The 67,315-nt window shown below is 41.5% G+C and overlaps 1 protein-coding gene across 4 annotated transcripts; it reads left to right on the top strand.

Annotated features, from left to right (window-relative positions):
- Positions 1 to 6,586: 6,586 nt before the first annotated feature.
- Positions 6,587 to 51,133, top strand: LOC122185556 (core histone macro-H2A.1). 4 transcript variants are annotated; one of them, XM_042881462.1, is made up of 9 exons: positions 6,587 to 6,692; positions 14,486 to 14,686; positions 27,995 to 28,101; positions 29,606 to 29,803; positions 32,122 to 32,229; positions 38,437 to 38,527; positions 42,327 to 42,416; positions 45,269 to 45,443; positions 50,419 to 51,133. In XM_042881462.1, exons 2-9 carry the CDS (start codon positions 14,515 to 14,517, stop codon positions 50,582 to 50,584), a joined length of 1,107 nt encoding a protein of 368 aa, XP_042737396.1. In that variant the 5' UTR covers positions 6,587 to 6,692; positions 14,486 to 14,514; the 3' UTR covers positions 50,585 to 51,133. The 4 variants fall into 4 exon arrangements, with proteins under 4 accessions (XP_042737396.1, XP_042737394.1, XP_042737395.1 ...); XM_042881460.1 differs by lacking the exon at positions 38,437 to 38,527 and adding an exon at positions 36,881 to 36,980; XM_042881461.1 differs by having other exon boundaries at positions 32,119 to 32,229.
- Positions 51,134 to 67,315: the final 16,182 nt, after the last annotated feature.

The raw sequence follows: 67,315 nt of genomic DNA, 5'->3' as shown, positions 1-67,315 counted from the left end.
GAAGGAAGGAAGGAAGGAAGGAAGGAAGGAAGGAAGGAAGGAAGGAAAATAAATCTTTTCTATTTGTGCATTACAGATACCTGCTTCTTCTTCTTGTGCTCTATGACAATGTGAAAATGACAAAGAAAACTGCCTCTAACATCTCTAGACCTCTCTAAACATCTCTAGACCTGTGCTTGAGTTTCCTGCCTTTGTATAATGAGTTCCTTCTTCTAGGAATCATGTAGAAATATGGTCTTAGGGATGCACACTTAGTTGCATGCTGGCTACCCCATCAAAAGCAGGACGTGGGAGCACAATCATATTGCAAAGCACATGGGAAAAAAAAAAAGAAAAAAAGAGCAAAACTCAGCAATAATCATTGGGTTTCTCCTTAACATGTGTAAACTCTTTAAATGCACAAGTTCTGAATAGTTGTCAGGAAACCAAGACTTCAGTTAGGAATAATTGGTTATGGTTCATCCCCTCAGCATCTGCTCAGTGTCAGCCCTACACCCATCTGCAAGCAGCAGAAGCAGCTGGAGATGTGTGGTCAGCTCTGTGAAGGTTTGGGAGCCAGAGGCTGCAGTGCAGTACAGGTGATTCCCACAGAGGGAGATGTTGCTTTCTTTATTCCTTAAGTTTTTTTTTCCATCTAGCCATGGGAAAACTTCCATGTGTTCCAGTCATTACACAGACAATTGAACTTCATATTCACGGATATTCCTGAATGGTGTTTTTTCTATTGTCCCCATGTATAGCTTTTCTGCTCCACAAAGAGCTGAAGGCGGACTGTTACAAAGTGACTTGGCAGACGTTTTTGGGCCAGCATTTATGACAGCCCATGCCTGTTTTCTTAGCCCACCCCGATTACATTCCACAGACAGGGATGGAGCACCCAGCCCAGCAAAGCAGTGGAGTGGCTGTTGCTCTCCCAGCACTTCCTTGGGTCCTTCAGCCACTTTTGCCACAAACACACAGGGACAATTCTCAGCTCAGTCTCAATTGCAAACTGGTATCAAATACTACCATTTGTTGCTTTATGCTCCTTTATCTGCACAGAGAAGTGTAGCAGAAATGCTAAGTCAGGGTCTGAAGCCAGTGATGGAGCACCTGGTGGGAAAGCAGGGCCAGCCCAGGGGACTCAGGTGCATGCAATGCAGATGAGTGACCTGAAGGGCTGGAGCCAGGATTCACCCCTTCCCAGACCTCATTTAAGGGTTGGCAGTGGCAGTAAAGGGATCTTGGTGGAGATCCCTACTTACCTGAGGCCTTCTGAAGAAGCTTCTTTCCTTTATTTCTGTGCTCACAGCTGTTGCATTTGAGCAAATCCTCACTTGCTGAAGTCCGCGCATGTTAAAATCCTCACTTGCTGCATCCTAGGATCTTGCTGCATTGTTGTTGTTGCTGTACTTTCTGTTGTGTTTCAGTAACTTATTTCAAAATAAACAGAAGTTGCAATGGTTGCTCTGATGTAAACAAATTTATAAAGTTGTTTAAATTGAGTGATTCTAGTGATCTTTTGTTTGCTATGACAATGATCTTCACAACTGCAGATCTTAATTTAATGAGTAGGGTTAATCTCATGAGATAACTTTGCAAGTCCTTGACTGCAGTGCTGCCTGAATGGTGTTATAGCAGCCTCTCAAATCCTCCATGAACCATATTCTAGATAATGTCTCTTGTCCAGCACAGGAGCTTTTTCAATTAATGTTCCTCAGAGACATGATCTGATTTTGCTTTTGGAGGCAAAGAAATGAGAATTGGTTCGTTTTAAAAATAACCTGTTATGTGAAGTGATGCATCATAGAGCTCTCACACAGAGGAGCAGTTAGTAAAGTATTCCATAGCAACAGCCACATCTTAATAGAAGATCATCTCCTGGACATCTCCCTTTGCATTTCTGCAATTACTGACTCTGTCTCCTACCATCTGCAATTATATAAAATCCCTCTGGCAACCGTAGCTATTGCTTACATGGAAAATTAACATTGTGGAAGCTATGGGATTTAATAACTAAAAATAAGAAATATGAGTTGTTGCATGACTATTCACCAAGCTTTCCACCAGCTACGAGGAATCTCTGAGCGGATCATCGTGGGACATAATTTTGAATCCTCTGGCTTCGTGGCATAAAACATAACTCTTAGGTTTAATACTTCATTTGCACAATAACTCAGAACTTTCCCCCATCCACTTGACATTAAAAAAGCAGTCGTGCAGGAGGCCAGAAGAATATCAGAAGAAAATCAACTGTGATGCTTAACACACAGCCTGAATCAGGTGATGCTCAGGGCTGACATCAGAGGCAGATCAGTGCTCCTGTTCTGTGTGCTTCGGTCTTATTTTAGAGCATGCTTCTTCCATGCTGCTGGGAGATAAGCACTGATGTTTCCTGATGTCTCTGCGTCACATTGCAGCAGTTTTGCTACCAATTCTATAATTCAAAACAGCATTTATCTTTTATTTAAGTGAAGTATGTTTTGAAATGCATTAGCTGGCTTTTATTTTGAAGGAGGAGGCTTTGAAATGCGTTACACTGGAGGTCAGTGTTTTCTCTTCTCTACAAGTTAATTATGATTGTACCAACTTTGTCATGTTCTTAATCACAGCATCCATTATCTGCATAAGGGACTTCATAATCCAGGTTAAAAAGTGCAATTTTTAATTTTCAAGATTTGCAATGGAAAAAAAAAAAAAACACCTTTCTTTTAGAAAAAAAGTATTTTTATCTTAAAAAATTCAAAGTGATTAAAGATTTTTTTTTATGGGAGGGGTTAAGCATTGGTAACAATTAGCATAGGTGATATTTTTCTGGAAGAATGCAATTATAAAAATGGCATAGAGATTCAAGAATTTGGTTTGTCCCAAATTTCTTTTGTGGAATGGCACAAAAGGTGGCCTGCCTACCGAAGAGGTTTTGAACAAAATAAGTCAATTACGTGCTGTAACTTGCAGGCTGTTTACCAGGCTGGAAAATGAGTCCCAGACACCCACTTGTGCCTGAAAGTATCAATCTAACCGTAACATATTAGCATCAGTTGACACTTCTGCTACAGCATAACAAGCCTGGCAACAATATAGAGCCAACAGTGCTTCGAGAAAACTGAGGCAAGAGGAAATAATTATTTTTGACGTTCAGAAGAGGGGAACTGTATGATCAGAATCCCTGGGATGTGGATATCAGAGCTAAGAGTGACTACCTGAAAATGAAATTAACTCTGTTTGACTGAGGTAGAGGGCAGCTGGATATCAAACAGCAGCTCACAAAGTCAGCTGGTTTTATGAGGCATGCTGGAAATCAAGCTTTCCAGCAGTTTTCTATCTGTATAATGAAGCTAAAAATGGATCATTATGATCAATGGCTCTGATCCTGCTCAAAATATGTACCAAAACTCACGCCAGCACATGTTTCAGCACCAGTGCTTAGGTGTTTGTGATCAATCTTGCTTGCAAAAGCTCCTGATTCTGATGGGTTAATTTTGAATAATGGTGGATCTGCATATTTTTATGGTGGCAGGAAACCAAGGCTAAGTGAAAGAAAAGACCTGTTCCATGTACATTCAATTTCTGTAGTGCAGAATTTCTCACGACAACAATAATCACATTGGATTACAGCAATCTGTACGGAGGCCAGTGTCAGCCTGCTGGAAATCACAGTTAATACCCTCTGCTGTCAGGAGGGATGGATTCTAGGTCTGTGCAATGCATTAGCAGTGTGATGAGCATTGACTGGATTTGGTAGGAGGTCACCGTGCCCATCTGATGCAGTGAGGATGTCAGTGGCATCATACATACTACAGGCACATAGATGTGATTGCTACCTGACTTTAAGGGGTTAAATGAAGCATGGATCAGTGGTATAGTCTGCAGAAAGAGAGCAGACTAAGCAACTGAAGGAGTTTCAGAAGCCCCTCCTGAGAGGTCGGTCATGTCTGGGGAATCTGAACTTTCTCTCGACCAAGTGAAGGTTGAAGGAAACCAGCAGGAGTCTGTTGGCTTTGCACGCTAAATCCTGAGGAAATATTTCAGCAAACTGAAGTAACCTAGGCCATGCATTCGAACTATCCAGTGTAATAAACACAAAAACACCAGTGACTAATGAGGTCACAATCAGAATTAAGGTAGCTATTCCAAAGTGAAAAATGCTTATCTATGTTTAAGAATACTACATCAGCTGCATCCCCCCCCCCCCCCCACCACTCTGTCCCTCTCAAGGGATATTTCCTTCTCTGCTATCTATGCTGCATAAACAAGTTGGCTATTTAGATTCTCAGTCACTCAAAACTGTCTTCTACAAACAGTCCCTTGGTGTCGCTCATATTGATTACAGAGTCAGTGTCAAAATGAGTACGGACATGGGAATGTAAGAACACAACTGTTTATATAAACCATAAGGGCAGCAGAGCTCTTAGAAAGGTGCTTTTTATCATTCTTGATCTAAATAAATATATCATTAATTTGGCAAAGGGAAGAAAACCGAAGCCAAGGTTTGTTTCAGTGAGGTAGTTTATTTAGTGTTGTTTTACAGACTTCTGTAAGCGATTCTCCCTTTTAGAAAATCATTTGTGCCATGTTGTATGCTTTCAAAGCCAGATAGAATGAACCCTCTTTGCAGACCCAGCAGACAGCCAGTATGATGAATCTGTCCTTTGGTGGGAGGTGAGGCAGTCAAAGTTAACATTAAAACGATCATCCACTGCTTCTACACTAGCATCCTATTCCAGGCACAAATTGTTTGGGCTCTCTGCAAACTCAGGAAGTTCCAGAGCCTGTCCCAGTTGTGTTTGGAAAGCTTTCTTCAAAGGCCCCAAATCCAGAGATTCCCTTTAAAAAGAGACAATACAAACAATGACAGTACAAGGGCACAGAAAGCAAGCTATGTTGGCTTTTAAGATAACTGTCTTCACCTAGTAGACTTGTATCAGCCCCATTAGACAAGCAATGTTGCATATTCTTCAAATTCCACACAGACCTTTGCAGCTTTTTCTGACAACAGAGATATTTGGGTGTCTTTGGTTGGTTTGGTTTTTAGTAACATTTGTGTGGGTGACAACAAAATGGGGTGGGGTGAGGCAAGCACCGCAGGAGCTGTTCTGCTCTGTGCTCTTGCAGCCTGCAGGAAGAGTTGTGTGTGGGCAAGGGAAGGGAGTGGAGCTTGGCTGCAGTGTGAATGCAGAGGAGGAGGTGGGAGATGGAGCATGATGGGAACATGGGGAAAGCAGTGTGCGTCCTCAGCTGTGTGCAATGATCCCATGGTAGATGGCCTAATAAGGAATGTAGGCACATCTTTAAGTTAAGGGCAGACAGAGTCTACTCAGTGCTTTACTCAGCAGAGAGTCTTTGTTTAGCAAATCTGCAGGCATTTCATTCAGCCTGCAGTGAGTGCTCAGGGCACACAGTCACACCGTGCCTGCATTTGACTGCATGCTGCACTGAAACATAATGAGGGATGTCTTGGGAGACCAGGAGTTTAGCTGCACTAAAAAGCAGACCAATCCTGGCCATTTGTACAAATGAGAACAGTGAATTTGTAAGAACTGAGCTCACAGAACTGCACACAGCATGCTTTTGTAGGCCTGCTGTAGCACTGTGCACAGCTCAGCCTGTGCTACGCCTTCAGTCCCTTTGTTTCAGAAGCTTCTTCTGAGTGGCGTTTCTCAAACCAGGTGCAACGCTAACCTACATCTCTTTAGTACGATCTGCCTTTTGCCCCTGAATTTTTTTCTTCCTTGTGCCACCCTCTTTCTTTCTGCTTTTCTTTTGACATGACCAAGTAAAAATAAGGAGAGCTGGAGTGTGAGTAGATGAGACAAACCCCTTCCCTCTCCCAGCTGCTCCTCAGCCCTTCTCGCCAAAGGTTTAATAGCAATGACGCTGTGTCACAGTGCTGCTGTCACCTGCCACAGCTCCAGCCTGCAAAGAACAGGAAGGAGCACCGGGAAAGGCTGCAGGCTGTGCTGCAGAGCGGCAGCAGAAGAGCCTGGGAGCAGCTGGGTGAGGACAGGAGCGTGCTGAGGGAACAGCGGGCCCTGTGCTCTGTGACTGTGTGCTCCCAGCACAGCAAGGTGTGCTCAAGGACATCTGTGCCTCCACAGCATAAATTCCTCCCAAAGCTCCATCTGGGGCCTTTGCAAAATGGCAGCAAGCCATTTTTGTACAGTGCGAGGAGCAGAGCGAGCAATCCAGTCAGGGCTTCTCATCCCCTCAAACGCCGCTCAGGGAAAGAACGCGGCCTTAACCCTCCGCTTTGTCCTCTTCACCCTGTAAGGATTTAGGAGCAGAACACATTTGCGAGAGAGGAGCGGCTGTAGATGGAGGAGCCTGATTGCCAGGAGCGGCTCTCCGTGGAGGAGCCTGACTGCCGCCAGGGCTGCTTGCAGCTACGGGAAGCCTCCCAGAGTCACCGGGCTGCTGCTTGGGGAGAGGGGGAAGCGGGGCCGGAGCCCTGAGGAGGAGGCGGCGAGGCGGAGGGCGGGGCTGCGTCAGGGGCGACCGTTACAGCACCGGGCCGAGGCGGGGGGCAGAGCCGCGGTGAGGGAGAAGGAGGAGGAGGACTGGAGGGATGTGACGCCAGGCAGCGCTCGGCATTGTGGGAGCGCGCCGCCAGCCCGTCCAGCCGTTCCCGTTGGCCCCGCGGGCGGAGCGCAGGCAGCGGGAGCGGGGCCGCCGCCGCCGGGAGACATCTTGGTGCCGCCGCCGGGAGCCGCGCTGTAAGTGGGCGCCGCCCGCCCTGCGCAGCGGCCGTTCTCCGTGCTGAGAGCTGAGCGGGGCGGGGGGCGCTGAGAGGAGAGGGGTCCCGGCTGCCGCCTGGCTGAGGGAAAGGCGGAGCGGAGGGAGCTGTCTGCCTTTTTTTTTTTTTTTTTTCTTTTCTTTTTTTCTTTTTTTTTGTCGTAGTGGTAGCGGGGTGTTGTTTGTGCTCGGAGTGTGCGGCGAGGGGTTGGAAGGAAGCCCGAGAGCGGCCGGCTCCTGCAGCCAGCCTGCCTGCCTTCCTCCTGGCGGGGAGCAGCGGGGTGCGCTGTCAGCGCGGCGCCCAAGTTCGTGCCAGACGGTAAACGGCTCCGGGAAACAAAGCCCGACGGCGGATTGAGAACCGTTGGCAGAGCTGTCCGAAGCATCCTGGGATGGTGAAGATGAGCTTTAAAAAAAAGAAAGAAAAGAAAAAGGAGGGGGTCTTGGTTGTGGTAGAGCTGTCAGCCTGCGGTGTGTCTGCCTGCAGGGCCGGGGACAGCCGTAGTGCAGGGCAGGGGATGCGGTGTCCTCCAGCTGTGTGCAGGCAAACACGGCTGTGCCGGCAGGAGAGGCGCTAAGGAAGCCTCTGCTTCTGTAACTCGTCCCGTCTGGAGTCCGTGGGTTCCCGTGTATCTTCAGGAGCCAGGGGCAGAAGGCTGCATCTGGAGTTGGCTTGGTAGCAGAGGCACTTTGCTGGTGTTGGTGGAAGGAGACGCTGCTGTGAGGTGTCTGCAAGAGGCTTGTTTATTTCTTGACTGCAGAAGTGAATGATCGTCTTTCCCCCAGAACTGTGTGAGGCTGTGACTTAGCAACAGGTCTGTGGGGAACTTTGCGGATCCGCCACCTCTCCCCCAGTCCTAAGAGTCAACAGAAATAAATGAACTGAGGAGCAGGGAGGCAATTATTGAAAGCAGAACCTGGGATTGTAAGCACAACAGGGAGCAGAAAGAATTAGGCATAAGCAAGACCACTACAGTTGCTTTGACAAACATGAGTGCTGTTGATTGATGTATTTTGTATCAAGCAGCCTTTAGCCAAGTCCTGGTTGTGTCTTTAGAAGTTGTCTGAAAGAGTTATACTGTGTTTTTCCCAGGCAGCGGCTTCAGGTTGTTCTGATGCAGTGTTGTTGTTTTTGTTTGTTCTTTTTTTTCCAGGTAGTGTTGGAGGCTGTTTTGCTGTGTTGTGTCATAATCTATCACACCAATGTTTTCTTGACCCATTATGGTCCTACAGAGTAACTCTGTTTTGTTACTGAGAGTTTGTTTGTTGCAGAACTGAGGCATACGCTTCTGATCACCAGTAAAACCAGTGCATAACTCTTGATAACCATAAATGATTTAGAAATTCATAGCTAAGACTAGAATTTGGCTTAATGACAGTAAGATAGGAAGAGTACTTAAGCACTGCTTATTTCATAAATCAGCATTAACGAAAAGAAAAACCCCAACTGCAAACTCACAAGGTAGGGATAAAGGAGCAGGAAGATGTAATTGATGCCATGGGAGAAAAAGGAGCCTCTAGAGAGAGCCTCCCTTGGGAGAAAGGTTATTGACCCAGCAGCTAGATCAGGGAGCATCAGGTTTTGTCAGCTCCTTGCTTCCTTGAGGTAGATTTGGGGGAAAAGTGTGCTAGATGCAGTATATGTAGGAAAGTGCACTGAGGGGATGAATGCAGAGAGGCTTGGGTGCCTTACCTAGAAGAGAAGATGTTCAGGATTCAGCTTGTACTACTTGTTCCTAAAACAGCGATGCAGTGATGCTCAAAGCACATCATTCAAGGCAGTGGGCTGAGTTCTTGCACTCTCTTCCATCAGCAGTACAACATCCATAGTACACTTCTGAATTTTCCATTGGAAACATCTGCCTGAATTCTTTGCATTTTTGCTGTTGTCCAAAATGTCAAGCAGAAAACAAGTTCTCAAAATGTTCTTTGAAACAGTTTTTCTTCTGAATTTATAAAACAGCCTCATGGCTTGTATCGAATCCTGTGCTTCCTACCTAACGTACAGAAAGCTGCAACACACAAATGTGTTATTTTCATGCTAGTGCTCCCAACTGGTCAGCAAAGACAACTGTATTTACATTTTCCTGTCTATTGGTGGCAGGGTGCCCAGCTAAAACTTTTGTCATCTCCCATCACTGTTCATAGTGGGGGCTTGCACATTAAGGAGGTATTTGTTTCGGAGTTTTGGTTCCCATTGTGGGAGGAAGGGATTTCAGCCAGCTGAATAAAATTGGGCAATAGTATCTTCTTCTGCACATGGGTTTGATGAAAATATTATTTCTCTTTTCACATTGCCATGATGGGAGTTGTAGTCTCCCTCACCTTCAGTAAAAAGGACATCTGTAAGGCATTTGTAGATGAGGAATATTCTTTGATTTGTTGGAGTGAAAATAAATGTATACTGCTGCCTTTCCAGATAAGAAATCAATGCAGTGCCAGAGCAGCTGGTTTGCAACCAGTTTCACTCCTCTTTTTCAGACCACAAAGAATTACTGCTTTGATAAAGTGCTTAAGCTAAAACTAGAAATCACACCAGACCAAATGATTGCTGAGTTGCTCTTCTTGTATTACTGTAGTACCTGGAAACCATGGTCACAGACTGAGACACTGTTGAGTTGGACAGGCGTTAATAAAGACCGTTTAATGCTGACTCTCTAAGCAGTGCACTTTATAAATATGTCAAACTAGTTTCTGATCGGCCAAGAAGAGAGCAAATTAGTTGTCAAAGCAAATTCAAGCGCATCTTTTCAAAATGAGTTCAGTGAGCAGCTATTATTATGGTACATAAATAGATTTTAGATGGAGTGGCAGCTCTTGCTTGTTAATCTTTTGGAGCAGTGAAAAGAAAATAGCATTGCTGGTAAGCTCCTGTGATACAAAAGTGAACTTTTCAGCTTAGTCTTCCTCCTGGAAAGAGGAGGAAAGGAATTGCTCAGTGTTAGCATTTTTCCTATTGTAGTAATGGTGTACTGCATTCCACTGTAGTTACAGATGTGATCTTGTAGATCTAAGTGCAGTGAATGCACTCAGGTAACCCTGGTGAGAGCAACTCCTATCTGACAGCAGTAGAACTCTCAGTAATTTGTTAAGTCGTTAAGAATCGGTACCTGAAAGCTGTTAGTATTGTTGTTTTTAATTATTACTGCTGTTTGATAAAAGAGTCACACTGACTGAGCTAATGAAGTGCTGGCATTTGAGCTATTGGAGATGAGATATTTTACCAGGATGTGTGGTCAAGTATTCCAGAGCTATATGATGTTAAGCTTTTCAGAAGAGCAGATGCCTATGATCACTTTAGGAAAATGGCATTTAAAAGTAGAGTATCTATCTTTGTACAGAAAGCTGTGGCCAGCAGCCAATTTCAACCAGGAAAATATCAATTACGTTGATTTTGTTGCTATACCTGATCATTATTTTGTTTCTTGGAATACATATTTCTGGCTTGCAAAGATCTGACAGCAGGCCTTGTAGTTTGAATCTTCACTGTGAGTGAATATACCATGGCATTCTCATTTGTGTGAATCTGGGAGCTTCAGAAAGCAGTGTGAATCTTGCTGCAGTCCTGGAGAGCTTTTCAGAAGGCCACGAATCTGGTGCTGCAGGTAGGGCAATCTGTGGCCCAGCACATACGTATACAAAGTGTGTGTGGGTGTATATATATATACACATACATATGCACTTTTAAATACATTTAGTGTATTTTTCAGTAATTTTCTTGCCAAGGCAAGAGAGGAGTAAGAAAGAAAAAGATGGACTGTGATTTTCTTTCTGTTTTGTTTTTCCTCCTGCCCGAATCCAGTCTGAACTATGGTAGATGTGATAAAGTTCCCTTTGGTGAGCACTGCCTTCCTCATCTGCAGGCTTGCAGTGACTCAGCAGACAGCTCTGGTTCATTAACATTGGCCGTGATCCAGAGTTTCTGGTGTTACAAAGATAAACCATTTGAGAACATGTAAGGCACACAGTTTTCTTTGGGTTTTGATCTGTTGCCGTGCTCTTTACATCTAACTTCAATACATTTCTTTGTGTTTGCTGCAAGTGACATCTATGTTCTTTCTGTACTTTTTGAGGTTTAGAGAACCAGAACTGAAGAAGACACTGAGAGCTCCTTGGGCCATCCAACCCTTTCTCAAAGGCAGGACAGGCAGGTTCTCTGAAGTAATGATCCTGAATCCATAGTTAAACCCCAAGAACTCCCATTCCAGGTTTTCTTTGCCCCTTCTCAATAAGGTGATCAGCAAAATGAAAAGCGGTACTTAAAACCTAATTAGATTTCCCTCCTTCCCCCCAACATCTAAATTTCTGTGTGTTATAAGAATGGGATCCTCGAGGCAAGAAGCCCTGAAACACATTTTGTCACATTTACTCATTACGTTAAAGTTGCAGAAGTGCTTGCTTTGTTCAACATTTGAGACTCCACCTTTCTGGTTTAGATAAGTTTTCCCTCATAAATAAGATAAATGTGACAAGCAGTACGAAATAAAGGGGGGAAATGAACCTCTTAGACATTGCAGAAGTGGTAAAGTAAGCTTATGTGAAAATGCACCCTTTTATATACAGTGGTGTGAGATAATTCCAGATGACAGAAGGTTTGAAGTTATCCATTGGAAGGCAGTATGTTAAAGGGAAGAACATCTCCCGAGCGCCAAATCAAAGATGCTGCAAAGGAACAGCCAAGTGTGTGCTGATAAGGGAGGATGGTTGGTTGAGCATGGCCACAGCAATAGGCAGCGTGTCAGCAACAGAGCTAGCACTGCTTTGTGATACAAAGCCAGAGACAGTGATACACAGTACCCATTTGTTTCTGCAGATGAAGGAACCATTTCCCTTACTGCACTGTGAACAGCCGCTTCCTTGGGACTAAAAATAAAAGGGCAGTGCTCTTTCATCTCTTTCTGCTGTCAGCTACAGCACGGCCATTCCATTTGGGCCTTTAGATTGGCAAGCTGTATTTACTTCAGATTCTTCAAAGCTGCTTTGGTAATGATTCTGCATTGCCACATATTTTACTCATGCTTTGATCCAAATGTTGTAGCAGAATACAGCTTTCCTGGAGGGGAATAAAAACAGTCAGGAGATAAGAACTTCCATATTCTCTTCCATCTGTTCTGACCATCCCACATTCAGTGACCTGGATTTCATAGGTGATGACCACAGCTATCTGCAGAGGTGTTTTGTAGGAGCTCAGAGCTGCACTGCTCCCAAGGAGAGCTTGATCCAGCAAGGTGTTCCTTGGGCTCTCTTCCCCCTTCCCTTTGACTGCGTTGCCCAGCATGGGGAAGCAGGGATGGGCTTAGAACTTTCCAGGGAATTTCAAAGTTATTTACTTCCCTTTTCTACTCTACTGTTATCTTCCTTTGATGTGGAATGTGCAACTTTGTATTCTGACTTTGTGGAAAAATGCAGCCCAGAATGAATACAGTCCCATTTGAACAGTTCTCCTGAATATAATCATTTCTTCCCTTTTTTTTTTCTTTCTTCCTTTTTGCTGGGAGTGCAGGTAGTCTGTTGAATTGCTCCCCTCCCAATGATTAGACTCAAACCAGTTAGAAGGTAAGATCTGTAATTAACACAGTGTATCCAGTTTCAACTTTTGGTTCTCCACACCATCCTGCTCAGCATCAGTATCCTTGCTACAGCTGCGGAAAGTAAATTGATTTTCACAGGGAATTAATTACCTGCTTTTAGAAGTGTTGTGTATTACAAAATGCACCTTGTTGTGACAGTTAAAATCCAGTTTTTGTCTTATACAGACACTTCATTATGAAATGCTTAATTTAGCATTCAGTGTAACGCACTTGATATGCAGATTACTGCGATTTCCCTGTATCAATAAAGAACCTGATTTTTTTTTTTTTCTATTAATGAAGTTTGCAAGCTACCTGAGATTCTCACAAGTTGCTATTTATATATGCTAGCATAGAGCAATGAAGGTGTATCTGAATGTGACTTGCATTCTGGCTTACGTGGCATCCAAAAGGAGAGCCTTGAGCATTTAGGCAAACAGTTCATACAGTTCTACCATTTAAGTGTTGCAGGTTTTCCATGGGAAAAAATCTGGTTTTCGTCATTCTGATCAGTTACACAACAGAGGAATGAAGGGGGAAGCTAGAAGCATGGATATTTCTTCTGTATGCTCTCGTGCTTAAATTCAGTGAACTTCTTAATGAGATTAAACATCTGTGGCAATGATGACAATGGAGTGCAGCCTATGAGAATATTTGCAGGCAGAAAGCCCATAGCCAATTGGAAACCACACCCAGCCATCTTCCTAACAGTGACAGAGCTCAGATGGAAGGCTGGAGCTAAACTGGAGGGTTTTAAAATCAGTTGTGCCTTTCATTTCCTCAAGGGAGGAAAGTGGGCATTTGTCTTCTTCGCAGTGTGGCTGCAGAGCTGAGCTCACAGCGAGGAGAGGGAAAGCAGTGCTTTCAGTGGCTCCCCTTCCAATTTCCTGTCTGTTTGTTGATATCGCTTTCATAAACATGGTCTGACTTTTGTCTGGCTAAAAAAAACCTGGGATTGTTTTGTTTACCTGTAACAATCAATAAGCCAGCTGACATTCATTCACTTAACGAGTTACGCACTTACAGAATGTTTGATGAGCAGAGAATGGAAGTGGAAAGGAAAAGAAATGGCTGGTTTTTGAGTTTCTTTAGTTATCCTGAATGGTCCTCATTTGATAGTTACATAGTCTGTATCTCAGTGACTCATTGCGGTTTAAAAGACGTCAGGACACGTCGGTGCAGATCAGAAGTTAGAGCAGAAGTTGTAAAAGTAGAGCTGGTGAACCTGTTTGGCCTAATTCAGAGCTCACTCAGTCATAGAATCAGGTGTTAATAAACACAGTCAAGTTCATAAGGAGAAGGAGAGAATTCAGTATGGACATGAGAGAAAGATAAAAGGGAAACAGAGAACTGGTATGATGGGAAATGAAGCTTAAAGAGCTTCTGTTGAGGAGTATATAATCACATTAATGACTTTGCATTCTCCTCAGTTAGGGTTTAGACATGTAGAAAAGTGCTAGGATGTACCAGTGATGCATACCTCTGGTTTCTCTGGAGCTCAGACATGATGAAGGGAGGGAGGGAACATTTGGACAGTCTCCTTTCCCCCAAGTTGATTTTAAAGCCCAGTGCATGATGCTGAAAGCCTGCAAACTCTCTTTCTCTTTGGATTTGCCAGCTTGTATTTACAGCCTAAGCAGAAATCAAAGAGAAAAAAAAACTATTTGACAGCTGAATTAGCAGGAGGTTTTTTCACATAGATAAACACAGATACGATCGTCAGAGGGCTGCTGGATGTTTAGACCACTGTTATGTCATGGAAGGGTTGAAGGCTTCTGATGGGCTTCAGTGTGAGCAGAGCTGGCTGCTGGCAGATTCAAATTGCAGGGGGTTCATTTCGCTTCCTTTTGAAAGATGCAGTGTACAGGAGATGTAGTTTACCTTACGTAGGTCTGTGTTCTGTAAATTCACTCACACTTGAAAATCCAGATTCTTAAGGAAGAGTAATAAAATGTACAAGCTCTAGTGACTTCAGTGCAGAAAGCAGGCTCTGCTTTCATGCTGAAACTCTTGTTTTACGTGTTAGGTAGTTACCACACTTGACTCCACTAACGGTGCCAGTTTTAACATGTTAGGAATTCCAGATTAGTAATTTCAAAGCAGATCTATGTAAAATTACTTCCCCTATTACCACTTGAAATTATTTAAATGCTGTACTCCTTACTGATTAAATTTTTGTCTTTGTTTTTCCCCCTAATATACAGAGTGCTGTTCCAGACCCAACACAGACAAAATGTCCAGCAGGGGAGGGAAGAAGAAGTCAACCAAGACTTCACGCTCTGCAAAAGCTGGGGTTATATTCCCTGTTGGAAGAATGCTCCGTTACATTAAGAAAGGCCATCCGAAGTACAGAATTGGTGTTGGTGCTCCAGTGTACATGGCTGCTGTACTGGAATATCTGACTGGTAGGTATTGCAGAACAACATGAAACAGCAACAGCAATAGAAATAAGACAAACTGAATTTGCACAGTGGAAAAGCTTTAGAAGATCCTTTGATTTATAGGAGGCTTTTGAATGAATAAAGAAGTTATGGCTTAAGTAACTGCTGTTGTTGACACATCTGAGCCAAAAGTAATATGCAGTCATCCCCACTCTTGCCTCAGATAGCTTTTGTGCAGTTCAGTATTTGATTTGCTCTGACTCTTTCCATATAGGCAGTCAGAAGGATTCTTACATCAGTGAGTATGGCTGGATCTCACATCACTGAACAGTAGGTTTTTTTACTGTGCATTTATGTTGGTGTTTGGTGCAAAATGTGCACATTTGCAGATGCAAATGTGTCCAGGGAACAGTGATCTTTAAGCTGTGATCCTGAGCTGATTCTCTGAGGAAGAATTGAAGTTCAGTCTTCCATTTTTTCAATTTGAGGACAAAGTAGCAAAGCACATGGTTTAGCAAGTGCCCTGATTGACAACTATGATTATAGGCATTGAAGGCTATTTTAGATACAACTCATAATAGATATTGACAAGGAAGGACAGAAATAGGTTGTTTTTTTTTGTTTTTTTTTTTTTTCCTATAAACCTTCCACCCCTAAAAATGAAGATTGGTAACTGAGAATAATTAAGTGCTTAATTTCTGTGAGGTACTCCTATTACATAGCTGAATTTTCTGAGCCATTAAACTTCGTTATTTTCATTTGTTCGTATTCACAGTTTTCCTTATTTGAACCTTTTCTTTAAAAGAATGCTTTTAAACTTCATAGATGGCCTTAAAAATTAACGTTTCCTTCAGCTGGGTTTCCTGCTTAGAGCAATAACAACTCAAATAAAATGCCTCTTGACTGAATGGGGCTTTGAATGCTGCCCTTTTCAAGAAAGGGAACAATACAGGTGAGCTCAAGATGCTGCTAATGAGCAGCACGTGTTGTTGGTTTACTGACTTAAAGGTTTTCTGAGGTAGTGACAGTTTAGGCACACAGTATAGGCTTGGGAAATAAGTGCTCCTTTAACTAACGTGGATCCAAAGGTTCAGATATATATATATATATATTTTTAATGAGTAATTGCACACACTGCTACTTTAAGAAATAGTAAAAGAGGTGCAAAAGGGAGAAGGATGAAGGAGAGCTTAGGAGGAAAAGCATCTTTACCTCTCCCTCAAAATATCTGTAAAGCTTCTGTGCTGTTTTTTTCCCCCTCTGTATGTTGGTTAGCCCTCATGACATGTAAGTCAAGATTATCTTTATGAAGATAAATGTGTCCCAAAAACAAAGATAATCTTTTCCTTCCCTTACTTAGTTTATGTTTTATGACTTTTTCAGCCTGATGATTTTTTTCCCTACTTTTCTGTAAGTTTTCTTGCACTCTCTATAGCAAAGTTTTTTTTAGTAATCAATGATTAATATATTTTCTCAACTTCAAGTTTCTTTGTTTTTCAGTATGATTCAGAAATCTCCTGGAATGGGAAGCAGAGAGATTTTTGTTCTGTGTGGTTTTTTTTATTGCTTTTATCCTGTTGGCAGTTATTACATTACAAAATTGAAGTCTTGATTTATTTCTTGAGGCTCTTAAATATGTTCACATCTGAGACTAAGTGAAGTTTGAGCCATCTGAAAAAGCAAAGCAGGAACATGACATAATGGAGATACGACGATGATAAACTGCATAAGTCAGAAAACATCCAGGAGGAGAGTAGAAAAGTAAAATATGAAACACAGTTACAGGAAAGAAAGTCTTCAGAAAACAACTGAGATGAAATGGCAGAAATGTGAGCTGATGGGAAGGAACCTACTAAGGTTTGAAAACTAGTTCATGTGTGTGCAGCATCTCACTTCAGTCCTTTGGAAGATGAAGTGCTAAATTTTGCTGGCCTTTGTGAAAGTTCAGCTCTGGATGTAAATCTGAAATTAGGCCATAACGTGATCAGATCTGGGATTTTTGATTTAGCTTGGGATTTAAACTTCCGTAATGCTTCCAGCTGTTCAGACTTGCAGTTCAGTTTTGGGTCCATCTGTAGTTATGACTTTATCTGCTTTTACTTTGAAGGTACCTGTTAAGATGTATGTGCTCATCAAAAAGTGAAAATTCTCTAACTACTTACAAATGGGCACATATGCTGTAATTTAAGCTCTTCTTCAGTCTGTGCTCAACAAAGTTCTTTTCCATTTACATTTGTGTTCTTCCCATGCTTTTCTATTGGGTTGTGTATCTGCTCTTAGCTCCAAGAGCAGGAACATACGTGGTTTTAGCACACAGGTTACTCTGGCTGCTTCAGTTGCTGTGAACTAAATGCTGTGTGCATTTGCTGTGCTGATTTTCATTCTCTTGGCTTCTGATGGCTTCTTCTGCAGGAGCCAGAATACATCTTCCCTGTACTCTTTATTGTAATGACTCTAAAAGTAATAATAAAACTTCCCATAATATTAGCAGCCAATACAGTGATTTTCCTTATCTCACATTTCAACCTATTTAAGTATTAAAGAGTTGCAAATTTCTGTTATTACCTGTAAAAATATTATAATTCTCTCAACAGCACACCAAGCGTTCACAATTCGCTTTCTGTAGGGATATCACCTGCTTATTCTTTCCTCCTTTTTATCTAAGGAAATTATATGCATCATCCACTGTAAACAGGGTGCAAGTGTGTGTGCAGAAGATATCACTGTGTTTTACCAATAATAAAGCAGTGGGTATACTTTCTTCACTCTGGAGGAATAGTGTGGATGAGGAAGAACTACAATTTATGGGTCTTATTTCTCTTGATTAATTTCTGTTTAGCTGCAGAACTAATTTTAGGCATTATTAACTAGTTGGAGCTGTCGAGAAGTTTGATGTTACTAATTCCTTCTGTCATCTTTCCTTATTGTGGCTCTTTTGTTACAGTAATTTATTGCTTCCTTATCTTCACATGAGTGGAAAGCTACACTCCTCATTTCGTCTGCAACAATGTGCATCAGGATCAGTTTGTATCAAATAAAATACAGAGTCAGGCAACAAGGTTGCCTTTGACTGGGGCATTGCAGCCACTCAGATGGCCTTGCGTGGTTTGCATTTGTCCAAACCCATCCAGCTGTATTTGTAAACAGTTGTTGTCTCTTTTGATCTGCAGCTTGCATAGGTTACAGTATGGTCCTTTGGTTACAGTGTTTGCCCTTGGAAAACCCTTGCCTTCATATATACATAAAAATCTCCTGAAGTGTGTTTAGAGGCAGCAAGAACCAGGCCTGCAAGCAATATCTGTTCCCCCTGCCCCCGTCATCTTCTCTATGTTGTAAACAATTTTCAATTGCTAAAGTGTCATAGCAAATGAGGGAAATGGGAAGTTTATAGAACAGGAATACAGAAGAAATAAGGCTTTGATTTATTCTTGTTCTGTACTTACTGAAGTAAGGTAGGGAAAAAAATGTCTGTTTTCTCCATTAGGGTTTTTCTTTTCCCCCAATGAGATTTTATTGCCCATTGCGTACTGTTGACCATGTATTTTGTTAAAATGTGCTGTAAGCACCTTTTCAATCCTAGGGCTAGAACTGCACCTGGGGCACTCTGCTGCTCACCTTAGGTTTTGTTCTCAGGCTTTCTGATGTCACCAGAATCCCTTAATGGAGGTTCACGAGCCAGAGTTCAGTTCATTGCATTTTCACCTTGATTAATTTTCGATGTGGAAAACTTTCTGAAGCCAGCTGCTGATTGGCTGCAAAAGAGAAGTCCTTCCTGAAGGCACTGCGTTTAACTGCTCGCTTCTGATGCTCACTTTCCAAAGTGCAAACTGATCAACTTGAACTGCTGCTCACCTCTCATGTTCTGCCTGCTGCTGAAAAATTTTACAGGGTCACAGAGGAAAACAATGATTTGCCCTGTTTTCGAAGCAGAAGTACTGCTGAGCTTCTGCTTTGAGGCAGAGGGGTAGCTGAGAGGTCCACAATAAAAAAAGCATTAGGTTAAAAGCAGATTGAAGTTCCAGGCATTCTGAGACTGCCATAAATAATGATCCTCGGGGAATAATGAAATTTAAGAAGAGAATTAATTGACAGTATCTTTTTGATACAGTTGAGACGTATTCACTACTGTGATACGTTCCTTCTATTTAAGCAGACAGCTTCAGAAACACTAATCCCTATTATAGTTATATGCCACAAACTGTCCCAGAAGAGGTTTAAGGTAAATTAAAGGGCTTGTAGGGCCCATGCCTTATTAAAGCAAGCATGAAACTACCTCTTCAGCTCCGGTGTGCTTTTAAAATGGATTAATACCGGGCCTAAAACACATCACAGTTGTTTATGAAGTAGCCTTGCAGGCAGAAGCCTTTAAAAAATAGCATCGTAGCAAAGCATTTTTGTAACCTTCTTCTTTTACATAAGGCTTCAGTCTTTTCCTTAACAGAAGTGAGATTGTCACAGCTAGAGATTGCAACTCTTTAAGAAGTGGCAACTTAGATCTAAAACTTGGCATCATTCTAGCTTGAGTGGCTAACATTCTTTGTGAATTAACACCGGCATGAATCAGTGTGCTTCAAACGTATGTAAATGAAGAGCTCTCTTTCATCGATTAGCCCTTCCTTGGCTACTACCCTGTAAACCCTTAAGTGTGTTCCTATCTTAACTTGTTGTCCCATGAACTTCAGTGCAGCCCTCCTAGTTACAAACGCTAAGCTAATCAAAGCAACTTGCCAGATTGGTGCTCTGCTGTATTCTGCAAGCCATGCAGATTAGGTTTGATGAAAAACAGTCGAAGTGAAAGCATTTTCATGTGGTAAAAGCCCTCACAACACATACTGGTTGGTCTGTATAGATATCTACTTCAGAGGGGTACCTTTGTATCAAAATTTGCATTTGTGCCATTCTGAGATAATGTACAAAATGAGACATCAGGGTTATTGGTGCTTATTTGATTTTTGTTTTTACACCTTGATTATCAAATTATTGTCTCCCACTGACGGCTGCTAAATTCAAGTTATATTTTAATACTCTTAATATAGAATTGTGTTTCCTCTTTATTCTAGTAACGTTCCATCTCTACTTGCCTAATTTACAAGTAAGCAACGACTTCTGTTATAAGTTCCTGTTCAATTTAATAGTCTTGAAAGTTTGGCTTAAAGGTCAATAATTATTAAGGGGAACAGCATTTCAGTAAATATATGATAGACTGAAGGACAGAGTAGCAGTTCTTTGTGAGGGCTGCTAGTCAGGTATTAGGTTCATAAAATATGTAATCTTAGGGCTGTGCTTCATCACTGACTATTGTAGGCAATTTAAGCATCTGTTGGACTTTTTTCTCTGAGAAATATGTATTGTTTAGGTGAAAATAACTTGGGTTAAATCCCGTGTTCCCATTAGACGAGAGAGCTGCTAGCACGATGGGTCACTGCTACAGGCCTTACTGCTCTCTCATAATAACCCTATTATCCCTGCCTTGCAGAACATGTGAAAGAATGCAGGACATCACTGGGGTAAGTTAGCAGTAATGGCACACTGTGGAAATATCAAACGTGGTGTTTTTAACATTTCAGACACTGCAGCCCATGCGTGTAAATGCTTTCATTACTTCAAATTATCAAATATTTTATCCTGTCCTCGGACTGAGGGCTGCATTTGTATTGTGTTCTTAAATGTCCATGGCCTGTAATAATGTTTCAATTGCAAGCAGGCCTGGTCTGCTTGTATGGGATTTGTATGGGGGGTTTTCCAGCAATTTGAAATGATCCTGGCTCAGTGCTGCCAAAACAAATTTTCCACAATGTGTAGCAACAGGCTTTTATGAATTTTGATGGAGAGTTTAAAAGAGTAATATTAATTCTCACTTTAATATGTCAGATCTGTGCTTTGGGGAGGTTTTTTTTTTTTATAACATCACTGATAAGAGCCAGTTTCTTTCCTCACATTTTGTCTGACATGAAGGGAAGAAAGCATTCTAACAGTGCTTTCCTTTATGCCATAAGGTTTGCTTAAGAATGCTTGAATTCTGGTTATGCAGTGTGTTTGCATTGGATCTTAAGTCTTTTTTTTTTTTTTTTCCACTCTACATTTATCCCTGATTTTCTTTCAAGGGTGAAATTCCACACAGATTTTTAGGTGCAGCAGGATGAAATGCTTCATCCTCAGTGTAAACTTCAATGTGGAAGAAATAAATTGAGGGGACATGCAGTGAAACACAATATTCTTAAAATAAATAGGCAGTACTTTTCCTCCATTACAAAAATGTCTGGGTTGCAGTGACACTTGTTGCAAGATACGGGTTCCAGAAATTAGAGTAACTTCAGAAAACTGTTTTACACATCCACAGAAATAAAATCCATTGGGAGGCTAAATGGAAAGATGGCATTTCTAGCTTCAAAAGCCAGCCCCTAAGTTGCAAATGGCTGGAATCAGAGGGATTACTCTGGAAAAGCAGCATTTAAGTAGTAGGAAGAGTATTTCAAGCAGTAATCCTCTGGAACGCTTGTTGTTGGGTACTGGTTGGGGACAGAATATCAGTTAAAACGTGGTTTTTTGCTCTGATGAAATTGTAGCTACTCTTTAAATTAGACTACTGCTGAATACCCAAAGTAATAGAACTTCTTGCACGGTGTGTTCTGCAGACAGATTTAAAACTAAAACAAAAAGTGCTGAATGTCCTATTTGCCTCTCCATAACTGCTTCTGTAAAGTAGCAGGGAAAAATATTTGTAAATACATTTACAAAATTCTTTGTAAAAATATTTCTAAATGTTTTTCTTCTAAACAATAACAATTGTGTTTGCCTACAGACACCTGTATTTATTATGGCTTTCGTTGCAGTCTTAGTGCTAAAAAGGACTTGGAGTTGTAGAAAGACTTAGAGACAACAGTAATTTAATGAGTCATGATGTTTTCAGCAATAAATTCGGAATCCTGCTTGCTTTGCTGTCAGAGGTGGTAGCTAATAAAACCATTATTGCCATCTGCCAGATCTTTAGAAATGAGCGTGCTACAAAAACGAGAGCACAGCGTGCATAGATTGTGCATGGATTGCATCAGGTCCTTGTTCAGCAAAGGCTATGCTGTAACCTGTGTGCTTTGCTTCTCTCTACGTGGGCATGGCTGCAATGTCCTTGGGATACACCTCTATTTCCTCTTTCTGCCCAAGGTTTGGAGTCATTTCAGCAAACTGTAGAATTTCAGTACGAAGTCATCTCCTCGTTTTCCTTGGTTAATCATGTTATGAATGTTTACTGAGTTTCAGTAGATGATTGGCATCTGCCACTTCTTTAATGTTTGGACGTGCAAGTTTCTAACGTGCCTACAGAGGTCAAAGACCGAGTAGGACCAAGTCAAAGGACATCAGCAGTCTCCTGCCCTCTGTAACAGCCAGACCAAAGCACACATGCTGCACTTGATCGAGTAATGTCTGGCAGCAGTTAAATTAATCATGTCAGAGTGTATTTCTAAAGCATATGTAAACTGTTAGGAGTAAGAGCAGAGTGTAAACTGCTGGGTAGGGAAAGCTCCAAAGGAAGAGAAGAAAAAAGGCAGAGTTAGATGGGAGTCTGTAAGTCAGTGGAGGAGAAATAGGGGATCACTTTTGAAATTAGTACTCGCAGTGTGACTGTGGTAATAAGTAACATTTTGGATTTCAGAAAGTTCCCTCTTAAGTGTCACCATGAAGTGAATTCATATACATTTTACTGACAACATTTAACCTGAAAATATACCCAAAAAATAGTGTGTTAAATAGCATTGCATCTCCTACAAGGAAAGGAGAAACAAAAAAAGCAAGAAGTCTCATATAAAGTGTGGAAATGAAAAAAAGAGCTGAAGAGCAGCATGAGTCAGATCAGAAGGCTCTAAGTGGAAGTGGCTTTTGTGGCCTGAACTCGAATTCTATGTAAACAGCAGTCTGTCATCTGCCTCACAGAAACACAAAACTTAGAATAACTTGGCAAAGCCCGCAGTTTCTCCTCTAAGGGGCCTAGTTTTGATACAGCTCAGGGACTGAAGCCTGAAAGTTTTTTATCGCATCCTAAGAGAATGATTGCCCTGCTGAGAGTTGAGGTTTCACCAAAGCTTGTTCATGGCAGTAAAATATCTTGAATTGATTTTCACTGCATCGAATTTCCATGACTTTGAACCAGGGCTGAGAACTGTTTTACTGGAATGCATAAGAGGGAAAGTGCTGTTAAATGATTCTGCTTCCACTGCTGGGATGGTGGATTCCGGGGGGATTGGGTGGAATACACAGAAAGAAGAATGCAGGAAGCTCGTAATAATCTTTGATGATTGGGGTTGATTGGGTTAAAACCTTCCGGAATGGTGCAAGATGATTCTGAAGTCAATAAATTGCTGATGGAAGGTTGATTAATTTAAAATACAATGAACAGACTCTGTCATATAGCTGGCTCTGTAGCCCATACGCTTTTTCTCAATGGAATTGTGTCAGCATTCATTTTTCTTTCATTTCTGGATATTGTTCTCCAATATTTTATTGTGAGGAGAGGCTTTGAAATTTCTTTTGGAAAAAGTTCCTTGTTGGAGCTCCAGCCTTCAGAAGTTGGCTTCATGTCAACGCATCACCTGTTAGTTGTTAAGGGTTTAATTTTCAAAGCTATGATTTCATCTCCCTGAAGAGAAGGCAGACAAAAGGATTCAATGCAACAGCAGATTTTGAGTTTGAGACATAAACAACAAGAAAAAAAACAAAACCAAACCCAAAGCACTTTTGGGATGAACTCAGCCATGATTAAATCGAATATTTACATTTAGAAAGTAAGACAGCCTGAATGCATGCTAAGCTAAAGGCTTTGTCATTTAAGCTCTAAAGGAGTTTTAGTCAATAATGACCGGTAATACTTCGTTAGGGTAAATGAGCTGGTGAGAGTGGGAGAAACACACGCTTAATTTTGTTTATATCCAGGTCTATAGTTACTACTGTGCCTGATTTGCTTATGTCCAATAGTGATTTGTTTTATTTGAACCTCGGTGCTGAGTTCTTGTTTCAAAATCTGCAAGTGTTATGAAATACCCAAGGCCTGGTACTCAATGAGCAGCAGTGAAATAAATGCAGGTAATGGAACTGGGGACTTTGTAGGGTGTCCAAGAGAGGATCAGAGCAGAGAGGTCTCTGCAAGTGAAGGATGAGGAACTTACTCTGGCAGCTTGCTCCAGGATGAGGTTTCTGTAGAGACTTCTAACAAATTTTGATAGTGTTTGAATAGGAAAAGCCTCGAGAGCAGCCTTTCCTGTGGTCTTATCTCAGGCTTAAGTACAAAGATATACAACCTGTTTTCTTTTCTCTTTTTGAAATGTTGAACTGAACTTTAGAAACCTCAAGAGGGACAAAAAATAAAAACTAACCAAAAAAAAAAAAAACCCTGGTGCTTTTCTGAGTGCTGAGAACAGGCTTAGACCAGTTTTCATTACCAATATCCATTTGCCTTGTTCCAAGCATTGCAAAGGATTTTTTCACTTGTATAAATTGAATGAAACTGAAGTTAAGAAAAAATTTCCCAACTTAAAGACTTTCTTAAACTGTGTATTTTGAATCAAACCAATGTGTCCATGCTGCAGTCTGACTCCTAACACACCCACTGCTACAGAAAGTAGTTCATACATCAGTGTATCACATACAGGCATTCCCATTTAGTTTTTTCTTTCACAATTGTTTGCTTTCTTCCACTTTTTACTGGATTTTTTTCTTACATTTGCAGGTGAAGTAATGTGTGTTGTTCTTGGGTTTTTTTTTTGTTTGTTTGTTTGTTTGTTGTTTGAAATGCATTTAAAAGCACGGGGAAAATCATTTATAAGCCAACCATAAACAGCATCTCTTCCTAGTAACCTAAATTCCCATATACGAAAATTGAAGAATTATGTCTTTGAAAGCTTGTCGTGATGAACAACTCGTATATTTCCCTCATGTTAAAAAAAAAAAGTACATTGAAAAAGCTCCTTTTATAAAGTATGTCTCATAGTTGCCTTTGCCTGAGTGGTGGCCATGGAATTATTCTCTAGGGTGGAAATAACTTGGGTAAATATATGGCAGAAGCGGAGCAGACATTATGCAACCTACTTTCCTCCTTTCTGTGAGCCCTCATTTTTGCAAAGTGATCTTGCTTTGTTCTTCTGGCTGGATATATGTGCCTGGTGAGTCTGATATGGAAGCTCATAGGACTTTATTTATTTTGCCTCAGCCAAAGTGAAGCTTTACATCTTTGATTCTGTTGAATTGCATGGATATTCCTGAACGTTCATTTGATGAGAGCTCTCATAGATGATCATTATTTATTTACTTGTTCACGTACTCAGGCAGACTTTGATTGCTTTGTGTTCATAAATGAAAAATTTAGATATAATAAAATTATTAAACCTTTTACAGTATTAAAAAAAAAATAAAAAGTATGTATCTGTGCATTAGGCCCTTCATTTGGTTGCCTGTGTTCCAGCTCCATGGTGCTCTCTGTAGGGATGCTGCACATCATTAGAATGTTACCTTTAATGAAGCAGAGCTTTTCGGTGACTCAGCCCCTTGAAGCTGATAGATGGGTGCTTCCAACATTGCCCCAAAGAAGGATCTGACTGCAGAATGGGGATCAAACCAGTTTTAATTACCTTTTCTCACCTACTGCTCTTTCACCATGTGCCTAAATTCAGAGAGATTGTTCTGGAAATGTGAATCGGCTCCCTTACTGACAAGGCTGGATTTTGCCTCATTTAAGATCAGCTTAAAACATTGGATGAAACACCCTTTAAATCTTGTAGATTCAGAGTAGGATAAAACAGCTATGAAAGGGAAGATGGCTGCAAGCAGAATCCAGCCACGTATTTTGGATCCCATCCGGATCCGGAAGGTCTCCATTTCCAGGAGGATATGTAAGGGCTCTGATCTGCTGGCTTTGGATTGGGTTTGTCTCTGTCAGTTCTAAATCAAGAAGTTGTTCTCTGTATTGGCCCCATCCCCTTTGAGGGTCCCCTCTTTCTGGCCCTGTGCGCACAGCAGGGTTGTGCAGCTCCCTGTGCTGCAGGCTCTCTGCATGCACAAGCAATGCCTGATTATGGCTGGAGCTGTTAGGAGAAGGTCAAAAGAAAAAACCCACCCTCCATGCCCTCCTCCTCTCCCTGAGCTCCTCTTTTGAGGTCCTCAGCAGCAGTGCAAAGCGTTCTGTTCCCAAAAAGGAAGCGGGGTACCTCAACTTCCCTAAAGGACCATTAGAAAACTGTAATTTCAAAATGAGTTTCCTGTCCAAGGAAGAGGGCTTAGCACTTGCAAGAACAGTTCTCCACTGTACAGGGCAGACATTTGAGTTTTATGAGGAACAAATAAAACATTCCTCTGTGCTTTACAGGCATAACACTTTCTTAGACTCTTTAGTTACAAAATGACCTGCCTGCATAGCTATGCCGATGGGTTGCAGAGAATAACACGGCCCAACTGTTCAGCAGTGCCTGATGCAGTAAAGGAGCGGAGGTGGGGGAAGTTTGTTTTTTTGGCAAACCAAAAAGCGGCCTGCTGCTTGCAGCCGTGCTTTTCAGCCAGTAGTAAACTCTGAGATACAAACCAAACGATTCCTGCTCTGGAGAGGTGGAGGTGGTGGCATTGCAGTGCCGAAGAATCTTACTGAGGTCAGTGGGAATGCGCAGGGTGTAACCAAGAGCACAGCTTGCCCTTTGGAATGGGATACAGGTCCTCTGTCACAACAGGCAAGGCAGGCTAAACCACAAATGTCTGAGCTGTGGCTTATGAGAAGTATGTGGAATGGATTATGCCAGCTTAATTCTGTTCTTTGGAGGTGTGGAAAGCATAGCCAGGTTGACCTTACGCTGCTAATCCTGCTTTAAAAATAAATTAATTGTTGTCAGCATGAGATGTTATAAGAGTTCCTTTCCAGGGCTTAAACTTTGTGTTCTGTCTTGCCCTATAAAAAGTAAATTGCCCACTTTAAAGAACACAAAAATGGTGAAAGTCCACCAAAATCCTTGATGAAACTTCACTGCGGAAGCAGCTGTATGTTTTCCTGTGGATGTCACTGTTAGCTCCTTATGGGACTTGTGATAAAAAATGATGGAGAATCATGTTCAGTCTAATGAAAAGCCAGTCTGTGCTATGTGGTATTGCTTAACAGTTACTGTGTGTTACAGTGAAGGCATGTGGTCACGGGACCCTTGATTTTGATCTTTTTCATGTTAGGATTACAATCTTAATTTACTTCTATTTGCCTCTAAAGCAAGCTTATGGGAGGGCTTTCTTCATATAGTTTCTCATTAAATAGGAAAGCACTCTGATACACAGGTTCTAATGTTAAATTTTAGCTTGTTTTCATGTTCTAGGTGTATAAAAGGCAATTTTTTTTGTTTCCCTCCTAACACTTCCAGGTTTTAGAGAAGGTAGTGTTCCAAAAGCACTGTGAAACAGTCTGTGCAGAGGGAGCTGAAAGTTTGGATAATGAAAGTATGGATAATGAAGACAGTCATAGCTTGTAACTGCAAAATCAGATAAATATATGATGTCTTTTTTTCTTGTTCCCCTGGCATTGTTTTAATTTATCATGTTCTTTGCCTAAGGCTTGTTGAGTGGAAGACAGAGAAGTTAGCAGGTAAGGCTCCTGCCCTGCACTTCATAGGTCCTTGTAGGAAAGCAAGTTAATCTTTCCTAATTCCAATAACAATCATCATAGGCACAGCTGTTAAGTGTAATTTGTAAGGGCTGGAAATTTCTTTTAAGAGGATGATCAAACAAAGGAGCAAACAAACATCATTTATCAGTTACCTTTTCTGGCCAACTTCTTAAAGAGACAAAAAAAAAATCATTAAGTGTAGCATCTGCATAGCTTGTATTTGCAGTATCCTAACTTGGATGTGTGCTTATATGCTTCCATAGCATTACAGGTAAGGAACTGAGAATAGCAGTTTCTCTAGTAATTAAAAAAGTGGAAGCCATGCAAACCAGAAATCGTATTTGTGACAGGTTTTAGAAAAATCTACCTTTGTGCATCTGGTCCTGTGCCACCTTATAGAAAAGGGAACTGGGGGAAATAAACACACAGTAAGCTTGAGAAGGACACAGAAAAGTTGAGAACTTTATAAGGACGACAAAGTAAATATAGTTTAGACCACAGGTCTTCAAATGTGCATTCTGCCTTCAGTGACTGCACCTAGGAAAGCATACAGTGATTTTAGGCGTAGATGTTGAGGTTATATGACAACAGTCAGGAATAACATCGTAGTGTTCACATTTATTTATATATATTTTAATGGATGCTAAATAATACGTTGTGGTCATTAAGAACAATCACTATGTAATTAAAAGGGGCTTACTTTTTTTTCCCAGCGGAAATTCTGGAGCTGGCTGGAAATGCAGCAAGGGACAACAAGAAGGGTCGAGTCACTCCGAGACACATCCTGTTGGCTGTAGCAAATGATGAGGAATTAAATCAGGTAAGAAAAAACCCCACTGTGTGAGGGCCAGGATTTCCTTCAGGGCTTTTAAAATTGTCTTTCCATATAGCTGAACTGTAATTCAAGACCTCTGCTTCTTGAACAGCCCACCACGAAACAACCAATTCGCTCACCAGCACACCGGCTGTGTAACAAAAAGCACTCAGCTTAATTATGTATTTCAGGATACTTCCAATGTGTGAAAATATGCAGGAAATGTGGTGTGACATTTGCTTGCACTGTTGCAGTCACTTCTGTTGAAGACAAGAGCATTATCACACAAACTCTCTGAGGGCTTTTTTTCTTCATTTGTTTTTAGTCTTCCCCCTTAACCAGCTTAGGACTCCATGGGACTTATCCTGTTCCCATCGAAGTCTGTCTTGGCAACCCCAGCATGAAGAGCTCTGGAACTCTTGCAAGTCTGTGTCCTTTACAGATTTCAAGATGTCTAATTTAGCAAAAAAATAATTGGGCATTGTTATTACAGTGCTGTGGTGTCAGCCAGAGGCACTGGCCACAGTTAACGTCCCTTTTTTGGAGGTGCTGTAAAACAACATCTGATAAGATATTGTTCCAACCCTGTGTGTCGTGATAGAGCCGAAAAGAAATCATCCTCCTCCTGTTTTTGTGTGGAAGTAAATAATGCTTTCCTTTTTAATAATATCTCCTTCTGTAAGCTGAGAGCCCCACTGGGTTGTGGTTGGGGAGCAGTAAATGTGAATCAGAAGGTGGGAAATACCTGAGAGACTTTGATGTCACTGTTTCTATCTTCCCTAATACTTAATTAGTCCCAGTAAGATGTTAGGAAAAAATAAAAGGTTTAAGTGGCTTTAAATACAGACCACAATTTATTTCACCTCTGCTTTTAAAGGCTTGAATGAACTGCACACTTTTGAGTATTGATCTGCTTTTCTTCAACTACATACAGATTTTTTTGAAGAAAGACTTCCAGGTATAGAGATTTGTACAGGTGTTACCCTCCATTTCAAGTTCCTTTTTCTAAGCAATAATTTCTGTTTAAAAAAATGCCTGCCAATGGAAATTCAGCAACGGAGACATATGTTGTGTCTCACACAGCGTGGTAATTATTGCAGTCATGTATCGTGGACTTTGGGGTCCCATTCCTCGAAAAACAAAGAATCCCCAGCCACAGACATGAGGGCTTTGCAGGGCAGCCTGGTTTCTGGTAGCTGGGTAGCAGCCTTCATTGCATGGTTTCACAGCTTAATGAAGAAACAGCTCTTGTGAGAGCTCAAGTGACATTCACAGTAACAGCGTATGTGCAAGAAGAATACGTACTCCCTTTACACTCACACCTCAGTATATGATTAACTTCAGATCTTTCATGTGCTTCGTGTTGTCTTATTCAAGAAACATGTTGAAAAACATAGCAGAATCGGTTAAAACTCAAGACAGTGTATGAAGTTTGCAGTAAAAGCCATTTTCTATTGTTGGTGTGTAAATGCTGGAATTTGTCATCCGCAACTTTTATTTTTCTTATTAGCTGTTGAAAGGGGTCACCATAGCCAGTGGTGGAGTGTTGCCCAATATTCATCCAGAGCTGTTGGCAAAGAAGCGGGGCTCAAAAGGAAAACTGGAAGCCATCATCACTCCACCTCCAGCAAAGAAGGCAAAGTCTCCATCACAGAAAAAAACTGTATCAAAGAAAACAGGTGGAAAGAAAGGAGCAAGGAAATCCAAGGTAGAGTATTCCATTTATTTTCAACCCAAACAAGCTGTAGGGAACATCACCTAGGGAAGTTTAGCGTGTGGTTAAAGATAGTGACTTCAGTACAAGCACAAGCAAATGCTGAGGGAAGAGTGCTGCCCAATCCCTGCAGTATGTGGAAGAAGTGGCAGGCAGGCAAGTGATGAGTGCTTTAGTCTTCGTCAGGTTGTTGGGTGAGCACTGCTGGAGGCACCAGCAGGCATAGCAGCTGTAGGGATCCCTTTGCTGTGATTGCACAAGTGTCTGCATTGCATTAGACAGAGTCAACTTGGTTGGACTTTGAGTATATTCTAAAGTTGTAAATGCTGAAGAAAAACAGTACTCTAGGTCACTTGCCTTATAATAATGTCAGCTGCCATTAACGTGTCCGTCGTGTTTTCAGATGTTGTTTTTTTCTGTGGTTTCTGGATTAATCTTTTTGCTCCAGATTAATATAAGACTCCTCTTACTGCAGTTCATTTGCTGAAATTCAGACAGGGTGAAATAGTCCTTCTGAAGTAGGATGCAATTCTCCTGGAGCAGGTAGTTCAGGCTTCTGCAGCATCAGAGAAATTGTATTAATTGTGGTCACACACGATTTCTTTGGCTCAGCTGAAGACTCACAGTGTCCACCTGTTAGTATGTTATAAATGAGATTCTTCCATGTTTAGACTTAGTGTTTTACCAATGAATTTAATTTAAGAAATTAACTCAAAAGGAAGGTGGAGGAAGGTTGAGGGGAAGAACAAGAGGTCCAAAATATGATTTTCTTATGCTAGGAAGCCAAGAAAAACATGTAGCTGCCTTTTTTCCAATTTTAGTTTCAGTTTGCAGGAGTAGGGAATCTTTCTAATGTGTGCGTGTGCAACCAAGGAAGTTTTTTCCTGCAAAATAACCATTGTAAATCAATAGATAATGGAAGTAGGAGGAAAAGTACACACACACATTTTCCTGAATTAGACAGTGCATTTGAAAATGTTCCCTTCTGAGTCAAACAGAGCTTCTGTATTCATCCTGTGTGTCTCTCTTGTTTACTTGGTCACTATCTTTACCGTTTCACTGTGTTTTGAACTGCTGAATTTAATTCTCCCTATTAGAACACCTACTAGCTGACATTTCAAGTGCAATGCTTCTTATAACTGTGCACTAATAATTTTTCTAAATCTGGGTTGTTTTTTCTGCTTGATTACAAAAGCAGGAAGTCTGTTGCGGGTTTCTGTTTTTCTTCCACACAATAAATTGTATGGTCTCCTTTCTATATTGGTATTCAGTTAACAGTAAACTCTAGGGGAACTAAAATGGGACCCATGAAAATGTAATTTTCAAAACATTTGTGTAAAGAAAAGCATGGCAACAGCTTCTAGAAGCACAAATACACCTTTGTATCAGTCGTCTTAGTTGTTCAGCTGCAGATTTAGTTTATATGCTTTGGGAAGGAGTGATAGGAGAAAGGTGGCTGCCTAGTGTTCCATGTGTGCTTTCAGCTTCAGCACTTGTAGTGCTGAGGCAACAAAGATTTAAATGAGCTCACAAGTAGTAATTCAGTTACAACATGAAATGATTCTTGGTACCAGTTGAGTCGATAGCTGCAGCAGTCAATTCACTGTCCTCATGAAGCATCCTTTTCAAAGTGTTCTTAATTCTCTTTTTTTATTCAGTAAGTCAATTATGTCCTGCAACTTATCCTTTTACTTCAGTCATATAATTGAAAGGAAGGAATAGTGGTTGAGGAAACTGCCCCTCCACAGTTTTACTGGAGCTGAAGAAAAATGACCAGACAAGACAAAGACAAGTTCAGCCTGTTCCTTACGGGTATGCAGGCAGAAAGCACGATGTATTTCTCTTCACTGTCCCTAAGGGAAGATGCATTTCAAAACAGTGTTTCTAAAAGGTCTCATGAAACCTTTGATGACAGTCCTTCACAGAGACAAAATGTGCTGACAAGCCAGTTTTTACCTTAAAATGAATGTCTGCCTACACATCAATAGAAACAGAATTTTTGCACACAAACCATTAGAAAGCTATTAAAAGTTCATTTTATCTTTCATCATTTAATGCATTCGTCCCCTCAATTGTGTGCAATCGTAGGCAAGAGAGGAACATAAAGATATGCAGACATTGAGGTCATTTTTGCTGTGATTCTTTCAGCTTTTATCAGCCACTGCAGACTCACAGATAAAATCCAAACGCCAATGTTTGTAGTAGCATTTTATTGCTGGGAAGCATTTGTGTGTGTCATATTTGTTAGTGTTATTAAACGCTGTTTTACCCTGAGTCTTGAGTTAATTAATTAACTCTGTTTTTGGAAGAAGAAGCAGGGAGAAGTGAGCAAATCAGCCAGTGCTGACAGCACAACAGAGGGAACTCCTGCAGATGGCTTCACGGTCCTGTCTACAAAAAGTCTGTTTCTTGGCCAGAAGGTATGCTCATGCATTTGTGTAGATGAATTCTTATTTGTCTGTGCTGCTTAGGGAACAGCCCTCCCACCACCCCCTACCCCCAGAACATCCAGGTACAATTGATGTTTCTCCACTGCGCGTGTGGAGGTGTATGAGATCAGTTTACAAACACAGAAATTCTCTGAAACAACTTCTAGAACATTTTTAAAATACATAAACGATTCTTCATAAGCCTACATAATTAAATATTCAAATAGAAAGAAAGCCTGTGTGCTTGTAATCTATCATGCCTTACCCACAGACAGCACAATTGCCACAGCTAAGCTTTTGCCAAAGACAAAATTACTGTAAGAATAAAATGGCTTTTCTGAAGGGCATCCCACCTCATTGCTGATGTGGAGGATGTGCAGTTCTTAATCAGAACCTCTTTTAGACCTTTGTTTATAATAGATGTCTCGTGTTCTGTTCTATTTTTTTATTATTTTTTGCGATAGTTAATGCTGTGTAATAATGAATGATGCTTTTATGAAAAGCTGGGAGTCCATGATCTTTTTTTCTCTGTGAATATGCTTTGGGACATGGGGTGGTTTGATGCAAACACATCTGTTTAAAAAGACAATTCATTTGAAGAGACAGTTGAATAAGTTAATTTGGTCTTTTATCTTGGAACCTGCCTTTAGTTTGCAATACTAAATTTTATTAAGTAAAACTGCATCTTTCTTCTATCATTCAGTAATCAGATCATTGTGTTGTAAGCCATAAAAGATGAACCATTATTGTCCATTGTGGGATGTATCCTCTGACCCGTTTCTATTTCATATTGAGGATGTTCTCCATTTATCCTTCCACAATTTGTTCGCTAATTTTAACGTGCATGAAAGTAACATTATTTCTTGTAAGACTTGTTTTCCACTGTTAATTGTACACTGAGAGCCAGATTATGAGATCAGTAGGGGTTTTTTTTGTTAGTTTTTTTGTTCTTTGACTACCTCTAGGGGAGTGGTTTACAATGTAATTTTAAAGACTTGCAGATGACTGAATTAGAACCCAAAACTTACAGACTAAGTTGCTGTATGAAGAAGGCTAAGAGTGTAAGGCTTTTGGGTCTGACTCTGAGCTCCTTGTAGTTACCATCAGAAATCTGTAATAGGAAGTGATGTTGTGTTCTAACAAGATTGGCCCTGCAGATCAAGGGGGCTTTGTTACTGGGCTCAGAGGAAGAGAGTTGTGAACTCCAGAACTGCTTTAAAGCAGTGATGAGTAAAGCCTCTGTCTGTTGTGGACTTTCCAGCAGTACCTTGTATGGGAAATGGGCTTTTTGGCTTGCTCATACTCTTGTGAATGCAGCTCCAGATCACTGGTGCTTTGTATCCATCCTCACACTGTTTCTTCACCTGTTAGGGCTGCATTTTTACCATTGACACTTGTAACAAATATAAGAATGGTCAGTATCTTGTTATGTGTCACTGCAAAATGAAGCTCTTTGATGCTCTGATGTACCCCCAAAATAGCACGTTTAGACCAACCCGAATTCTTTCAAGCACTCTTGTTAAGAATGAAAAAGAGAGAGCCTAGAATACAAAATCTTTGCCCTGTGGTGATCAGACATCTTATTTAGCACACAAACCAAAAGACATTCTTATTACGCTGGCTTATTCCTAAAAGTATTTTAAAAGTATTCTACAGAATACTGTGCACGACAGTAATAATTTGGAAAAATTATTCTCCAAAGATGCATTTTCCATATGATCAAAATATTTGTTTTCTAGTGATTTTAAAAAAGAGCAAAGATAAAATATTCAGCCATGGAATCAGTGGGACTTCAGTGCTCCCTGTCCCCTAAACTTGGGCTGGGCCAGAGCATCTGCTGCCATGCAGGTATGGCAGTCTGGGGTCTCACTGCCAGTTGTGGGGCTTTATAATTATTTCTGACGTGGAAATCCCAGATAATTGCTTATTTATTTTGGAAATTTAGAAATGGAATGTAGCAATTATCTTTAAAAACAGCCGTGACATTGAATCAATTAAATGCTTCTATGTAGCCACTGCTATATGCAATTGATGTTTAAAAAGATAACGTTGACTTTAAAATGCCTTAAATTAATGCCACATGATATTCATAAACGTAACAACGAGAATTTTCCTCAATAGCTGTTGTAGACAACAGTGCTGTGGTTCGATTCCTTAGGCTCCTGCATGGTGCTTATTTTGGGAGCATGTGAGGACAACAGGTGACTGCCTGGTTGCAGGATGACCTTTCTTCCACTCAACATAACTTCACTGCTAAACAGCATTTTGAGGGAGGGAAAAGCTTCTGGCCTCTCTGGGGTCGAGAAGACATCAGGTGGTTCAGATCGAGGCCTGGGATATAGGAGTCCTGGCTTCTGGATTTGGCCAGCTAAGAGACACGGTGAATCACCTCTTCTCTCCCTGTTGCTTTCCCCATTTATGGAATGGAGATGCAACTACACTCCTGACACGGATGGTAGAAAAGCTTAATGTGTTAAAACATTTTGAGCTGTTCAATTTGAAAGTAAAAATATTCCTACTGATCATAGCTGGTTAATTAGTCTTGTATTTCTGTTCTGTGTGTTCTTAATGGAAAAGTGAGCTACAGTGCGAAGTGTCAGACCTCAAGCCTGAGCATCAGAGTTTGGGCTTTCAGAAAAACAGCAGCATGTTGGGCTGCAAAATCCATCCTCACTTTGCACTATGAAACTCATCCTAGGAAAACTTCCAGTCATTTGAAAGTTGCACATGGATGTGCAAGTAGGTTTTTTTCAGGGTGGCCCTTTAGAGATTCGTTTCTTCTGTCTCAAATAAATGCTTCATACTGTTAAAAAAGTAAAATTAAGCAATTGCTCTGTTTAGTTCTATGGGAAAAGTTTAATTTGTGCTGTACTGTTTGACAATCAGCTAACATTGCATTGAACAGCACGTGCAGAATTGAACAAATAACACTTAGCTGCCGACACGAGTCATCAGTAATGGGCAGCTTTGTAAGCATTTCATTGTTCCTGTTAAGTTGAAACTTTAAGTAGCAGCTGGTTGCTCTGTAAATCCCTTCTGTAAGTAGGTGCAGAGATAATTTAAGGTCTGAAACCAACACACTGCACAGCTGATAAACCTGGGGCAAAAATTTGTAGAACTTGATTAGGGATCAAAAAGATTCACCTATAAAATGGATGAAATGTGCTTAGGAACATACTAAAATCTCCACAAAACAGTCTTTTGGTGTGTGCATGTATTTTGTTTTTGGATATTTTTTATTATTACGATTTCAAAATTCATAGTTTATTTAATATTTTGGTTTGGTTTTATTTGACTTCCTTTTCTTTTTTTTTTTCCTAAACAGCAGTTGCTTGTAGTCAAACTCAAGACTCAAACTCCAGTATGAATAACTCACCAGGTGTGAAGTATTAAAGGACTCTCAGCTATTTGGAAAGCAAGCTTGCTTCAATTTTTATTACAGACTCCCAGACAGACCCATACTTAAAACAGGGCTGAATTACACTCATTTTTAACCAGAATCACCCTATTTTGAGGGAATGCAGTTTACTCAGGGAACATATGCAAATTATATCAAATTGCCGACTTTTAAAAAGAGAAAGAAGGTCAATTCATGCAATCACATGAATGAAACGGGAAAACTTAAATGGATGAACGTTGGCCTCCTTGAACGACCCATTCGTTTGTATTGGTTTCATGAATTGATTCGTGTTCCCTATTAATAAAATCACATAGACGTGGAGAAGACACAAAGAGTTAAGTTTACAGAATGTGGGTTACAAACCAAGAGACGAAATTTGGTTTTTGGTGAGATTAATTGCCATGTTTGACTGTATGTCTTATGTTTCATATGTTGAGGATGTGGGCTTTGGGTTAGAAGGAAAGCCTCCCTTAATTTCAGTTGGCTTGAAGGGTTGCATAAATGAATAAGAACTTATTTTTTGTAGTTGCTTTCCATGTGCCCCAATTAGCTGGCAAAGCAATCATTTTAAAGGTGTATACATATTGTAGATATAAGTTATGATGCAGTTGTTCTGTTTGACGTAACAGTGCCTGTTTACAGTACTGGATCGGGATGGCACCAGCAGAACTGTGTGTGAAAGCCAAAGTGACTGCAAGGCAGGAGATGGTGACAGGAGCATGGAAAGAAAAAAGAAGTGCAGCCTTTTATTAGGGTGGAGTTGTCTCTAAAGACAAGTGCCTCCTTTCCTAAAGACGTGCTCAGGCTCACTGGCTTCAGTAAAGAGAAGCTGTGCCTTTCATCCAGTTTGAGTGCTGAACAGCCACGGCACATCCCTGCAGTGGGTGCATGAGAGATGATCAGGGTGTCCTTCATCTGTCCTCCAAGAAGAGACAAATGCCTTTTTTATGATGCTGAAATAAGAACCTCCAATAGAACTCAGCACAAAGCCAAAATAGGGCCTTGTTGGTAGGTACATTTATTTCCTCACAGTGTCAACAGTGTTTGAGTCTTGGGCTTGATGTTTTCAATTGTTTAATTATTTTTTTTTTATAACAGCCCTCCTTTATGACTTGCCTTTTATTTTGCATATTTGTTTGCAGTGATGCTATCTCCATCTGTGTTGCAAAGCTCACTTTTCTGCAGCTTCTCTGTGATTTCCCAGCTGTCCTGTTATTTCCCACCTCATGCTTTTCTTTTCAGCTGAACCTTATTCACAGTGAAATCAGTAATTTAGCCGGCTTCGAGGTGGAGGCCATTATCAATCCTACCAATGCTGACATTGACCTTAAAGATGACCTAGGTAAATGGGGCATGGGTTGACACAACTAATGGTCACATGGAAATTATGGAACCCAGAATTTACTCTCTAGGGCTTCGTTCATGAAATAAGAGCCAAAATTCTAATCTTCCAGGTTCTCTCTTGTTGAAGAACTGTATTCAAAAGACATTCTCACCAAATCTGAAAACTTGCAACAACTGCTAGCCTTCAAGTTGAATTCAATTTAAAAAATCATTTAAATTCTTTTCCATAATGATCATATGTGACTGTTAGCTATTTTGGGGGGTTTTTATGTGGCTTCTTTGAGGACTAAAATACTTTTTTTGTCAGGTTGTTTTCAAAATAAGCAGTTTCTCCATTCTGACTGCAATCTCTGATGTTATCTCTTTTTCCGATACTCAGAGTAGGCATGACGCTTCTCAAAGAGGAATGATTAAACTAGACCCAAATTTTCTGTATCTTAATTTCATGTGTGATTCAGTCAAATTATTTGTTTCAATTCTGTTTAGGTTGCTCTCCATCACAGTTCATTCAGCACAGTTCCATTCAGCTGAAAACAAAAACTGATAGTATACCAATGCTGAACTTGCAGATACTATCACTGATGTTGTATCGCTTTTAAACCTCCTCCTGTTCCAGATTCATCAACTGTCTGTTCTTCAGCAAGCATAAAAGAAAAATTAACTTTCCACACATTATGTGCTGCACTCCACTGTTATTTGATTATACCTGCTGTTGTTTTTTAAATGGAATGCAACCCATAATTCTGCTGCTGCATTTCCTGCTTGTAATTTAACAAGAAAAAGATTCAAGAAGGGTCATTTAAAACCAGTCTTTCTCAGGTACATGTATGTTTTTACACCTGCGTCTCATCCTTTGCAACACATAATTCGAAAATAGGCTTTACCTTTAAAATATAAACTCGATCATTTACACATTTTAAATCAAATTCAGTAAAATCCTGCCATACATTGCTTCCTACATATGAAGGAAAACGTCGGTTTTAGAAACCAAGTAATGAATTGCTATGCGTATGAAGACGAGTTCCTGTCAGCTTATTGATGCTGACAAAATGGAGAAACTAGTTATTTTGTTTGGCTTGACAATCATGAATTTCTTTTTTTAAACAGATTCCATATTTTAGTGTCATGCTCTGTGGGGAACTAGTTGTTCTAGGGTGCTGCCAAGTGAAATGGGGTGTTAGCTGATCTTAAATCTTTGGAAATGATCTCGTGTGATTGCTCTGACTTGTCATTTTAACATCTATTTGATCATGTCGTACTCAATATTCCTCCTCCTGTTCCCTACACCCCTTTCTCTACACACACCTGCACACACCACTCAGCATTACTCCTTTGGCGCAAGGTTTGGAGATGTGAAGGTAGGAAAATAATGGACGTTGGTACATGTGTAAATGTAGAGCCTGTGCTGGGTCTCTGTCCAACGTGGTTGATATACATCTGTTTACCTGTTGTAGTTGCAAGTTGTACAGGCTGACATTGCCACGATCGACAGTGATGCTGTCGTTCACCCGACAAACTCTGACTTCTACACCGGTGGTGAAGTAGGTAATGGAAAGTTCAGTGCTGCGGAGTTTGTATGTGTGTGCATGGTCAATCAGCAGCCACAAGCTTGTTGTAGCTATGCAGATTTGCATTTATTTCTCACTTCCAGCAGTCCTGACTGATAACAAAAAGCAATGAGTTGTTGCAAACTCAGTAGGCATTCCTGATTTTTATCACCAAATCAGACTTTCAAAAGTAACGATAGAACGCACTGCCAAAATTTGAAGTGCAAGAACAGCGTATGTACAATGCAGGCATGCGACCAAGGAAAATGAACTACAACACTGTATGACATGGAATACAGCTTATGCCTTGATCTTTAGAATTCTGGCCAGTTCCAGTACACTCTCTCCATGCCAAGTTTCAGATGTTCACATCTGACATGCTGGATCTAGCCCACCTTATTTTCTGAGCACTTTTATGATGGATTTGCTTTTTCATGTTTTAACTCGTGGACCAATTACCTTGTAGCCCTGCTCAGTGGTTGCCTGTGTCACCAGCATGTGGATAGACACACCAGACACATTTTTCATGCAGTTAGTCATCTAAGCTGCACTGATGAGTTAAGGTGTTACATATTACAGACGTCTTCAGTAGTTATCTCTGCTTTGCCCTGAGTAACTCCTCTCTTGGTTATACCTTTAATTGAAGGATGTTACAAACAGGTAGCCATGCTTTACCTGATCTGCCTTAGTAATTTGAGAAGGCAAAATCAGAATTGGGCTGAATGTGGAAGTTGCTGATTAGGGCGATGACACCATACTTAAATAAATCAACTGCACGATCCCAGCCTCTTACATTTCCATCAGCCTCATCATCACTGCACAAAGGGTCTCCCCTGTAGAGGCCCCTTGTCCCACTGCAGGTCAGCAAGCCTTGCAACACCCACTGTTTCTTAAGGAGCTCCGTTCTGAGTAAGGCACAGAAGAACGCAGCCCTTTGTGGCCTGTTAGAGCGGGAACAGCTGCGACTTGGCTGGCTAAACGTTATGCAGAGACATGAAAAGAAGAGTGTCATAACTCCCTTGATCTGAAGAATACGCTTCTAAAGCCTGTCAGGCTCATTTAGACAAGGTGCTCGTGTCCTGCCCTTTGGCAGAGAAATGCTCAAGAAGCTGCTCTACAAAGACAATTTTCTCTCAGAGCTGCGCTGCTCGTACCCTAGCGTAGGTTCCTGTTGCCTCTGACTGCTGTAAGAAAGAATAGAAGTGCACAAATGCCTAGCTTCCAGTGATTAACTTTTACCCATCTAAATTCATTTATTTTTTAATTATTTTTTTGTTGTTGTTGTTGTTTTTTTTCCCCTAACAATGTAAGTGTACTGGGGGCTTACCCTGAGAATTTTAGAGCCTAAATTTCTGCTAACGCTGTTTTCAACACTGATACCAATGCCTGCTTCAAAAGCATGAGATAATGACCTTATTCTCATGGGAGTGGCACATATTTATGCCTGTGAGCAAATAAGCTACTAACCTTGAAGCTCTGAAGCGAGACTTCCGTTCCAGAAAGTTGCTAATGTAGTGGAAAATGATTCAAGGCAGTGTGTTCTTTCCCATTGACAACATAGTCCTGAAATATCATTTCAATATAAAATGAAAGATAATTTCAGTGTAAATCCTCACTATTAATCGGAAGAACGTGACTGAGAAGGAAGTGCAGAAAACACCACTGATAGCACATATGTTCTTCTTTCAACCATATCTGCAGGAGCTCAGTGAGATGAGCTGACAGGGTTGTTCGTTGCTTTTAATTATAAATTAATTCCCAGTAGAAGGGAAAAAGCTGATCCTTTTAGATTGAATTAGGAAAAACTAGGCTAAATTCCATTAAATGTACAACAGCTTTGCAATGGCAAAGAGATGACCCAGTTAATAGATCTTTTCTGTTCCTAGGTTCTGTTCAAGGCTTAATTATGTTTCCCCTTGAAACAAGAAAATCTAAGGATTATGAATGTCATGGGTTTAAGGACTGATCTGAGTTCATGGACTCAAGGGGAATATAACTGGAATGCATATACAGATCTGAGCAGAAGGGATGAAATACAAACAGCAGCAATACAACTAGAATGGAAAAGTCTTTCCCTCCCTATCCCTTCCCTGTCAGAGGGGTTTTACAGATCGCTCATGTCAGCCACATCAGGTAAATGGGTTCAGCCACGGCTGCTGTAAAGGCAGTGCTCCTCTGAGCCACCAGTCCTGGCCACAGCTCTCTTCATAGCCTGCTCTCCTAGGACACCTTGCTGCTGCAGATGAGCCATTGCTGTCTCATCTAAGAGATTTGCTAGATGGTGCCTTGTACACAGTTGCACAGCTAACTGAATTTCATAAAAGTCTTAGTGTGGAGTTTGTCTAAAGCTTAGACCAAAGTATTTACCTAAAAAAGCTTAACTGAGTCCATGGAGCAAAATTACACTCTGACTTACCCAGTCTGATCTTGCAATTCTGAATTAGTTATGAAAAAAGCAAAACATGAGACATACACTTCTAAATTATGCTCAGCTTTTGTATCCCAAAAGCAATAAACCAATAGGAAAATAGAGGCAGGGTCAGTTTTTGAATGAGCAAACAAACGCCTTCTTGTTTTCAAGAAACTTCTAATAATCATTTTGGAAGAAATTTAGCAACGGGGTCGAAACGAAAGCATCTGGCAGTCCTCTTAGTTCTCAGAGCTATAACTCTTATTTATTAAGCTGAACCTTGGAGGAGGGGCTCTGCTTCATGGAGCATACAGTATGTGCACTTCCATCAGAAAAACGAGTTTTTTCTTTCTCCATCAGTGAAAGGAAGGGGCTTCACTAAATAAAAGCCTAAATCTTTAGAGATCCTAGTTCTGAATTCTTGGAAATCAGTTTTGGAAGTTAATATCTGAAATCAGAGCCTTTATGATACCACTGCTTTTTACTTACCTGCCTTAATAATTAATATGCACAGCGCAGAATTATTTGGGATGCTTATGTAGTTAGGAAACTGCTTTCTTGGGCTGTTATTTTCTTATACATATATTTATACCTAAAACTAGAGCTGCAAAATAAGATCTAAACCATTTAGTGATGGACTGCCTTTGGTAAAAGCATACCTTTTGGTTGCCTTGAAACACTGCACAGCTCTTCTCCTCCCAAAATGACTTTGTCCAGCTCCTTAGCTGTAGTCAGAGAAGTTCATTGGAGGAATATGTTCCTTAGAGATTCTCCTTATTTCTGAGGCTCTTCCTCTTGGTTAAAGGTGGCTCAACAAGCTGGGCAGTTACCAAGTAAAGCAGCCCGCTGCACTCACGAGACTGTTTCATTCCTGGTGCCACCTGTTGGGGTCAGGGACCAAGATCAGGTGAGTTTCAAATTCTTATTGTGGCAAATGGCTCTTTAAAAACATTTATAAGAGAGAGGGGAAATGAATCTTAAGGGAAGGAATTATGGAACTTCAATCACTTTTGAGCTAGCACATTCTTCTGCAGCATTTCACATTGACAGATGCTCATGATAAGGAAGGAGACAGGGATGTCATGTCAGATGTTTTGACATTAAAATCAGTCTGAGGATGTTAGCAAGGGATACAGATGGAAGGTTTTGGGGTTCTTAGGGTTGTCTTTTTGTTGTTGTTTTTTTTTTCGTTGTTGTTGTTGTTATCATTGTTGTTTTTAATGAATAGCTAACTCTGAAGTCCCAAAAGGTTTAGATCTTACTTTGCAGTCCCCAAAAAAAACGTTTGGGCAGAAATATGTAGAGCGATGTAATCACAAATAATGATAAGTTTTCTCTGCTGTGGGAACCTGAGATGAGAGGAATAAAATAACAATTCTCTGTTCAGGAAGCACTTTGGAAAAGAAAGGTGGCAAGGAGTTTGTGGAAGCTGTCATTGAGCTTCGGAAAAAGAACGGGCCCTTGGACATAGCTGGAGGTGAGGCTCTGCGCTTCGGAACCACGTGGCTCCACCAGCCACACATCTGCACTCTGCTTGGGTTCCTGCTGTCCCCAGGCATCACTGCTGGTTGCACTGTGATCTGTGCTCTCCAGAGTTATAATGCACACATTAAGTAGCCATCACCAAAGTAACCAGAAAACGGCACAGTAATGTAATATTACAACTAACAGCAGGCTGTTCACAGATGCACACATACACGAGGAAAGTTGATCGTTAAGGGTACGCTTCATAAAAGCAATTAATGGGATACTTATTAATCAGGGTGGTTGAATTCAACTCTATTAAATGTCTGCTTTGCCAAGATGCCACTGACTTTCACCAAACTTAAGCACGTGCTTAAAGTCAAGCACCTGCTTAATACTTCATTTCATCAGTGCCAACATCATCACTGTAGAAGCTTATGATTTTTTGATGTGTAGTTATCAAATTTTAAGCAATATTTGAAAAAATCTACCATAAGAGTACTAACATTTGGTAATGGCAATTTGACACCATCTGTGATGTTGCTGATAGGTGCTGGTTCATATAGAATGTTGGTTCTGCCATCTGTGTTTATGCTATAAAAATAAATACAGTACCCGCAGTTTTGTAAGCCAGTTTTGACTAAAGCTGAGGGAGAGATGAAAGACTTCAGCTATGACAGAAGGAGTTGTGACTGTTTGCTTCTGGTGCTTCACACAGATTTCTTCCTTGCTTTTTAAAAACATTACTCAGTTTTTCCTTGGAATTTTTGTTTTGCTAAAATATTTGGAATCTCTCTTTTTTTCCCCTTATCTACATTACTCCTTATCTGCTCACCAATGAACAAGACAAACTGTGCTCACAAACAGATTGCAATTTGGAGGGGAAAAAAAAAAGATGTTTCTCTCAGACATCAGTGCACCCCTCAGATCTGAGCATTGCATGGCATTCTCACCCTGTGGAGAGACACATTCTACCCCAGAGAACCTGACTGCTAGAAAAGATTGGACACGAGTCAACTTCCCCATTAATGGATATGCAGTTTTCAGATTTCTCAGTAATATGGGTTTCCCTTTTCATAAAATAACCAGGATCCTTACCTGGACCATGACTGTAACTAGCACAGAGCGATGCAGTGGTTCTCTTTGTTTGTTTCTATAGCAAAACTTATTTCCCCTTTCAGAACATTTGCATTTAAAGAAAGGGACAGCTGCTCTGGGTAATTAACAGCTGTCTTCAACAGAATCCTAATTGAGTTAATGACTACTCTCTGTCACTCCCTGTCTGAGGAACACTAAAGTTGGCGATGTATATCAATACGACATTTTATCCTTTCAGTGTGAAGGAATTACCAGCATTTCACATCTGACTAGAGATATGTCAGCTGCTTTGATGAGATTTCTCTTGGATTTATGATGTAGTCTGGAGCTGCCAACATTTTAGTTGCCTTTAAGGACAAGTTAAAGTTGCCTGGAGTTGAAGCTGTGGATTCGTAGATTCTCAACACATTGAATAAGAGCATCAGCCCTTGTGCTTCCATTGTCCTTTCAAATGTATTCTTTTGAAGAGTCACTCAGAATGTCACATGGCAAAGTCTATTTTATGTGATAGTAGCACCCAAAGTTCTCTACTGTATTTAAGTTAAAAAAACACTTCATAGAGATTCCAGAATGAAGTAGAGGATGCCTGGCCTCTCAGCACCTTTACAAATCTGATTTTTGTAAAGGTTCCTGGTATTTTTCCTACTGTTTTGGAAGATGCAAGCTTTGGTTTTTAACCTGTGTTTTTGCAGTCTTATATTTTTGTATCCCACAGTCTGTTAGAGGGCTGACTCTTGGTGAAGGTTCAATGCATGATCCTGTAAGACAGTGACAAGTTTCTAATTGCAGCTGCAGACCTGCGAGTTCAGCTGCCATTTCTGATGCTCTTATCCAGCTTTCTGGAGACTCACTGGCTGTCAGTGGGCAGCAGGCAGTGCTCCTTTGCCTTGGTAATCCTTCTGTGTCCCTGCCAGCATCCCGGTGATAGCATGCAGCTGGTGTGGTTAAAGTTCCCTGTACATACAAGGCTTCACCTGTTGGTGTATAAACAGTGTGAATCCAACTTTGTAAAGCTATTACTGCATCCTGTCCAACTGTCTGTCAAAACTGTGGAAAAAAAGAGTCACTTCAAAGTGGCATTGTGTAAGCAGTCTCAGATGAGCCATTGACAGAAAAACTTGAATAGAGCTGGGCCCAAAGTTATGAAATGGCACAAAATATCTTCTCTACAATTACTCAGAAACAAAGCTGGAAGGAAAAGCTTTAATTTACCTCTTTTCCAGCCTTCCCTACCAATTTGTGGAACACTACAAGCTCCAAACTGATCCAATTTGGGTTTCATTATTATCAGAGGCTAGCTGGAAAAAAAAAGTTTAGCAAGAGTAGCTGAAGGTCACACAAGTCATAATTCCAGCAGGGCAGCATCCTAATACTTATTGTAGCTCTGCTTTAAACTCTGAACCAAAGCAAGATCATCCCTAGAACGGATTTACATTCTAAGAGATTACTGCCTTTCTTCTCAGACATTGCACAGATTTCCACAGTCCCCAGTATAAATGCATTTCCTTTGATGTCAGTCATGAATTCTTGCTCTCCAAAATAAGCTCTATTATAGTTATGATGTATAAATTACCGTGGCAAAGTACAGCTGGAAATAGGAAAGTCTCTGTAATCATGTTGTTATATTTTAAAACTGTGTGATTTCTAATCTGAAACACTCAGAGGGGATAAAGGAATATCTGTCAATTGTTTGTTATTTTAATCACATATGCATTCTTTGAATGCTATGAGAGGAAGGAGTTATGTTTCACTTTCGTTTCTTACTAGCTGTTGTCAGTGCTGGCCATGGATTGCCTGCAAAATTTGTGATCCACTGTAATAGCCCAGGCTGGGGCTCAGACAAATGTGAGGAGCTGCTGGAAAAGACGGTGAAGAACTGTTTGGCTCTGGCTGATGAAAAGAAGCTGAAATCAATTGCGTTTCCTTCAATTGGCAGTGGCAGGTAAGGCTGTTACACAAGCCTGATGCTTGATACTGACCACGTTTTCTAAGTGTTATCATTCCTGTCTCTTCTTACATACAAAACTCATTTCTACCATGCTAACTTCATTCTTGTTCATTCATTTGAGTTCCCCAAATTAAGTGTTTCTTCTAGGTTCCTTCAAGCTGCACATGGAGCCTGTAGTATTTTCCCAACTTTGGCACATCTAGCATAATCCCTGCAGTCTTAAAGCATACAAACAGATTAAAGAGCAAAAGTGCCTTTGAACAGTGTATCAATTTGAGATATAGAGGAGAGCATGAAGAAATAAAGTCTATTTTACCTGGTTTTAGCACGTATCTAAACCTACTACAGTTTTGGGATGGCTAAAAGACATCTTAGCATTTGTGTAAGCAGCAGACCTGAGGAGTCTTGATTCTCAGGATTTGCAGAGTCACTTCAAGCTTTCACCCCAAATCCACAAACTAAACTCCACAAAGTTTACATCATGGGGCTCTTCCAGAAAAAAAGTTATCTTAAAAGTCGTTGCCAAGATTTTTAAAGCCTAAGTCTAAAGTTCATTTCTGTAGTTTTGTGCAGGATGCTCAGTGCCATTAGGAAGTTGAACAACGTCCTTAAGAATCTAAACGTAGACTAGAATTTTGATGAACTTGGATTTGAGAAGGGAGGTTTGAATCATATGGCCTTTGCTGGCTCACTGTGAAGACCTAATCTATGCTGAATTACACAGTAGTATACTTAACCCTAAACAACTGCCACTTTCAAAGTTGCCATGAAAGAAGTTGGCTGATCTTCTGCAAGAATGTCCTTCCCATCTTGTAACGCTGGATTCTCCTGAGCTGTTCTTTGAAGAGCAGAAAACACCGCTTGAGTTTTAGGGTGAAGAACTATGAAGAAGCAGAAGTTTCACTAGGATGGTTAATACAAGTGTCTTGCATCAGAAAAAGCTGCAAATAAGGCTGTTTTGAGTGGGTGTCATTTTACAAAGTTTGCTTCTGTTACTTCCTTAAAACCGTGCTACAGTGGAGGATCCATACTGACCCGTTGAACTGGTAGCTGTTGGTTGAAAGGCTACTCAGTGAAATGAAAAGTTTTCTGCAGAATAATCCCAAATCCACAAGCTAGGCTATTCTGTGAACTGCCCTTCTGGAGAAACTGTGCTGTGCCACAGACTGTAGAGTAGCTAAGGAATTCAGTATGTTGGTGCCTAAAAGCGAGGCTATGAGAAGTGTGTTCCACAGAGCTCTCTTTTCTCCCATTTCAGACTGTTGTTGCAAAGCAGTTAATTGATAGTGGGAGATGATGAAACCCTGAATAATCATAAGATCCACGTTCTGTTATGAAATCCAGTTACTGACAGGCAGGATCCGCAGCTGTGTTAACTTGGCGTATGCATGTTGCTCTCACTCAAGCCAATTGAAGTGGTGCTTTTAAAACATGGAGAGAAATCAACTGGCATGGAGAAACATATGTTGTTTATTTTCCCTTTTTTCTTTAATTAGAAATATTCAAGCATAAATTAGTTTTTGAGAAAACAGAGTATATTCTGCCAGTACTCTTTACTTGTTTTTTTATGAAGTCAGAAGTGTTAAAAAAGTAAAGCTTTCAAAGACAGCAAATACCAAAGACACCACATGTATGCAGCTGTTCTAGTACAGACATCTGTCAAGCAGACATCACCCAATAAATCCACATAAACAGTTTCATTCTCTTTTATAGTTGAGGAATGGGATTACATGAGGGCAGTTCAAATAAATCATGGGGGAAAATAAAATAGCATACTTGTAGCATTCAGTGGGCCAGATGCACAGAAACAGCCAACTCGTGGCAAGCACAAACTGAGTGCTGTACAAAGGTAGCCTGGAGTTCAGTCTGGTAGGGCCAGCAGTAGAACAGAGAAAGAAGGGTTTGAAATTGAAAATAAAATAATCCTTAAAGTGGGGATTTCATTCTGAGGCTCTAATTTTGGACAGAATTGACACCAGCTTGGCTGAATTCTCAAACAGCCTTTTCACAACACCGTAACTCAGACCAGAAGGTCATTGTAAGAGGCTTCTGTTTCACCTTGCAGCCCATACGTGGCCACTGGTCAGCATCCTACTTCTGATTTCCCCCCCCCCCTCCATCTGTTTATTTCCCCTACAGTGGCCCTGATGACTCATTTTATTCAGCTCCCCTGTGTGCATGCCTCCCTTTGAGGAGTCTCCTCTCTTTCACCTGTTGCGACCACTTTGCAGGAGCATCAAGAAGCTGTGTGACTTCAGAATCCACTTTAAACAATTCAGAAACAGGGTATACCTTGATTTTTGTGTTCTCCTTCATGACTGGTCCTTCTTAGGAGCAGAATTCCTCAGATGTCTGCTTTCTATATATGCCAGGATGCAGCATTCATAATTAACTAGCAGACAATCAGATGTGGAGGCATACTGACTCGATGCCCTCTTCTCTGAGTAAGCCAACAGTAGGAAGTAGCTCTGGTGTCTAAACTGCTGTCAGATCACACAACTTATTCTCACCAGCCAACTCAGTCAGCTTTGGAAATGTACAAATGTTTTCAGAATGTTTTTTTTTTTCCCCCTCTTCTGCTCCAGTAAGGAAAAAAAAAGTGTTCTTTTTCAGAAAAGAAAGAAGCAGATGTACTATTCCATGTAATCACTCCTGAAATATCACATGTACGTCTTCAGGTGGCATGAATAACATCACATCATAGGCAGCAGTACTACAGAACTCCTCATGCAGTGTATTTTGTGGTAAGGTAATGTGCAGTGAACTGTCCACGACGTAGGCAATTGCCTTTCTCATTTTATGTCCTACTGCATATAATGTTTTATTATCAGTTTGGTGCTTCAGTAGGCAAATACTAAGTCACGATGCACCTGTTAATGGCAGAGGTGAATTGAACCCAACTTCTATTCTATGTTTCTTTAAGGTTTTGAGGAAACTGAGAAATCCATCTGTGTGATCTGTATGTTATTAATATTGCCCGATGTTATGTGTCAGTATAACACACTTCAGTTGGCTCAAATGAAAGACTGCATTAAAGGTCATCAGCATTCTCTATTTTACTTAACTTTCTAAAGCTTCCTTCAATAGAGAAATGTGATTTTTTTTTAATTTTCTTGCTGTTTGTTCTCCCTTGGAGACTACTCACACACTGCTTGAATTCAGCAGCAGAGCTTCTGCTGACAGAAGAGTTTAAATTCTGGAATTCTCTTAAGTTGTACCATTCCTATCATTACCACATTCCAATAGCATGATGAGTGCTGAAAGAAAGATACATCTCTGAAAGCTGCTAATCGCTGTAATGCATGTAACGTGATTAAAATCACAGCAGTGACAGCAGAGCAACAAGATCCCTAACTGCAAGTGAGGATTCACTCCAACACAACAGCAGTAAGCACAGAAAGAAGAGAAAGCAGCTGCTTGCTTTCAGAAGGACTCAGGCACACAGGGACCTCCAGAGAGATACCCTTACTTCCAGTGCCAGCACTTAAATGAGGTGTGGGAAGGGGTGGATCCTGGCTCCAGCTCTTCCGTCACTCAGGTACACTGCATGCACCTGAGCTCCCCTGTGTTGGCCCTGCCTCCCCACCAGGTGCTCCATCTCTGCTTCAAGACATGACGTAGCATTTCCACTACAGATGTAGCTATATGGTTATGTCTCTTTAGGGATAGGCTGAGTTGATGAGGCTGTGGGACTTGTACAGAAGTAGTTTCTGTGAAGATATTGTTCTTAATTATAATGAAGAAAGGAGGAAGATGTGATTCGTAGTAAGGCAAAAGATTGGTAGTGATCTGTAGAGAAACAAAAGAGGGTGATGTGCTTGGAAAGTACAGTCTTCACAATTAAGGAAAACATGTGTAACTTCTTCATCCCTTCCTCTGCTCCTTGCACGCCTCTTTTTATTGATTGCATCATTAAATTAATTCTGTTGCTGTATTGTTTGTGTACATAACTCTTAGAAAAATGAATCACGCTTATCAAACCTGTCACAGACGTGTTTGCACTGTGATTTCAAGCATCCATATCATCCAGTGCTATGCTGCGGCTGCTCTCCACGGCTCCCCTCGTGGCAGCACTAATTTCATGATGTCCTCCAGTTTGAGCTTCCATGAGGATGCTGGCTCATACTGTTTCCAGGTAACCAGTAGCACAGTGGGGTCACTGGATAAGCCTGATAGTACTTCCATAGGGCTTGTTCTGCCCCGTGTCACTGATGCTGACTGAGCTCTCTCTTCCTCTTTCTAAGCACGTGCAGCAGGAATTTTCCCTTGTCGTGTGTAATTGTAAGCAACACACACACTTGGAAGAAATAATACAAAGAAAATAATTAGTTCCATAGGCTGCCATACTGTGACACCAGCTGCATTCTGCTGACTTCCAGGTGGCTGTGGTTCTAGTCAGAAACAGCTATTGGTTTTTTTCTTCGTCAAAAAATAACGGCAATAAACTTGGAAAGAAAAAACAAAACACACTGACTTATGGAATTACAAGGAATAAAAAAGAAAAAAAATCTCTCTGTTATCAAAATTACAACTGTTACCACCCACCTCCATTTCTGTATTGAAAATTCATCTGAGAATGGTTTTAGTACATCCTTATCACTGTTTGCCTAAGAAAGATTTGAGTAAATACACACTTTATAGCAGTATTGACTGTCATACCTGTAAGCGCATGGTTTAGCTGCCCGCTGGATGAGAACAATGCAGCCAGCAGATATTGAAGGGTTCGACCCATTAAGTGTGGACTCTGCATTCCTATTTTGGGAATGCTTTCTTCTGTTTGAGCATTTAAGTCTTGCCTAAACAAACAACTTTGTAGCTTCTAATTCAGATGGTAAACACTGGCTTTGTAGCTTTATTTACTGTGCTGCATTAGGAAAAAGCCTGAGCATTCCCTGCAAGTTTACACTATCAAAGTCTTGTTCAGCAGGGCTTGATTTTCTGTCTTCTCTTTTTTTGTCTCTCCTACCAGAAACGGTTTCCCAAAGCAAACGGCTGCGCAGCTGATCCTGAAAGCCATCTCCAGCTACTTTGTGTCAACAATGTCCTCTTCAATCAAGACGGTGTACTTTGTGCTCTTTGACAGTGAGAGTATAGGGATATACGTGCAGGAAATGGCCAAACTAGATGCCAACTGAGCACAGAAAGCTGCAGTACCAGCCCCTTCCTACCCTTCCTCTTCTCCAAAACCTTAACTCATTGTGAAGCAGAGCATCCCTTATTTTAAATTTTGCTCATCTAGGGAAATAAAGGTGGTTTTTTGGATTTATTTTAGTTTTGTTTTTTTACTTTCTAAGATGTTTTATGTTGGCACTGATAGTTGGCATTACTGCTGTTAATGCACTGTACCCCAGGCATTGTCTGAACTTAGTGTAATCTAGGAGATTTTATAGTTTTATTTTAATGAAGTATGGATCGAAGCAGGAAGCTGTTAGGAAAACGTAGTCTTTTACTTGTGAAAGAAACAGGCCGACCCTATTTTGTAACTGTGTTGTGGTGCTTTATCAATACATTGAGTGGCGTTCCTTTCATTTTTTAAAAGAACAGATGCTATAAACCTAATTTGTGTTTGTTTATTGTCTTAATGATAAATCTGGAAAAGAAAAGATACAGAGACCCTCTTGTCCTTAATTATATTTACAATTTTGAAATCGTGTGAATTGATTTAGTAAAATGTTTGAACTGTTGCTGTTGGTGTAGTGGAATTTTTCTGTTAAGTCTTCATTTTTTGAATTCAGGGAAGTTAGCTGTGAGAATTGCAGCAGATTTCAATTAGCAGCCTGGAATCTGGTCTGGAGACGCTGGGCATCTTGTATGCACTGAGTGGATGTCTGCACACTCGGTCACTCTCACAACTGACCCTTTCTTCTGTGAGCATTCAGACTTTCCAGTTGGTGCTTCAGATCTCCCATAGAAGAAGCTGACTTAATTGGCTGCTTAGTGTGAGAGATCCCAGCCTTTTAAATCAAGTAAGGCCTAGGGTTTTTTTGAACTAGTTCCAGTCACTGAATATTGGGTCGTTTGAAGCCATTCTGTATGATTTCCACATCTTTATGAGCCCAGTTTGCACTGGTTGCCATATCGCTTGCACAGCTGAAATCCATACCAACAAAAACCTTACGGAAGCCACTTGTTTTTGTACTTTGAGAAAGGAAAGGTTACACATTCAAAAGCATATGAATGCTCTCTGAAGAGGAAGCCCTTCCTTTGAAGTCTTTAGCCTGCTTTCTAGATAGTAGGCATACGTTTTCCATTGCTATTAAAAACTTCATTTGCTGATGAAAGAGTGCTGCGCATCCCTCCTGAGTTGATCCAGGGCAATGAATGGAGCATATCTGGCTGCTTTCAGTAAACTCAGTACCAAGTATTAAAAGCAGGTAAGCTTAAGCTCTGTCAAGAGTTTGGGGTTTTTTTTTGTTGTCTTTTTTTTTGCATAGGATTGTGAATACTGTCACCATTTGAGTGCTGTAGAAGATCAACAGTGACAAAGCTGGAAGGCAAAATTTAGGAAATGGTGCTGTTCCAAACAAGCAGACAGAGTTAGGAGCAGGGGGTGAATGAATTCTGTGCATCAAACACATAGGGTGTCTGACCACACTGTGAAATCGAAGTGAAATGTGTTGAATTATAGTGTCAATCTTAAACAATAGCAGCTTCAGCAGCAGTAAGGAAGGTACCGTACCTTAGCACTGCGTTGTGAATGGCACATTCCTGCCCTCGTGTTGGTCCTCGTACAGGCAACAGCAAGCTGCACTTTCCACAAATATCACTAGGTGTCACTGAAAGGATTGAAAAGCAGAGAAAAGCGCAGCCAAGCATGTGGGAGAGAGTCCTGAGACACCTGAGAAGGAGCCTTCCTTTTTCCCTGCAGAAGGAACGCACGTCCCAACAAGTGTGTCCCCAGCAGATTCCAGCTCCTTGGTCTCTTTACACCTTACAGTACATCTAAAGTGCAGTCTTTTTTCTTCCCTCCAAATCACATCAACAACAGAAAAAAAATGTATTTAAATACCGCTGGTGTTTTCAGAGGGGTTAAAAATACAGCCTGCAGTCGTAGTTAACACATCTTTTACACTGCTATACAAGATGAACAGATGTCAACTTTGAACTGAGATGTTCTCAAAGCAAACTGTGCCATAATTCAAATGACACAGGCTTGTTTCTTGTGGCCGCAGATCTCATCCACTTCTTCAGCCGCTGTGAGTAGCTCACATCATTGCTTGTAATGCGCAAGGTTTGCTTTGTGTGAATTCAGCCCTTAATTCGCTATGCATCCATGAACATCTCCCACCTGATGAGGATCTGAGCTCTCAGCATCGTGTTCCAGAGTAAACAGAAACAGTTATCAGTGCTTCTCATGTGGCTTTGAGCGGGGGAACGCCTTGCTTCTCACAGCAGGCAGAGCCTCAGCCTGAGAGCTTTAAGGTCTCCATCCTCGTTGTAACCCAGCTGTGGAACATCACTTGCAGTGAGCATCACCGTATTCTCCTTTTGTACAAATTCCAGAGCATCCTTCTCCTTCCTGGCACTCATACAGAAGCTCCTAAACCCTCGGTGTTTCCACTGACTCCTGTGGATCACCCACCTTCCCCACAGCCTGGAGAACGTAGCTCTCGAGTCCTGCAACCTAGCAGGCTGTGAAGGGAAAGCAGAAGCCAGAGATCCCAGAACAAGCCTGAACTCAGCCACGTGGTGCAGCCCCAGCAGATTGTGGCATAGATTCAAAAACCTGAAAAGAAACATATCTGGTTACATGTATAACAAGAAAAACAGAAGAAATTGCTGCTAATGTGTACTGGGACCAAAACAACATCGCTTTGGGAGTTGTCTTCCCAGCATTTTTAACAGCTAAACGGACTAGTACCATATGTAAAAATAAATTTATCATTTAAGGAAGGCCATACACTGAAAGTCTCAGCGAACTGGTCATTGCTGCTTGTTCTTTCATTGCTGCAGTCCATTAGGACTCCATTATCTGAAAACAGTGGTTAAAATGAATGTTCTCTGAATACTTTAAGGTGTTAAAAACATTGCAGCCAGCAGCATTTTCCACCCACTGCCTCAAGTCTTGCTTTCCACTGCTCTTCTGCTTTTACTCCCCTGACTTTCCCTCCTGTAGGTAATTCATTGTAATACTGTCCTTTGGGTGAATCAAAAATTGTGTTACTTTAGCAGTTCCCCCTAATTCTGTAGGCTATCATCCTGCCAAAGCTTTTTTCATCCCAAGTTGTCAGCCACTATGATTAGTTGAGCAGGTATAATTATCCTACCACAGTCATGGTCAGGTTGCCAGGCTGGCTTTCAGACGCAATTAGCTGCTGACAGAAGTGTTACTTTGCCCCAGAGAGGAAGTAAGCAAAAATGCAAATTTGGGGTCTCTCTCTTTCCCCCACAGAAGGGGAAGAATTCATAATCGCGCTGCAGCTCATCTGCCTCTTTGAATCCTTCCTTCCTGAAGTCCTTCTTCCCCCTGAGAAATGGAAGCAATGAATAACAACATTTGTGCAACCTTTACTTTCCCAAAACGGTTGGAGGAGGGCAGAGTATTTATTTGGTAACCGCAGTGCAGATGTGTCTTGTGGATGATTAGTGCTGTGATGGACAGGTTAGACTTTCAGTCTCACGTTACATTCCACTGGAATCAGCCCTCCATCCTTCACAATTAATTTAAGATTCAGTAACAAATCTTGCTGCATCTCCTTCAGCTCTCTTCTAGATCTCGACGTATCGGAAGTTTGGATTTAGCATTTTGGCAGATGCTGAGGTACAAGCAGGCTCCTAACATCCACATCTGTCCTGCAACCCTGACTGAGATCTGCGCCCTGTTCTTAGACGTGCCCTGGGCAGAAGTCTGGGAACAAGCCTGTCTGCTTCAACTCTTCCTGCTTCTCTGCCTCCTTGGGAATCCAGCGCTGTGCAGAGATTCAGGCATCTGGGAAAGTAAAGCATCCATAACCACAGGTGCCAGGAGGCACAGAAATACGGTAGGGGCTGTCCCTATTCTGATCCCTGCTTTCAATCCGAGGGTACAAATATCTCTGAGTGGTATTATAACCACAAATATCTGCTACAGAACACACAGCGTCGCTTTTCAGTCCCACATTCTGGTTCTCCTGAGGTGCTTTTCCCCACATACTGCTCATCCTTTCCATAGCTTCGTAGATTCATTAACATTCTGATCATCCATTAGATGATATCTCTTCTCTGCTACAGAGTGTGAGGGCATTGCACAGGCTCCATCTTTAACTGTCACACGGTAGAAGGACAACATGCAGCAAAGTGATGAATGCACCTGATGGGACAGCACCTGAATGTCTGTTCTCCAGAGATTTGTCATGAACAAATGCTTCCATGTACAAGATTTCGTAACTGTAAAATATCATTTTATGATTCGTTAGGAGAAGCATCGTGATTGTAATTACTGTATGAAAGCATGAAGGGGTGGATATCGACAGCAAGATGTGAGAGCTTCTGATCTTTCAGTCTGCAGCCTTGCTGCAGTGAAGGCAGTAAAACAGCCAAGTGTTTGCACAAGTGTGAGGAGGCTGGAATCTGACTCACTAAGCATGAGCAAAGCACTCTTAGAAATGCTCGCTTTCCAGTAAAAAGGAATCAAGAACTCTTTGGTCTGTGAGCTCTCCAAAGCCAAAATACATACATCCAATGAATCTGAGAAATTAAGAATTCAGAGGAAGTACACCAGAAGGTAAAAAACACAGATGGAATGTAGGCAGCACATATGGGCTGACAAGGTGAGAGCATTCCTCATTAGCCAAACAAGCAGAAGTCTGCAGTGAAATCAGGCTCTAATTTCCCTATGTTTGCTAACCTCAAGTTTTTGTGAGCTCGTTTCCCCTTGATCCCAGCTAAAATTGGCTTTCTAGCCTGAAAAACAGTGCTGACAGGAGCTGCAGTTGCCTGGCCACTCAAAGATCAGGTCTGCAGCCCGTGGTAAATAGTCACATTCTCTGCTCTGTGATGGTTTTGCAGAGGACAGTAATACCTACAGTTGTAACAGCAACTCAGAGGGAGCAGCATAATTGATAGGCCTGAAGAGCGCAGGTAAGTAGAAAGATTGTATTTATATCCCTGGTGTGAAACCCAATGGGAACCAGACTATTGCACACTGGCTAAAGTGCTTGAAAATTGCCACCAATTCCTTTTTGTGTTGAGTTCTACAGAGATTTAGTTCATTCCTCCATAGAATCCCACTTAATGCCTCCACAACTCATGTTTAACCATTATCACTAGCACCCAGCTCATAAATGCTTCTTCCTTGTCAGACTCCACGCACAGGAATCAAGGGAAGATGATGCTGCTGTTCCTAATGCAAAGCAAGGACAACATTTCACAGCATAGCCTACAAAATCCCAACTCTTCCTTTTTCCTTTTTTGTTTGTTTTTTTTTTTTTTTCCTTTTACCAGCGTGGTTAACAGGAGAAATGTGATATTTCTGTACCTTGAAATGACCAGCCTCCTTCGGCTTCGGAGAATAAATTAAAGTGGAGCCAAAGTATACCTCAGCTGCAGCGATGGGCAGATTGATTTGCTTTCCATCTGGGAGATTAAATTCCACTGCCAAAAAAAAAAAAAATGGCACCAGCATAATTAGCTGTCAGTCAAGTTGCAAAGAGACAGACTATGTGGGATAATTGAAAGCCCTGCAGCTTCTCATTACATACTACAGTAGCCCTATTTGCAAATTTCCACCTTGAGGAGGTTCCCCTAACATTGTCAGGTTTGTACTTACTCCTCCTGGCACATTCTTCTGAAGTGAAACAGGAACACTGGGCAGGGATGGATTAATTTTAAGTAATTTTTGCTTAACATAAGTTGCTGATAATATATTTGTCAGCAGCCCCTGACAGCTCCACTAGGCTTTAATTGCACACAGATCTAAACCACCAGAAGGACGTGGTAGGTCTTCACACTGCTTATGCCCAGGAGATGCTTTTATAGGCATAGAAATCACCTTCCTGCCTTTTTCTTTCTTTGCTCTCCATGCAGCATCCCTCCCTCGTGGATTCTCTTATTCAGCGAATTGTAACTCATAATGAACCTATCAGCATTAGGTATTAGAAATATAAATTTCATATAAAAATAACCAACCTTCCCCCTCCCCCGTTTCTTGCATTTTGAGCATGGTTTGGCAATTGCTGAGTGTACATAAAGCATTGGGAGAGCCCAGCAGCTCCGGTGATCGCAGCGAAGACCAAGGGCTCTTCTTGGTCCTCCTAAAACCATAGGAGTACACAAAACATCCTACTTCTGAGCATAGCAGGGGCCAGCATGGACCAAAGTCTTCCTTTTGGCTGGGTGTGTGTACTTTCTGTCACCCTTCCCCAGTAACTTCCATGTTCACCAATAAGACAAGGAGGATCAGGTCCATCATACTCGCCAGTATTTCACCTTTTAACAGGAAACAATGACAGCCAGCTCTGGCTGAGGGCTTCGGCCATCCTTCACTCCCGCAGGGAAGAGGCAGGGCTGCGCTACGTGCCTTACAGCTGGCCGTTCTCTCGTCACGTCTGCACTGATACACTTTCATGCCCATTGAAGCAGATTCGTTGTGGGAGGGGATGGGAGAGCTGTGGGCTTTGCCTGCCTTTGGCAGCTTCTGAGTTCTCCAATCCAGGGAGGTTACTGCTTCCCACAGAAGAGGGAGCCAGTGTCACACCTCCCACACGGCTCCGAAACCTCCGAGCTAATAAAGCCTGGTCTAGTACACTAATAACTCTTAAACCAGAGCTTTCATTATAAAGAGTAATTTATGTTCACCTTTAAGAGCACCACAAACCTGAGCTCTCTTACAAGCACAGCTTTGCCTCTTTGCTCCCAGCTTTGAGGGAGTGCTGCAGGGAGGCTTTCCAGACCTGCTGGGGACTCATTGGTGGGAAGTGGGAGCCAGGCTGGGAACAGAACAGGTGCTCATAAACCACTAACACTCGGGCCACTATCTCACTGCCGTGATGTGGGAGACTGGCTTGGCACAGAACGACGAGAGAGAAACTACAGAAAATGGTGCGAAACTATTTCTGATGATTCCAGCTCTATCAGAAACATAAATGCACCAATCTACCCCATGTCCAGAGGGAGCAAGTTAGGATTTGGCTTATCCTCACCTATGGTGGGAAAGGAAAAATTGCCCCTCTTGTCTGTGTACAATGGCCCTTTATGATTTATGAGACAGCCCTCCTTCTTTTTGCCTCAATTACTCACTTCAAAAGGGGGTGGAAATGGGACATTCCTAGCCCTAATACTAAATGCATGTAGTCAATAAAAAAGCAAAAACTCTGAAAAATATTTAAAGGGAGGGTGCTTAAGTTATTGCAGCCCTTGGGAGCATTAATGTATGTGCCAACAAGTTACTGTATGGGGCTTTAACATGCTTATTTATTCTGCTGTGCTATAAAACTCTGTCTTAAATATTGCCAAAACCTGTTTGCCATGGCAACCCCTCATCACACATGTGTTCCAGTACTACTTACAAGCACCTTCTTGAAGAGAAATACACAGCAGGATGAATGGCTCGTGACCTCCAGGGCATTTTACAAAGTTTTAAGCACCCAAGTAAATATTACTTTGGGCTGAAATATTTCTCCCATGTATTTCCTTCCCCCCCACATCCCTTTTTGAGTAGCTCCTTAAGCAGTAACACAAAGCCCGTTCTCCTGCTCACTTCTCTCCAAATGGAGCTCTAATGACCTGGACAAAGCACATATCCTGATTTTTACCTTGCAGTGCTCAGGTGTTGCCAGAAGGCTGGGGAAGCATGGCACAAATCAGCTGCTCTTCTGTCTTTTTAGGGGCACCGCAGCTGTTCCTGATGTAATTAGTCATCCTTTGTATTAGCTAAAGAAAATAGATGTTTTCCCTCCTCCCATTCCCAATAAATTTTTGCTCAGCCAACCCACTGGCCTTTAAATTCAAGTATGCACATGTTCGTTATAAAGCCACGTAATGTTAATGTTACGCCAGCAGTGCTGCAAGCACTCAGCCCAAGGAAGAGTTGGACTCAGGGTCCTTTATCCACTGCTTACTTCGTGCTGTGACTTAAGCTGCAGAGAAAAGCTCATTTCCCACAGCACAGAGAAGATGCATCTCAGCAGCAAGTTCTGTCGAGTAGCTGCAGGATAGGCTGCTAGATGGTCCTCCAGGTACAGCACTCTGCTGTGTGGGAATCCCAGCAGGAAACTGGGCCCCTCGGATTGCTTTTTCCAATGTGTGTCACCACTGTATCTCAGTTACGTACAGCTCTGCGTGAAGAACAACTTCCCCAGCCTTTCTGGGTACAAATCCCACTGGCTCAGCGCACAAAGCTTGACTGATAGTGGACTTTAAAGAAAAACTGTTACTGTTAGTTGTTCCACCAATGCCTGTGCTGTAGCTCAGGAACAAGTCCATGAGGCTCCAGGCAGGTTCTGCCCCCGGAGCAGGGCTGCCTTTGGGTAGGCCTGCCTAGAAAGGGTTCCCTGCTTGCCCTTCCACCTGCCTTTCTTATCACCCACTTCTTCTGGAAGTGTTTGTGCTCCTTCTCTTCCCATTTGAAAGAGTCTTATTTCCTATTTCCTAATCTCACTGCAGCTCAGTACACCTGTGCTGGATGCTGCACCTTTACTCTCCCTGTTTGGAGAGGGCAGAGCTGGGGGTGCAGCCCACTGCTCCACCTGGCCAGATACCACTGCGGGAGTCTCACCAGGGGCTTTGAGGACCCCCCTCATCTGCACAGCCCCCAGAGGGGATTCCCAGGAGGGCCTCACCATCACCAAGATACCACATAGGTGGAAGCCCATGCTTGGGGCATCCACAGACCTGCTGAACTCACTGGACTCTGTTCAGAAGATCTGTAGGAGGATCATAGAATAGAACCATAGAATATCAAATCAGAAGGGACACACAACAATCCTCCAATCTAACTCCTGGCTCCACAAAGTACTAACCTAAAAAATGACTACTTTAGGAAGGTTGGGAGATATCTTAGTCCTCCTCCATCACAGTGCCAGGAATTTCACCACAAGAAAGCTGTTTAATCCTTACAGAAAAGAATAGCTCTGAAGGCAAAGTGAATATGACCAGAACCGATCATAGTGACATCTCCTCTCATAGTCAGCTCCAGGGGGATCCTAGATCCTTCCAGCACCCGGGGGTGAAATCCTAGAAAGTACCAAAACGCAGTTGTTTGAAAAATAAATAGATGTATATAAAGCCAGAAAAGAAAACAGTGTATTCTTAATGCTCCATTATTAACGGTACTCAGTAAGGGATTTTCTGCTTTGCTGGAGCATGTAACAGGCTTAAATAAGAATCCCTATCAGAACATAACTTTGTAATTATGCAGATAACATTTTGCTACTGTAATGGCGACACAAATGCTCACAAACGGCGTTGGTTACACGTTCCTCTGAAAGGCAGAGATGTCTCTCAGCTTGCACTTCATTGAAGACCACAGGCACGTCACCTTGACAAGCACTTCAGTCTCCAGGCATTTCGTTGTGTTGTCCTTTGCTTCTGGTGAGAAGTTCAGCTCCTGGTTCCTGGCACGCATCCCCACAGGAGTTGTGCCAGGGATGGATGCTGATTTCCCAGCCCCTTGCTATTTGTTAACCATTTCCAGCCTGCATCAATAGCACATCCCAGCAGGAGCTCAGGTGCACCTGGTGCTCAGCAGGCACTTCTCAGAGGGAAAACCCTCAGGAGCTCCCAGTAAACACAGTGGTATTTTTGAGCTACGCTTTCCTGCTTTCACCACGTTTGTTTGTAGGAAGTCTCTCCAAAGAGAGCTATCCAAACACTCTGCTGTTGCTCTGCATCTCCCCAGAATAACGATACCACTCCAGGGGGGGGGTAGCAGATGAAACATTCTGTTGGTTTCCTTTTCTCAGTGACTGCTCGTGTTTGAGATCTCAGCAACCATCATGGAATACAAACACAGCACTGAGATGCCTGCAAGCGTAAGTGACAGAATGCAACTCAAAATTTCCACTGTGTGGAAATGAAATGTAATAGTTACACGCAGTAAACAATTCCTTCTGGTAAGCCACAACCTGCTTCTGTTCTATTGCAATGAGTGTGTTTTATTGCTCTGGCAGTGGGACCGAACCCTTCCAAAGCCAGTCTTGTAAACAGATACATCCCTTGCTGGAGAGCTGAAACGTCCTGATTACCAACACTTCTGCCATGTCTCACAGCTTCCTAAACCCCAACTGGAAACCATCTTGGTATTATACTGTGTCATCACAATGTAAGAACATATAAAGCCAAGTTTATTGAGTTGCCGAATTGCAGTGCATTTGCCAAATTCAGAAAATATGTTAATGTGCCATTTCTCCTAGAAGCAGACACTGAAAACACACACTGATCTACTCGTGCATGTGTTTACTGTTATTTCTGCCCATGACAGTGTCTAAATAGCTGTTAGAAAGATTTCCACACTAGAGCATATATGTTCAGTTTTACTAAGATTCTCATAAATGCATATGAAATCTCTGCTGCCTGGAGACTTCTGAAAACATAGTTTTAACAGGAATCAAGTATCATGAGTGATGCCTATTACAGCATCCTACCCGCCTCCTCCATTAGAACTTGGAGACGTCGCACTATTTGCTGTCATTACATAGTGCTGGAGGCATGAAAACTCCCCAGGCTGATTAGCATCTTCATATTTCTCACAGCAAAGCACCTAATCCACCAGGAAGGACTGTTGGGTCTCGGCTGATCATTCATTTGTCTCATTGAAACCCTATGACTCCATTTTAAGAGCTTTTTTATAGACTCGTATAAAGGAGAAAGTGAACTTTTTAACATGTTTGCACTCCACTAAGTCAATACACATAAAAAGAAGTACAACTGGGGTTCTTACATGGATATATGGCCCAGAAGTGCTAAGCTGGTAAAGAGATACAGCTACCAGTTAGGCAAGAGATTAGCATTTGATTGCCTTTTCTTCACATTGCTAACCAATTCCTGGAAGCACGGGGCATCCAGAAACCCAGTGGCAGCATGAGCCAGATCCCAAACTCCCCACACAGAGGTTCTGCCCAGAAAATTCCTATGTGTAATTTTCCCCTGCATTATTCTCCCAGAACAGTACATCTTACTCTGGTTATTGGTTTGCTGTTGCCTACCTGTCCTTTCAGTGTCAGTCCAAAGCCAATGGAGCACGAAGGCCTCACGGCAGGAGTTAGAAAACAATCTCTGTTTGGACACACGCAGGAGTCCCATAGTGCTCTTTCTAATGAACCTTACTGCTCAGGAAAAGATGCAACTTGAGAATAACAAATAGCTTCTGTCCCAATTCTGGTGCTTGTCTGTATCTTTCCCACGTTGATTAAAAAAAAGCTGAGTCAAGGGAGAGAGAAAGGAAAAGCAGCTTCTCTCCATTGGTGCTGTTGAAGACTCCTGGCTCCTCTCTCTGATGCCTGGAAGATGGCAAGAGAAACATAGAGGAAGCAAGACAGAACGCTCTCAGCAGCTGCAAGATGCAGCAAATGAAAGGAACATGTTTTTAAATAGAAACCACCAGTACCAGTACATCTGTCAACTGTGCTTTGCCCCAAAAGTGAATTTTCATTAAGCTCTGTAAAAACTTCTAAATCTAGAACATTAAAAGCATTTTTTCCATATAAAACAAGAGTTGAAGATGGCAGATCTTTATTGAAAGTTGATGTTAAAGAAAGAGTTTTGCCAAGAGAATAACTGAGATGAATGCTGCTATGAATTTTCATTTAACCATCTACTTCTTAGGCAACCTTTCACAAACTGTCTCAAGCTAATCAGGATCTCCCATCCAGATGGCTAATTAAATAGCATGAAATAAACACGTACACACCAAGAGAAAAATGTTCATCGGTGAGCCTAAAATTTACAAGAACCCAGCTGCATTGCCCTGCTCCAACACAGACTGTGCAAGTCACTTATTTTCATACCCATAACTGCATTAAGAGCCTAACTGCTGGAGCTTCAGTTATGATAGGCAATTTGACAACAATCTGAAATATGCCATACCCAAAATAAACTCTGACTCAAGCAGCACATACAGCGTTTGTCCATGCATTATGAGCTTGAACGTGTGGAGTAACATAAAATGAGAATTTGAAATGCTTCAAAACCTCATTACCTTAAACATCACCGTGTTAATTATGCCTAATTTTAATCCACCAACTACCCTAATTTATTTGGGGCAGGTATGTCCTAACAAACCAGCACAGAGTTACCTGCTAGGGAATGGTGGGAACCACACTGCACAGCCACACTGCATTTATCCAAGGAGCAGCATTCCTGCTGTGCTTCTCATTCTGAACGGCTTTGCTGAAGATATGACAGGCAGTACAGTTTTACCTGGCCCTGCTGGCGGTCCTGGGAACAGTTTCACCATGTTTCTCGCAATGATGGGTTCCTCAAAGATCCTCCAGCTTTCTAAGCTGCTGATTTCAGAAAGCTGGATCACAATCCTACTTACATCTTGCAGAAAGGCCTTAACAGACTGGCCCTCCTGAACGCAACTCTTGGGCCAAAATACATGGATCTGTCCATATTGGTACAGTCCATCAAAAGATCAGCATCTCCCCTTAATTCCAAATGGCAACACTTCCAAGCAGCTATTTCCTTTTTTACTTTCTGTGTTCAGACAACCTGCTTTTCTTTAATTAAAAAAAGGCAGTGCCCTCCTGAGAGATAAACAAAAGGGAGGGAGAACCACGGCCAAGTGAACAGGATCCACTCTCTGATATGCAGTTTGTGCGTGGTAATGGATGGTGGGCATTAATATTTCTTACCCTTTTGTCTGTGTTCACTGTAATAGAAACCCCTGTCTAGACTGAGTGGCTACTACAAGTAATCCCAGTAATATCCAGTAAAATCACTCTGAAATGTGATAGCTACAGTTATCAAGGAGCACCAGGATTAACTTGATTGATTGAACAATGGACTTCTGGTTTTTAACATGATCTATATATGTCCCAAAATAAAAAAATGTACATACAGTTGTAAATCCTTCTATGCAAGGCAACTTATCATGGTCTGTAAATGTACCGACGCACCCTAAAAGGAGAAAGACTAGTGCTGCTCCAAAACCAAAGGGTAAATAGCAATGGCCATAAAGGAATACTTTTACTGAGCAGCCATCGCTTCTGCAAGGACGGGACACATCAGCTGCCCTGCTGACAGCTAGGGAACAAACTACACAAAACTGGCTCAGCCTTTCCTTAAGAGGCCCACTCTTGAAAACAAATCACAGACAAAGATGTCGGTACTACGTTCAACCAGGAGAGACATCTCTATCCAGAGCAGCCTTTACAGGGACTCAGTAAACTGGCATTTCATTGGATAAGGAGAGCTGGCTTCTACCCAGAGGTATAAAATTACTTGCAGTGCACCTGATGAACTTCAGTGGGTGGTAAAACTTCTGGGCCCAGGCGTAGAGTGTCATCCACTTCCACTATGAAATGGTTTTCTTGCTATCCTAGGCCTGCAAGGGTGCACCTGATACCTTTGCTTTGAGCTGAGATAAGCTGGGGTGCTTAAGACTGACCTTTCCAAAGAGTGATTCACATCCACAAATAATTAATTAGTCAGAGATATAAGACCTGGAACCAGAACTTCTGCATCCACTTCTAGCTTGGTCCACAATCCTCTTAATGAATGTGGTCAAATATGTGAGTTCTTTTTATGGATCTTTATGAGCCTAGACTCAAGAAAAACTGTGTCTAGCAAAGTAAAGAGCGGATTATTTCTCATACCAGGAAAACATCAATGTTTAGAAAAGCCATACCTTAGATCCCTTTCATCCAAGGAACGACCACTTAAAAACAGTTCTGTATCTCAAATCCAAAAATCGATTCCTACTAACTTAAAAGGGAACCATGTAGATATATTTGCAACAGTGCCTTGTTATAAGAAAGGCACCTACAATTAAACACATGGATGATGAAGTTCTGGTACAGTAATATTCCCTTTAATAACACATTTTGAAAGTGAAATGGGCTTTTCCTCTCATCTGTAACACATAGACAGGCAACATAATCACATAAAAATGGAAAACTGTAAACCATAGTGAATTCTTCAGATGCTCATATTAATTATCCCAGTCATTAATAAGGCAGCATGTTTAGCCATCACGTTTTCTACCCCCACCACATACTGTAGCAAAGAGACAAGTTTCCTTCCCAAGCATCTCTGCCTTCCTGTTGGTAACACACCTGTGCATCATAGTGCCTTTTGTTCCTGCATTAAAATGGCAGAACAGGTGGCTCACAAATTAAAGAACTCTCACTCTATTGCTAATTGTTCAGTAGCTCTCACTTATTTACCTGAGCCAAGTCTCCTGTAACAAGGTTGCTTGTTCTCTCTGTTTCTGTAAGTAATCCAGTCTGAATAGAGCAGAACAGGAAGGGAGTTTCACAGCAAGTCTCCAGTTTATTTAGCTTTAATTTTTCTGGTGGAAGTGCTTTCACTTGCAGAATGTGTTGCTGTAACCACTGCCCAGCCTTTCTCAAATGGTGGTAGAATCCAGCGTCTAAAGTGAGCAAGAGGTGCTTGACTTAAATTCTATCCACTCCATCAGCCTCTATGGAGCTTTGACAGCCGAAGTGAGGGTATGTTCCATGTCTAACAAAACATGGTTAGAGAGCTCCCAGCACTGACCTGACACTGAACCTTTTGCTGAGCCATTCTCACTGAAGGAAAATATTTATTATAGCCCTGCAGAACTCATCCAAGCCCAGATATTCAGATTAAGACCAAATGTGGTAAGCTTGCATTAGGTGAAGCCATGAGAAATTTGTATTTGGGATTTTATCTGTACTTCTTTTGTAGATGTTAGTGATCTGAAAGGGCACAAAACAAAAGAACCGCTTCAGAATAGTTCATGTGACACCTTGTAGGTTCTTCTGGGGACTTTATGAAGGGGATCGCCCTTATCCTGTTTCAAATGTTGTTTTCAAAGGATTAGGTAACTAGTCTCCCTGAATCCAGAGAAATTCCTTTTACAAGAAAATTCACGAGGCTCTCCTGGCCGGCTGAGAAACGTCAAGTCTGAAGTCCTGGCTTACATCCATTCTCTGCACATCACAGCCTGAAGGCATCTCCACACCCTGCTCAGTAACGGCTCCAACCATCCCAACAGCAACAAGGAGGTGAAGGAAGGAACGGCTCCCCAGCACCAACTGGAAAGGCGTCAAGCAATAGAGAGCTCTTAGTGGATGCGTGTCACCAGGCTTAGCCCAGATTTGATCTTGGGAATTCTGAAGAATGATAGAAGGGACCTGGGAAAATGACAGAAGGGATCTGACCTGCGCTGAGACTTCAGCCTGGGATGAACGGTGAGACACTCAAGAAACACTCACACGTTCCTGATTTTCACTGCATTAATGGCTGTTCCAATGGCAGTGAAAGAACTGAAATCTCCTTGGGTTAGACACTGATGAAACCTTTAAAGAGTTTTCTCACCAGAGTTTGTAAGTAATCCACGTTCTCATGGTAACAGCAAAATTCCTGTTAAAATATAGTTGCAAATATCCTGTTTCTTTTTATGGCTGAGCTGATATATCAGACCTGGGATATGAGATATATGATATTTCCATTACAACCATAATGTCTCCTTGGGACCTATATGGTGTCACCAGACTTCAAAAGTGATCTGGAATACGAGGATTTTATTTACTAAAATATCACATGCATCAGTTCCTCATTCATCTATTGTAATACAAGGATAATGAAAAATAATGGAAAATAAAAGCATATTCCAATATTTTAAAGCCCAAAAGAAACTTTCAGATTTAGATGGTGTGGTAGGCAGAGAAAAATAATGTGAAATATTGCAAAAGTTCTGTTCGTGACCATGAGAGAAACACCAAACAAATGCCATGAGCTTTTATTAGTGTCTCTGGACTTGTTTCTGTGACTGTGTGAAAGAAACCTTTATAAAGGAAGTGTTATTAGAAGACACCCTCACCCCCCTCCCAGGTTTTAATACTATTTGCTGAAAATGTAACGATATATATCACCAATACTGAAACTGAGATCAGCCACAGTGTGATCTATCTGACCTATTTGGAAGTAGCTTGAGACACAAGGAAGGGTGGTGAGATGCAGATGTTATCAATTAGCCAAAGAAGTTAGCAAAACAACTTCCAACTGCAACAGTTGTTCCAGTTGAGAAGTCTGAGGTATGAAATGGGTGTTTAGCTGTTGCTGTGTGCTCACTTCTGTATGCACTGATAGGAAGTCAGTCAGACCACAGCTGTGAAATCCCAGCTTTGGGAACCAGATCCTTCCCATCAAATTCAAGAGGCAGCAGGCAAGTCTGGCATCACAAAAGATGCCCAGTCCCAAGGCACAAGCCACAACTGAAACACAGCAGGTCTTGTAAAATAGCATTTGATAGACTGTAAGTGATAAAAGTAAAGCCTCTTCTGTCAGAGGCAAAGCTGGCAGTAACACAAAGGTTATGAGAATTGCTGTTAAAAGGCATTCGCCCAGGTCATGGTAAATAAGGAAAATATTTGGGAACCAATGATCAAGGCTAGGAATAAACTGGAGTTTTGTTTGTTCTTTGCCCTGAAGTGCTATCACCTGACTGAGCTGCAGTAGAACAGGAGCGTGCGGGGTTTTGCACGTACTTCATCTTACAAAGAAGAAAGCACAAACTGAAAACAGTTTGAATGCAAAGCTGAGTTGTCCTAGCCTTGATTGTGACAAGACCTTTGATAATGTCCGTGGCCCAAGGTCTTGGGTGAGAGATAGAAATATACCACAGTGCTCAGCAAATAAGGCTCGCTGGTGACCAACCAGGCAGCGACCATGGGTAATGGTGTTGGGAGCATAAGGAGACCAAAATGATGGAGAGCAGCTGAGTAATTGCACTTGGCACA

This window comes from Lagopus leucura, unplaced genomic scaffold, assembly GCF_019238085.1.
Source record: "Lagopus leucura isolate 7727_CA_CO unplaced genomic scaffold, USGS_WTPT01 Super-Scaffold_100030, whole genome shotgun sequence".
NCBI classification, from domain to species: Eukaryota; Metazoa; Chordata; class Aves; order Galliformes; family Phasianidae; genus Lagopus; species Lagopus leucura.
The sequence above is the reverse complement of the archived record's forward strand: the minus strand, read 5'-3'. Positions and strand labels throughout refer to the sequence as shown.

Bases quoted from the DNA above. Each gene is read 5' to 3' on its own strand.
- LOC122185556 (XM_042881459.1), top strand. From the start codon at position 14,515: ATGTCCAGCAGGGGAGGGAAGAAGAAGTCAACCAAGACTTCACGCTCT. The intron at 29,804-32,118 runs GTAGAGTATTCC...TGTTTTTGGAAG, and splicing joins AAGGAGCAAGGAAATCCAAG to AAGAAGCAGGGAGAAGTGAG. The intron at 45,444-50,418 runs GTAAGGCTGTTA...CTCTCCTACCAG, and splicing joins CCTTCAATTGGCAGTGGCAG to AAACGGTTTCCCAAAGCAAA.